Genomic DNA, 71530 nt, shown 5'->3' on the forward strand with positions numbered 1-71530 from the left:
CCTCATTTTTCATTTTTTTTCCATCTATTATTTTTTCATTTGTTCTTGGTCCGGCCCGGCCCCGGTCCAAACATGGCCCGTTGCCACCCTTAAGGGGAGGGAGAGAGTTAGTTACTGATTATGAGAGTAAAAGACAGAACCTTTTTGCGGATAGAAAAAAGCAGAGCACGGGAAACTGTAAAAGATAAAAATGTTAAAAATATGGAATGCACGTGGTGCCACAGTATACAAACTACATTAAAAATGAAAAAGGAAAGGAAGAAAAAGGAAGTCTAAGCCGGCGGCCTTTTCCCCACAATCTATGACTCCACGCGGCTGCCGAGTTCTATCCCTCAATCCAACTAAATTCAATTAATAACTCGCAAAAAATGGCATCCCGACTTTTGACCCGACCAGACCAACCTTGCCTTCTTCTTCACGTATGTCTCTCTCTCTCTCTTTCTCTCTCTACAAACACCCCCACCATCTCTCTCTCTCTCTACAAACACCCCACCATCGACTGTGACCTCAGCTGCAGGCCAACAAGTCCACTCTCTCCCCCCTTCAAATCCCCCCTCCCCCCCCCCCCCCCCCTATTCCCCTTCTCCATCATCTTCCTCAACATTCTCTGCAAAACTCTTTCTCTCTCTAAAACAAATCATATCCCCACATCCATAGTTTAACAACTCTCTCTTTCTCTCTCATCCATCAAATCAAAAGTAGATCCCCCACACGAGGTCCTTTCTCTCTCTCTCATGGCTGGGTTGTCGGTCCAATCTCTGGTGATCTTGATCTTCGTTTCAGTGTTCTTCTCTGGTAGCACTTCTGCTAGGCTTCTTGTCGAGAATACCCAAATGCCGAAAAGCCAAGATCTGGCTTTTGATAACCATTCTTTTGGTGAAAAGAAGGACCTTTCTCTCTCTAGCTCGAGCAATGGCGATGATACCAACTCATGGTTGTCCAGTTTTCTTAGTGCCCTTCCGAAGGGCACTGTCCCGGTATCAGGGCCAAGCGGTCGAGGCCACAGGGACACAGAAAGGGTATTGATATCGTCGGTTCCAAGTCCAGGCGTTGGTCATTAGAGTCTAGAAACCAATTTGCAGAAGCAATTGAGCTAATTCTTCATCCTCTTCTTGTTCTTGTTTTTTTCTTCTTTTTTTTTTTCTTTTTTTTTTTTTAATATTCTTTATTTAAAGTTTTTGATGATTTGGTAGAGAAGAGTATGTACATGCAACAGTAGATTAATTCTTTTTTTGTAGTTTCCTATGAAGGAAATCAATCATATTCTTTTATTACTCTGTCCACGACTGCTGTAATTTACACAGCTTTTCTTGTTTATCATATATTATTATTCTCTTTTTTCTTTTGTGTCTTTATGGGATCGTGTGTGTTTCAATTCAATCCCTTTCTTTCACACCACAATATTGCCTTTTGAATGCCCTTTCTCCTCTTTCTAGTCAGGAAAATTTATGAAAATTGACTCATACCACGCAATTATTATTATGAGGTAAAAGGCAGATACGTAGGTGAGATTTGATGAAGGCGATGGAGAGAGAGCCATGCCCGCCATTAGAGTTAGAATTGGGGAAATATTATTAAAGGCAATGAAGCCCCTTACAATATCATTAAATGGGTCAGATTTTTTGTACTATATATATATATATATATATTAATTTTTATTAGATATCTCCTCAATTAAAAAAAGAAAAGAAGGTATAAGAAGGGTAGGATCTAAAACTTTCTCTTGACCCATCTCTAAGTAGGTTGTGTTAAGTAGGCAGTTAATGTAAAACTTTGTCAAAATATTCTATGAATCTTGAATCTATTCAGTATTAATAATGCGAAACAACTAGGGACAGCTTTGTGATTTGATACATGCAAGTATTTAACTGCGAAAGAACAAAAATACCCGGTGTATTCCTTATTTGAACTGTGCAAAAATGAGGGGTTTGTTTTGCCATTTGATTGAGGTCTATAGAAATGCTCATATTTGTTTTGCCATTTGATTGAGATCCACATAAATGCTCATAATTGTTCCGCAATCCAAATATTGAATAGTGTTTTTAAAATTTTCATGGAGAAGGTATCCAATTAAAATGGAAAAAAAAAAAAGAACTTTCAAATGTTACTAGAGAAAATTTGACCTTCTCCAATTAAAATGAAAAAAAAAACTTTCAAATGTTACTAGAAAAAATTTGACTCATTTAATGATACGATACTGTACGGGGTTTCAGCCCTTTCAATGATATTTTCTCATTAGAATTATGTTCCCTTCTGATAGGTCCCACTCGTAGTTTATCACCGTCCATGAGTCCAAATTCAATGTAGAGTTGATTACCCATCATGGATCATAAATTTCCTGGCATTTTGGGTACCAAAAGACGTAGTCAGATGTGCAAATTTTGAGAGAAAAAGAGGTTGTTTAACAGCGTCAGTGCTGCATACAGGTGTTATGGAAATGATGACTCTTTGAATTTCGTTGGATTAGTTGAAGATTTTTTTAAAAATTATTTATCTTATTTTTCCTTTTATATTTTTAGTTATAATAAAATAAAAAATGCATAAAAATATCTCTTTCCTTTACAAAGATGCATGGCTTGGGATATTTTTTGCAGCAGCAGAGGTTATAAAGCATGCTTATGTCTCTATAAGATAAACCAAGCCCCAATTAAATAAGGAAAAAGTTTATATAAAGATGCAATTTTATAATGTAGAACTACGGATGCATTTCAAAAATCCATCGGAAAAGGTAGTTTTAATGTTGAAAAACCCTTTGATTCATCATCTCAACATCGAGATGTATGACCATGAAAAATAAAAACATTTTAAGTCTAAAAAATTGTGCATTTTACTATATATTATCTACACTGTCCATTTTCAAGATTTTAATATGTTTATAGATCTACTTGATTTTAACCATTTTTTAAATTTAAGATTTGAAGGTGCACCTTACCTCTACAGCTACGGATGCATCCGTATGCCAACTGCACCCATTAAAAGTTTTTTGTGAGTATGCATACTCACTAGCTTGCTTGCTGATTCACAAAAGTCCATCTCTAAGATGAACGTCTATAACTAAAGATTCCTATCCAATGGATAGGAAATTTTTTCAAAACATGTGTTTTGAAATTTTATTTTATTTTTTATTCATATTTATCATTGTGTAGATCATGAATCTCTACATATTTGGATCCAATATCTAAATAAAAAATAGGTGTTAGAGAGAGCCCGCAAGAGAATAGTATGACTCAGGGGACTCATAAAACTCGGGTCCAAAGTGCATCTAATTCAACGTTGAATCATCCTTTCTTTTTTAGACGATTATATTGTTCAATTTATCTTGGAAATTGGTTATGTCAATTTTATATGCTGATCTCATTTTAGAAAGGGGTAGTATTCCTTTCCAAAGGCTAAGCATCATATGAAATCGAGGCTCTATTACTTTACGGTGGATCGTGCATGGTGCATTGATCTTTGGGGTGAGGTTTGTATAAGGTTGCCTCCTCATACTGTAGAAGTCAAGTACACTATAAAATTTACTTGGAGATGTCGTTCCAGCATCAAAAATCATATGATGACTTCAAAATCTCTTTTTATCTTCAGTTAGATAATTTAAAATTTAAAAAATGGTGCAGATCGAGCAGATCAATAAACACTTGAAAATCTTGAAAACAGACGATCTAGATGAGTTTTTACCAGGTGTATTATTTTTTTAACTTCGAATCCTTTTTTTTCTTTATGTCCATTCATCTCAAGGTCGAGATGATCAGTTGGAGGGTTCTCCTATGTGGGAACTCTATCTACTATAGGATTTTTGAGATGCACCTTTCTTCAACAGTATAAGGTTGCAACCTTATGCAAGCTTTTTCCTTTATCTTTTGGTCTAACATTAAATATCCTCCACTTGGCATGTGAGAGGAATATTCAATTATTAATTTGGAATGCTATAACCATACATCAGTGCTGTATGTTATTTGTCACAATTAGGGACATCCACCATGCATTCTGATGATGGGCGACTCAACATTGTTTTCAATGTCTCTATTCTTGGTGTAAATACGGGTCCACTTAGAGTAGCATTGTCATCATCATCATTATCATTGTTGCTGTGGATAATGTTTTTAATTTTTTAATTTTATTATTATTAGTTTTTTATACAGGGAGACAACCGTATAAAACACTTGCATACAATTTCGGAATTTCTATCAAAAAAAAAAAAAAAAAAATACAAAACACTTGCATACACTTCTTTTGGAACTTACAACAAGCTCGTCGACATACGATCCCTCTTTTATAACTCAATTACATCAAATTTAGGGCATTGTAGCGGCCCCAACACCATATCCATTCAACTACATAGAACTTCTCATTGAATTACATCGAACACTTTTACATAGAATTAGTACTCAATTGCAATCTCAATCATTACAAACACTTTTCACAAATGTATGCATGATAGGCATAAATCATACGAGGCCAAAACTTAATCAAATTGCTTGAAGTTACCACCTTAGAGCTTAATACGCCCCACATCAGAACTGCACTCCTCAAGACTCACTGCATCCCATACTAGAGTTCCGTTCTGATAGTGCAACGATCCGAGCCCTATTGCTCTCAAATTACCAAAAAGCGCACAAGATGATCTAAATACATGTCATGGCATCATTTAGAAGACTGATAAGCAATAGTAAGAAGATGAACGAAAGAGCTAGATGCATGGCTCGAAATGATGCCAATTAAGGTCTGGAAAAATAGAGCATGATAAGGCCTTATGGGAGCCTAGTGAGGGCTTGAAAAAATGAAGGGCACTAGGAGAGAGATAATACCTTGTAGTCTTTTGACAAATATAAAAGAAAAAAAAAAAATCATCTCGGTATCCATGTCCATGGTGTCGAACATGAAGTTTTGCTCTGTCATGGCATGCCAACTCTCTCTCTCTCCCTCTTCAATTTGGCACGGTGACCATGCTTTGAATTAGATGCATTCAAGTGAGATATTGAACCCCTAAAAGGGAAAAGTTTATATCGTGCCGAGGCTCTAAACAATCAAATAAGAGCCTACCTCAAAATTTTCACTAGAAGAGGTTGTTTTAATATCCAAATATCCTCAAATTGATCATCTTGATATCAAGATGCATGGACATGAGAGAAAATGGATTTCAAGTTTTGGAAATAGTGTATTTTGTAATGCATTTTTAGACTGTTAATTTTCAAGATTTTCAAGTTCTCATGGATATGTCGATCTACACTACTTTTGAAGCATTAAACTCTATAAATAAAGATGAAAACACATTTTAAGGCTATCACATAGATTTCTAGTATTTAAACCACATTTCTTGAAATTATTTGAAAGTAGGCTCTAATTTGATTGTTCAGAGCCTAGGCTCTATACAAACCGCACCCCTATTTAAATACCTTTGCTAAGAGTGCGTAGAAGCATACCGTAATGGTCATTTAATGCCCTTGATCTAAAAATTCTATGGGGGTGGGAGAGGCTTGATTGTACATATCTATTCCCTTGTTGGCTATCACAATTTAGGGCTCGATATTAACACCATTATCCCTTGGCTAATTTCAAAACAAAATTTCCCTCCAATTTTGAATTCAAATTTTCCACCAATAAATATAGTACTAGTTAAAGTTAAGTACATTTGATCAAATTTAATTTTTAAGTCCAAGACTTAATTGCCATCATAAAATTCAATTTGTGCCTGAAGAGAGGGTATGGCGCTAAATATGAGATTAAATTTCTCTTATTAGCATTTCTATTTGAATTTTACTCTCTCTCTCTCTTTCTCTTACCAAATTTAAATTTTTAGGACAAAGACTTAATTGCGATCATAAAATTCAATTTGTGTGAGAGAGATCTTGTAGAGAGGGTATGGCCCTAAATATGAAATTAAATTTCTCTTATTAGAATTGAAATTTGAATTTTAGTTTCTCTCTCTCTCACTAGCAGACGGGATATCCATGGAATAAAGGAGAGCATGCTGGTATGCAAGTGGATATTTTCATTGCCCTGAAGCCTTAGTGTTTAGATTCTCTTTGTACTTCAACACAAATATAACACTTATTGGTCTGGCCGCCGAAATAGGCTTTATGGCCATGCCCCCCCTAGTAATGACATTATGATGATGTCATTCACATGTGAGATATATAAGTCCACATGTGGTCCCATGTGGCAAATGCTTAGGGGACCATTGGCCATTTAGGCCGCCCACATGTGTACGATCTCACATGCATGACCGGTTCCAAAATTTCTAAACATATTTTTTCTTAAATGGTCTCAAATAAAATTATTTAAATTTCTCAAAAATTTCGACCTTGATGTTGCGGCAACTGTTCTGTCAATCCCAATCTCAATCCAGTCCTCAATGAAGCAGCAGAGCCAGTTGCATCATACGTAAGAGCATCAATCTATTTTTCTAGTCCAGTTTTTTTGTCGATCATGCGTTGATCCAGAGCACCACCACCGAGGGCATAACATGAAGCAGATCTAGTTCCAAGCAAAGGCAATTCCACATAATATTTTTAGATATGCTAGTCATAGATTGAGATTGGATCTAGTTGTTTAATATCTAGTTCCACCACCTTACAAGGGTGGGCTCACTCACGAAGCAGGGGAAGGGGGGCTATCCACATCGAGGATGTAGGAAGAATCGGAGGGCACCGCGTGGACTAATCACTCACTTATAATTATTAAACGAAAAGACCAAATAATTTATATGATTTATTGATGAAACATTATCTTCGTCTTATTATAGGCAGTAATAAGTGGCTGATTGGATGAGAAAGAAGTATCAACTAGGGGCAAGTGCAAACTCACCCCCCCTAGAGGGTCGAGCGCCCAGTCGAGCTCACCCGTCGGCTCTTTCTTCATTCCTGTAGAAAAGACCGGGTTGATGCTCCGATTGATCTATGCCTCAGAAGCGTCGTCAAGGCCCTAAGGCACTAGTTTGAATCCTAGACGTAAAGCTTAACTGGCGGAATACAGACTGAAAGTTAAGGTACTCGACTGGACTGGCATGGGAGAAGAGAAAGAAAGTTGGCAAGAGCAAGCTGGAAAGCACTTTGGCTAGTTGGCAACTACTAGCAAATGCATGTTGGCTCACCCTTAATTTATCAAAAAAAAAAAGTAATTTCGGCAATTAAAAAAAATCACGGAGAGAAATTAGGTACCTTCAGATTTGAAAGAAATGCATAATACCAAGGCACTCCACTCCGACTCATCTCGAAACCCTAAATCACTTAGTAAAATCTACCCAAAAGAGTCCATAACTACGATTTCAAATAGGGGTTCATGCTTAGTCCATCAAAGCCTATTGATAGATGGCATAATTCCAAGATCTAGTGATTTGCAAGTGGACCCCTAATTAAAAAGTATCACAAGAACCATTATGTGAGTGCGAGGGTTCCTCTCTCATGCACGAGCTGTGATCCCTATTTGGTGGATCAACCGAAAGGGAAGCTTCCCGAAACTATCTCATATGCACATGCTGTTGGACTATGTCCTTTCAATGCCTTAAATTATGATATTTTCGTTAGCTCTAAACTTCCGTGGGAGTAAACGAGCGACATGACTCTAGGATCTTGGCGCACTGATACATGAAGAGGATTTCTATACATGAGTCATGAAGATGACTTATATACATGAGATGTACCAAGAGGGTTGAGGGTTACCTCTTAGTCAGGATCAGTTGATATGTTTGTGCCTCATGATTGACTGATGGGCCAAGGCGATACGATTCATGTGTTTATGTGATTATATGATTATATGATATGGGTTCGATGATGAGATAGCCATGTACATGAGGTTAGGGCCTATAAAGGGCCATTGGCCTAAATTCCCGACTCTTAGAACCTTCTTGTAGCATATACATATACAATAACAATGCATAGTAAGTTGTTCTTCCAAAGATCCACTGGTAAGAGGTATGCACATGTGCTAAGGGACGAACCACCGCATCTTGTGTGCATATGTTCCCTTGGGGGTACACCTGAAATCCACTTATACTTTGGGATTCAAGGTCACTCATTAGTTTGACTTTGATATCCTAAGATCATGAGCCCCTGGTTATATACTATAGGTCATGAGTTTGTTTTCAAAATCTAAGATCATGCAGCTCTGATTATACACTACAGGTCATGAGTCTGCTGGGTCATACTGAGAAGGTGGCTTTGGATTCTGGGTTTAGCCTAGTGGAGTGCTTTGTTTCACAATTCAACTCCATGGATCCTAATTTCTATTGTAATTGTTTTTAAATAATATTAAAATGATTTATTTTTTTGTAAAATTATTAAAATGATTTTTGTGGATTTTTTAGATTTTTCTGAACAAAAAAATATTTAACAATTTATGATAGACATGGGACACCGAAATGGCCAATAAGTGTCTATGTGGAGGCCTAGGGGGTCTCACATCACCCCATGTGGAGGATGACGTGAAGGTGACATTAATGCTCCTAGAGGACCCCCATGTCCTTTTGTATATTGTGGTATTTAGTGAGAGGCATTAAATTTTGGTATTTTATGAAATATTACAATGTTAGAAAAAACATTTAGCACATGTTTGATGCAAAATATAAGGAGTTTGTGTACATGTGTGGAGGCTTCTAGAAGGGGCATATGAGTTGTATTTATAATCCTAACCCTAAATATATGTGGTTAAAATGTAATTAACCACTTAGCTTGTGCGGTATGATTTCATTAGCCCCACATGCTCTTATAAAATGGAGGGAACTTTTGATATTGCTTTTTGCTAGAATTTTGTCAAATAACCATTAGGCTATTTTCCTCCACTTTAGTTTTTTGTTTAATTAAATGTAAAGAGCATATGGGTAATAGGGCCAAGTTTCATTAATCTAGAAGTATCTATGCAGTTAAGGGTTAAAAACCTGCAAATATCCTCTAGAGCCTTCATTCTTAATATGAGTTCTCTCTCTCTCTCTCTCTCTCTCTCTCTCTCTAAGTGGCACATCACTCTCTTTTTCTCTCATCCATCCTAGATGACACACCCAAGAGAATTTTCCTCTCCATTTGTCTTTATAAAATTGCTCTTAAGATGATGCAAGAAAAACTCTATTTAAGCTCATTCATGACTCCATTAATGATGATCCAAAGCTCAAATCATGCCATGGATGATATAGTCTTAAGGTCTTCACCAAATATGTAAGATATCTTCTATTTTCTTTGATTCTGGTCTATTCTTCTTGCTATAAATTCTTAATTACAATAAGCTACCTTCATCATTTTGATGTTAGATCATTGATTTTTTGAATTTATCTTGATCCCTCTTGATCCATATTGTTGAAGGCATCATCCATGAATAAATGAATAAATTAATCTAATTTTCATGAAATTTTCCCTATGAATTTTTAACATTTTTTACTGATATTTTTTTTTTTGTTGAGATTTTCTTCACCCAATTGGTCAATTAAATCTTCTTTTTGATGCCTAAATTTGATGTTTTCATAAAAGAAAATTATGTCAAATTTATTTGGCTCGATTTGTGAACTCAATTGAACCACTTTTGTGTTTTAAGAACCTCGTTTTCCCCCATGATTTTTCCACTTGCTTAGATCAAATATCTGTAAATTTTTTTATGTTATAAGTTGATGTTGGCTTCTCAGTCTTGAGATGATGAACTTAGCCAGTACATGTCTCCCAGTGGCATATAGGTAAGACCCAATGCCATAGACGGGACACCCAAGAGCTCTAAGTGGCTTCGCATGGTCATGATGCATTATACACTTGAGTATATGTGTGTTGTTTTATTGGAGATCATGTCATGTTGAGTTTTATGGAGTTTATTGATGAATAATTTTGCATTGTAATTTTGACTGGTGCAGAATTTTCAAAAGTACCTCATACATGTATAGTTTGATGATCTCCTTGACTGGTTTGTTTTTGTTGATGGACAAGGGACCCATTTGGGTTGTATCATCTATTTTTTATTATATTTTGAAGTTATTTATTTACTGTAATCTCAATGACCTTTCTGTAATTCCATTTTGTAAGTTGAATTTCAAGTGTGTTGTGTAAAATTCAAGTTTTACTCCAAGTATATGAGAATTGGCTTCTATACACTCACGCAAGATGTAAGTTTGCAAATATGGAGGATTTAAGCCCTTGTCTTGGCCAAGCCTACCCACATAGAGCCATAAACATATATTATAAATTATATCTATATCAATACCACAAAACCAAATGCCTTGGCTAAATCATGTCTACTAGGTTACTGCCGACTTCAATCAAGGGATAACCCCTAAACCTCATGGTAAAACCTTAATGGCTCAGAGGTTTTACCGACCCTTTTAGACACCAATCCAGGGCCCTAGACCGTAATGCCTAACGAGTGACTTGGGTCCTTTTCAACTCTCACACTCCCACTAGAGCTAACAATCAAATAATCTCAATGGTATCAAGGCCTTGAAAGGCCACACAAATCCAACTTTCATGATTCTCGGTCATGCTTCTCGAGAATGGACAAAAGACGCTCCTAGTGTGTACTACATGGAAAGCACTAATGGTGAACGGTCTACTTATCCTACTAAAGTTCATTACGATTATATGTTGTAAAACTATTATCTTCGGTAAAAAATGGTCACAAACACCATTAGCCGTCATAAGTCACATCCTATTGCTTGGGATGTAGCATAAAATTCGAGAAACTTTATCTTGAACATTGAGCCTAATTAATAGCATGTCCCAATTGAATTTCAAATCTAAAGGCCAAGAGCAATTGCAAGATCCTCGTACCTAAGTTATTTACATGCTATTCCAAGACTGACTAAACGACCGAGAGTAAGATCGTGTCCGAACTTATAACTTTTAAATATTAGAAGAAGTGGGTTTTGTCATATTATGATTTATGAGTAGATCAGTCTCAATAGACCTCTCTTCTCATAGATCGGCAGTCGAGCTAGCTTAGGTTTCTTTGACATCTGAAATAAATATAGAAGTAAAAAGGAAAGTAGGCAAAATAGATTTAAAAGAGATATTTTCTATAGAAATAAATAATAAAAAATAACAAAAAAATGCAATAAAATGAACATATCTACCTGAAGACTGGGCCCTTAGACCTGATACTCGAAGTTAGGTGCATATCTAATTATCAAGATTAAAGTCCTCCCTCCTTGATCTTCAAGATTGCAGATCCATGTTTGGCTTAACTCCAAGGGAATAGAGGAATGCCCAGGAATTTACTTATAGAGCTTTTGACTTGACTGAAAATGTTATTATTTGTCTACAATTGGCTAGAAATGGGATCCTAGATCTAGTTTTTGAATGGCTTAAGTATAAGGTTTGGGCTTCAAATCTAGAGTTAGGATAAGTGTTTTGATGCTAAGGTTTCATATATCTAAATGGTCTACAATGAAATGAAAGTTACCTATTCATCGAAACCTTCACCTAAAAATAGGTCAGTGCCATTGGGATCTTTTTGGGCCCATTTTACATGGTTTTGTCCTTGGCTTCCCTTTCTGCTTGAAAAGTTCCAATTTGACTAATCTTTTAGCCTAGTTAATAACATGCCCCAGCTGAATTTCAAATCTAAAGGCCAAGAGCAATTACAAGCTCCTTGTACCTAAGGTATTTGCATGCTATTCCAAGACTGACTAGATGACCGAGAGTGAAATCATGTCCAAACTTATAATTTTAAAGTATTGGAAGATGTGGGTTTTGTCAAATTATGATTTATGAGTAGATCAGTCTCAAAAGACCATTCTTCTCACAAATCATCAGTCGATTTGGCTTAGGTTTATGTGAAATATAAAATAAGTATAGAAGTAAAAGGGAAAATAGGCAAAATAATTTTAAAAATAAATATTTTTCTAGAGAAATAAATAATAAAAAATAACAAAAAAATGAAATAAAAGGAACAAGCACACCTGAAGTCCGGGCCCTCAGACCTGACACCTAGAGATAGGTGCGGATATAATTACGAAGATTAGAGTCTTTCCTCTTTGATCTTCAAGATTGCAGATCCATGTTTGACTTTACTCCAAGGGAAGTGAACAATGCCCAGGAATTTACTTCAAGGGCTTTTGACTTGACTGTAAAGGTTATTCTTTGCCTACAATTGGCTAGAAATGGGATACTAGATCTATTTTTTAATGGCTTAAAGTCTAAGGTTTGGGCTTCAGATCTAGAGTTAGGATTATGGTTTTGATGCTAAGGTTTCATATATTTGAATGGTCTGCAATGAAATGGAAGTTACCTATTTATCAAAAACCTTCACCTGAAAATAGGTCGGTGCCACTGGGATCTTTCAGGTCCCATTTTACGTGGTTTTGTCCTTGGCTCCCCTTTTTGAAGATATCTCTTTACAAGTCTGCTTGGAAAGTTCCAATTTGACTAATCTTTGAATATTTTTTTCTCTTCTACCCACTTGGATATGCCTATTTGGGATATTTTTCTCTTGAAGTGGGTTTTTGGAAATATTTTAAGAATATTCTAAGCTGGATTGTGATCTAGGTATGGACTATATTCAGTATGTTATATGGTGTACTCGGATAATGTGCTTAGGGGTTTAGAATTTAGGAAAAACTTAAATTTAGTTTGGCTTTCTACAGTTGTGCCTCTTTGGCACTTGACCTTCAAGGGGCAGAGCGACAATAAGCATATTTCTATGATATTATGGACTCTAATATGTGGATCTTTACTTCTATGATATTATGACCTTGAATATGTGGATCTCACAGATTGATAGAAAAAATTCCAGCAAAAAGAAAAGCCAACTAGAGCCACCAAAGAAAAAAAATGAATAAAAGAAAAAGAAAAAGGGTTTATCTATGAAGGGTAGATAGAGTTGAATTTATATCTTTCAAAGTTTTAAGCAAGAAAGCCATCGGGATTTCAATGAAGTGGACTTCACCTTTCACGAGTAAATTGGAGTTTACGTTGGGCCAAAGTTCAAAGAATACTCAAGCCAACTTAGTGTTATAAAAAACCCCTTAAGATTGGGTAAAGAAAATAGAAGTCCAACTATATTAGTACTCTTGGTCATGCCTCTAAGGTTGATATACCTAATATCTATGGGAAATTTTCAATGTGGTATGCAATTCCTAACATTATATATAAGGAATAAGAGGAAAAACTTTGTATATCTTAGTTGGGTCCCCAAGTGAGAAAACTGGATTTCCTCTAAAGAGAGAGGTAAGGGCGTCCTATACAGAGAGAAGTGAGCTTTCTAAAGAGAGAAATGCCAAGATGGTGCCTTGTATAGAGTAAAAGGGTGGTTTCTTTTGGATAAGTCTTTTACCATAGAAATTTTAGATTCTATTCATTTTTATGAGAAAAAGTATTAGTTGTTCTCAAGGTTCTCGTCCACAATATGGGTTTTAGCTTGAGAATAGAGATGAGAGATCAACGGGTAATTTCAATTAGCAGAGTTGGTCCAAAAAGGTTGCTCAACTAGGGTTTTATGGAGGGTTAGAAAGGTAGCTACATGCCGCAAAATCTATGATATTCTCATTAGTACAGTGGATTTTAATTTTTCATGCCCATGAATGTAACCCCTTGAGATAAGCCATGCAAATCTATGTTTTTGCTTACTTTCATATTATGGTTTGCACTCGCCTATTTTGTTTCTCGCCATTTCCATATAAAAGTATACGATCCTTGTCGGATGAGGATTTAGGAGTTACTATTTCCGCATATAAGATGGTTCTTGAAATAGAACAAGTGTATCAAAGTGTGTGGTTTAGTATGAGGCTGGGGTCAATACATTAGTCATAGAATAACACAGGGCCAAATATGTAGGTACTATGTTTGAGGTGAAGAAATATTACGGCGAACATAATCTTTTTTTGTAAGAATGACAAAAGAAATTATTTGCCAAAAATAAAAAATCACAAAGCTATCTGATGGATGTTATCATGGCAAGCATGATTTGTAATCAAAGTAAAGATTGTTAGGTACGGTGATAAGAAAAATCTCATTACTAGAGAAATTCTATCAAAAGTACAGTTAAGATTGGAAAAGAAGATTGAAATCCAACTAGATTAAAACGTTTCTTTTTTTTTTTAGATTTTGAGATATATGTAACATTTATAGGAAGTTTCCCATATGGTTTAAGATCCTTAACCTTGTACGTAAGGAATGAGAGGAAAAGAATTAATATGCCCTAGTTGGTTCACTATATAGGAAAGATGAACTTCTCTTAGAGAGGGGCAATGGCCTCCTTCATAGAGAGTCATGGCTTCCACATAAATAGAAGGGAGCTTCTTAAAGAGAGATATGCTAAGATAGTTCTTCTTGTAACTTGTAAAGAGGCAGATTTCTTGTATACAAGCGTCTCTTGATTAGATTTTAGATATTATGCCCTTTTTAGTGATAAAAAGTCGCGTTTATCCTCAAAAATATGTTCTGATTGTAATTTAGCTGTAGAGTACAAATGACAGATCGGCGAGTAGTGTTGCTTGGGAGAGCTGGTTTAAAATGGTTACTTGACCGGATTTGATTGGGGGGCTAACTCTGTCTCCCAAAATTTATGTTGCAACTCTTTTTGGTAATAGATTTCAATTTGTTATGACTATGGATATAAATCTTTTATAGTGAGCCATGTAAATCATTATATTTTTGTGGTGTATGTGTGCTTTATGATTTATTGGTCATGCTCGTACCATGCTTTTACTAGCCAAATTTTGTTTCTTGCTTTTTAAGTATACAATCCTGGTGGGATCCCAATATTAAGGGCTCTTTTTAAGTATACAATCCTGGTGGGATCCCAATATTAGGGGTTCTTGTTTCTCTATTTAAGAAGACTATTGGAACTCAACATCAATGGCCAAAGTCAGCTCGAGTCCAGGGGAGCCAGGTCGGATTTCTCCTTGACTAGGGCGAGTCGCCCAGATCCCTTTTTCACGTCAAAAAAGTAATTCGTCATTTTTTTATTAATCATTAGTCCCATCTATTTTAAACCCCAAATTTCATAGATTTTAATATTAATCGATATTTGTTAGCCCCAGTTTAGAATCAAAACATGTTTCTTTGGATAGTTTTTTGCATTTGGTGAGATTTTTTAACCAAATTCTCATTTTTTTAATCCTAAAAACCACAATTTTCTATCTGAATTGTCCATAATAATTTGAATTTTATTTCAAATTATTTCTCTTGAGTCCTTTAACATACCACCTAACATTTTGTCCATTGAAAAGCCAAAATAGAAGAAGTTAAGAGTCCGAATTTCTAGATTTTTTTAACCTAGGAATAAAAAAGATTCAATTTCTCTCTTACTTTCTTACATTCAATTTTATCTCAAAATGTTCATCTGAAATCGATCTATAAAAAGCCCTTAACGAAATTTGTTTTTTATCAAGATCAAAGGTTTCTACAATCGGTTTTTGCTTTGAATTTTTTTAGATCAGGATAAGGTTTCTATAATAATTTTTTTTATTTCTTTTATCATTTTGTGCTTTTTTATTTTAGTTTTTTGTATTTGATTTTGTCTTATACCGTCTCCAATTATATAAAATCAAATATGTGATTTTGAATATTTGATTTCTTTTTCTTTTTTTTTTTTTCTTTTTCCAGATTGACCAAGTCTCTTAGCTGACTCAACAATTCAGCCGGTTCAAGCCGAGAACCGTGGAGGACCGATTTGGCCCATCGGGCCAAGTTTTTAAGCACAACTACGCATTCATAGTATTCTAAGAGAGTGGAGCCTTCCTATTTTATTTCCATCGTTGGATGGAGAGTTTGGGGTATCTCCTTTTTAATTTGTGGCCATCGATCTCAAAGTTAATCCGTAAGTATCGCTGTATCCTCAGAAGAAGGACCGTCGAAAGTGTATATATTATGGAATATTGTTTCTTGGTTCAGCGGGTGGAAGAGCCCTGATTCTTCCAGATAGACCTGTAAACGCACGGGTCAAATGACGGTGCCCAAAATATCTAAAAAAAGACACCTTTTAAAGTTCGAACTTTTATTTATTCGGGAGTTTGTTGATGCTAAATCCCGGACATTTCATATGTCAAAAAATGTGATTATTGATAACTTGCATTTCAAATGGAATCAGCAAAGAGATAAAATTACTATTCCAGTGGGATGGCCGTTTCCTAGCCTCAATCACTTCAAGATAAACATCGATGGGTTTCTTTACATAGCGCAGGCTAAGCAAAAGGTGGTGTTATTAAGAATTCTGATGGTGCTTTTGTTGCAACATTTACCAAATCCATTGGAAGCGCGTCTAATAATTATGTGAAATTCTAAGCTTTTGAAGAAGGATTAATCCTAGCATATAAGCCACAGTGCCACCCTATTAAGATTGAAAGTGACTCAACATTGCTCGTTAATATTACTCATGAACTTTTTTAACATCTATGGAAGTTACATACGATGGTAGTAAATTGTCGACAATGTCTTTTTAAGTGTGGGCGGTCCATTTCTCACATTTTTTGTGAAGCCAATATGGTGCCTGATATTCTCGCAAAGAGGGCTACATCTTGTCAATAAGCTACTGTTGACGTTCTCGTTTGCCGGGTTTTATTTGCCTTGCTTTAACTCATGATTTGGCACATGTGTTCTGTTTTAAGGTTGTACAGTAATGATCTGTAAACTTTATAGTTTTTACTTATTAATGAAAAACGGGTAGGGGCCTTCTCCACCACTAACTAACCCAAAAAAAAAAAAATATTAATCTTTTTATATTCTTGTTCAACTTGGCTTAGATGATGAATCCCAGGAATTTTGAATAAAAAATCCATCTTTAAGGTGACTTTTAGAAGGGGGTCTTATGTGTATATGAGTCGGCTAACTCATAAAAACCCCATCCATATATTATAAGGACATTGTTAGCATGCGCCCAACGTGCATATTGTAGAAATATGGGTTTGGCAATAAATATAATTTGATCCTAATTTTTAGATAATATATAATCTTTAACGTGGAAATCATAAATATGAAAAAAAAACAAAAAAAAATTGAAAACTAGAAATAATAATTATATTAAGAAAACATTTGGATTAGTTACAATTGTTTTTAGATGGACCACCTAGTTGCATCCATATTTAAGATGGATGCTTTATACCTCTGGTGGACCGCATATTGGAGAAATGCAGTACAGCCTGCATAAAACAATTAATCATATTATAATGCAAAAGAAAAAGTTTATATAAGGTTGCAACCTTAAAATGTAGAATTATCGATGCACCTCAAAATCCATCGGAAAATGTTGTTTTAATGTAGAAAAACCCTCCAACTGATCATCTTGACAACAAAATGTATGAAGGGTGCAATTGGCACACAGACGCCTTTGTAGGTGTAGAGGTACTGTGCCCTTCAATTTTTATCATGGTATATAATTTTGATGTAAAATATTATTAAGATTATATCAAAATCTATTTTTATATCTAGTTATAAAATTTTAAATTTTAAAAATGGTTAAAATCAAGTAGATCTATAAACATATGAAAATCTTGAAAATGGACAGTGTAGATAATATGTTGTAAAATGCACCATTTATGAGACTTAAAATCTTTTTATTTTTCATAGTCATACATCTCGATGTCGAGATGATCAATCAAAGGGTTTTTCAACATTAAAACTACCTTTTCCGATGGATTTTTGAGAGGCATCCGTAGTTTTACATTATAAGGTAGCATCCTTATATAAACTTTTTCCATATGTGAAAAGAAAAAACAAAGATTTTGAGTCCCATAAATAGTGCATCTTGCAACACATTATCTAAACCGTCAATTTTCAAGAATGTTTATGGATCTACTTCATTTTGACCATTTATAGAGTTTAAAATTTTATAATTAGATACGAAAAATAAATTTTAAAATAATCCTAAGAATTTTTTAAACCAAAATTATATATTATGATAAAATTTAGAGGTGCGCCTTATAGAAACCACAACCTAATTCAAATGACTAATAAAAAATCCCATCATCACCATGAAGTGATGTGATGGTGAGGGAAAGAGGGTCCATCAATTCATAATAGTTCTTTAGTGGTGGGTCCCATCTCTCTCTAACCCCATCCGTTATGATCATAGAGGTAGTAGGATCAAAGGCACAAACCCTATGGTAAATCCCACTATCTCCAACTCAGGGGTTGACATAGAGGTAGTAGGATCTACCAATATTAGGCACAAACCCTATGGTGAATCCCACTATCTCCTACTCAGGAGTTGACATGGAGATAGTAGGATCTACCAATATGAGGCACAAACTCTATGGTGAATCCCACTATCTCTTACTTAGGGGTTGGCTTGTGACTGGTGTTTAAAACTTTCGAATTAGACCTTAGATTGTCAAAAGATCAACCGGACTTCGTCCAATCTGAATTAGGCAATTTGTGATTTCAACTAGTGTATATGATTCCAAAAGGAATTGAGAAACCACCCAAGTTAGTAAACATGGATCGCTCTCCCACCTATCTCGTTCAGAACCAGCAATTCAGCTTGCTTGAAACTCACTAATGATGCATTCAGTTTTGTTTAATACATTCTCCGTTGGATTATTATATGCTTCAACATGATCACGATGCCTTCACTATGTTCTTGATTGACTACCCAAGTACCAATGGGATAATAATGAACGATAATGGACAAATTCCTTTTGGAGCAAGGCTATTTCATGGGCAGCTGCCCCATTAATAACATCTCAGAATTATTGTGCTACAACATGACATCTTCAATTCCATTTTCAATAAAGACATGACCTAAAAAAAGCAAAAAATAACTTTTTATATTTACCAAAAAAAATAAAAATATAGAATCAAATATGTTTCTCTCGTTGTAACAAGACTGCCTTTCCCAATTACAAGAGAATCCAAAACCTTAGGGTGGAGATGGGAAGAGCTCCATAATCCCAATACCAATACCACCATTTTACCAACAAAATCGAAGAAAAAATAAAATAAAATAAACCTCCCCCCACCATTTTGTTGCGCACAATAAAGTTAGACTTCGCAATAGAAGCCATCAATGGCCAATACCAGGACTAGGAACTGATCTTTTCAGCCCTCTCCTATTATGTTGTATATTGATCAAAGGGGTTCTTGAATCAAGAAGGTGGCGATTTCCACTAACCCTTTTGTGGCCCCTGCGACTAGGTGAAGATGGTGGAACTCGTCCTCTAGGCAACACATGAAGATACATCTCACCAAAATTTACGGTTTTCTCCTTCTCTAAGCCCACCTCCTTCTCCTTTGAAGCTATAATTTCTTGAGTTTGCTTTGGGGTTGCTTCAATGTCTAGCCCTTGGATTATTGCACCTAAAGCTGGACAAGTCATGAAGACTAGTAGAAGATATAGGCACAAAGGTATTTTTATGGTGGCCATGGCTTCAATTCAAGTTTACTCACGTGGAGAGGAGAACAAAAAAGTCCTCAAGGAATGAATGATGTGAAGGTATGGTGAGTTCAATATTTATAGAGATGGAAGGATTGGGGGAAGCCTCCTAGTGTCTAAAGGTCAAAATTGCACAGGAAAAAGGTGTACCAACCTTTTGGAATGAATTCCAAATTCCAAAAAGTAAACATCTCAAGTTTTTGGAGTCACCAAGTATTCTCTCTCTCTCTCCCTTGTGGGAATGACTGAATAAATCTCTCTCTTTCTCTCATGGACATGTCTAAAACCTAGAGGACATTTGGCCACCCAAAATGAGATGAGAATAGGGGTGGCAACGGGTCGGGTCCGGCTAGACCCGGATCTAGATCTGAATAGTATTCGGGTCCAAATTTCAAACCCATACCCTGACCTGTAGGATCTTTGGTCTGGTTGGATCCAATTTTTGTTTAGCTAATAATAGTGTAAATCTTGTCAATATTGTGACAATATGAATACCTAGTGTACACTTAAAGATACGTGATTGTCAGCATATACCCTATAACTATAGGTACGGGTTGGGTCCGACTGGACCCAGACCCGAACCCTAATTGTATTCAGGTCCAAAATTTAAAACCATACCTAAACCTGAGGTTGAGTCAATTTATCGAATTGAGTCTTGGGGTCCATTGTTACCCCTAGTTGAGGACTGAGGACCTAATTGTACCATGCCCCATTATGATGATCACATATGAAATTAAATGGTTGGAGAATGTTGACATTTTAGTATAAAATCATGGGACGGAACTTATGGTACAAAAGTTGCTAGGATAAGAAGTAGAAATGGAAATTGGAAAAGGCAGGTTTGGCGTGGGGTGAGCAATGGTGGGGAAGTCCTCCAAAAACATTGAATTTGGGGCATATCCTTGCCTAGTCAATCACATCTTTGGGGTTTTCATTCCACACACAAGTCCTAAGACACGCGGTTGATAGTTTTGGTGGTGGTGGGATTCAGGGACCCTTCTTTAACTACCCACTTCACCTACAACTAGAGTTTTGTAAAGGCAATATATTATGGGTGGGGTTTGTGTTTGTATAAAGCGCCTCTTTATACACTAGAAGTAAGGTGCACCTCTGAATTTTGCCAGTAGTTCTTGTGTGAAAAAATGTTATGATGGTCTAAAAATCTATTTTTATCGCTTGTTATGAAAATTAAACTTTTAATAATGGTACAAATTAAAAAGATCTATAAACATTTGAAAATCATGAAAATATAAAGTGCAGATAATTTGCTAAAAGATGTATTATTTTAAGACTTGAAAACTTTTTTGGTCGAGATGACCAAATTCGAAGGTTTTTCCAATATTAAAACACTGTCTTCTAAATAATTATGAGTTGCACCTTATGTCAACAGTGTAAGGTTGAAACCATCTATAAACTTTTTCCATATATTATTGGAATTTTATTTGGAATAATTAGGGTTTGGTTAAAAAAAGAAAAGAAAAAAGAGGCCACCTTGCCAAGAATTAGGTATCTCTATTTAGAAGGAATTCGAGAGTAAATTTGCATTTGATTGGACCGATGATTTTCCACTACTTTGCTAAAGGAGTTAAGCATATGTTGCTTTCTTTTTTGTGTGACCACGGCTATGGCTTACGATCATACCCCTTAAATGCAATAAAATCCGAGTTGGCCTAACAAAATACAAATTATTGGTGTCGTTTATGCAATTTCTCGTATAAAATGCATCTTATGTGAAAATTTTTCTGATGTATATGTTGGGTTTCAAGTAATCTCTAATTTGGATTTTAAATCTTAAAGATTAGTTTGTAGCAGATATCATTGGGTCAAACCCGAATCCCCGGTTTGATTAAGAATATACCGATTGGTGTCCGATCTAGATCGGACGTATCAAGAATCATTGATCTAGATTAGGTGAATCAGAGTCAAAAAAGACATAATACTCATACTTTAAAGGTCACCATTTTGGGGTTCATGAGAAGGGATTTTTAAGAAGGAGGTAGGTCTCCAAAAGAGAGACATGACTTTATAGAGTGACAGGGTTTCCTTTCGGAGTTTTGGTTTGGTTAAAGTTCCACTTTTAGAGAAAGAAAATTTCTTGATTACCTTCAATATTTTTTCCAATAGCAATGTAGCAATAACAACAATGAGGTTGATTGATGATGTTGTTTGATCGGGTGAGTGGGCCAATTATGTACACAAACTACAGTAGAATCCCAATACTTAAGAGTTCCTAATTTCTCAAACAAGGTGTTCTTAAGAACCCTACAGAAGGAATTACATATAATGAAGGAAACCTTCACTATTGGAAGATAAGCATCTCTTTGATTTGCACACGTGCCTCTAATGGATTAAATTAATAAAAAGTCCAGCATAAAATAAATAAATAAATAAATAAATAAATAAATAAATAAATAAGCCCTAAGATACCTTATCCATTTCATATTTTAGCATATATTTCAACAACGGCATACCCCCTTTTGCGGCAAGAAGATTGGGCGGCGCAGATTCGACCTTTTCATATCAACCGTCCAAGTTCCCTTTAAATCATCTTTAGCAAATTCGACAAACTCATTGCACCGAAGGTGCCTAATATTATATAATATTAATAGATCCTGATAAGAGGAAGTTGTATATGGGGATTGATTGTGGTGGCAAAAAAGCAATCAGGATTATGATAAGGAGACTAGTGCGAATTTGAGATGAGAGAGAATAATAGGAAAAAATCGATTATATGGGAGAGAATTCAAAGGCTTTTTCGTATCTGAACTATTGATTGGGTCCCACGTCCAAAAACTGGGGCGCGTGAGGGAAGGATACCTTCAAGTAATGTTTACAAATACGGATCGGTGATTCGAATCGGTCTCACGGCTTTCAAGACTTAGACGTAGCCTATGTATAATTTTATTTTATGTCATTTTATTTTTTTATTTTTGGTAAGGGGGTAAGAATGCTATGCTCCACATATAGAACTTGCTATCTTAGGTGAAATAGCTATTAGCGAAAATTTTCAATAAAGATTGGAATTCATGTAGGAATTACTACCGAAAGATTATTTTTTAGAAAAAAATTACTTTTGATTTTTTCCAGGCTTTGATCTCACCCCTTTAGAATTAGACGATCTTTATTCAATTTTGAAACGTGAAGTTTGATTTCATAATTATCTGATTTGAATTTAATAGCTCGGTTAAAGAAGTTAAATCCTCAAAATTTTTGGGTTTCTAGAAAAAGTCACAAGATGAGATTTTACTCGATGGAGTAAATGGACAAGCTGGTCATGCCGGAACATAGAATCTTTCGACTCTATTTTACTTTTCCAAACAGTTGTATGCATTCTATGGATTATTCCCATTTCTTATTGATTACAAGAGTTGGGCACATTTGTCCCCTTTCATCTCTCTAAATCCCATTTTGGGTAATTATGAAACCCAAAAGACATTTTTTACTCTGACGAAAGTTGAATGTACATTTCTTCCCTCGGGTAAAACTAAGCCTTCAAATTTTGGGATGTAACTTTTAAACTAATATATTAACGTCAATAAAAGAAATTACCTATTTTTTCCCTCTATGCACTCTTAATATTGATTTAGATGGTGAGATCTAAGTGTTAAAAAACTCAAATTTCAAATTTTTTTTTAAGAATAATCATGTAACAATTTTTAATGGTTCCCAAACTTTCAGATTGAAAAAGTCCCTCTTAATAAATCTTCTTTTTTTGAAATCTATTTTTTTTCTCATGTCCATGCATCTTGATGTCGAGATGATCAATTTGATGATATTTGAGCATCAAAACAACCTCTTCTAGTGAAATAGTGCATCTTGTAACGTATTTTTCGACCGTCAATTTTCAAGTTTTCATAGATCTGCTCGATCTACATTATTTTAAAGTTTTAAATTTTATAATTAAAGATAAAAATATATTTGAAGGCCGTGACAAAGATTTCCATTATTGAAATCACATTTCTTGACACCATTTCAAGGCACGCTTTACTTTGATTGTTTAGACTGGGGAGTTTCCTTTTCACATATTTGCTCTCTCAACACACCACTTTCTACTCTTCCCTCATGTTAAGTTTTTTTTTGTCTTGTCAAAAAGTTTTATTCTTTCTATTTATTGAGAGAAAAGAGTGATTACAATCAGATCAGGTCAGCAAATAATCTGACACAAGTAAACTTTGCAAAGATACTCCTCGCTTCGCCAAATCATCCATACCATTGTTTGCCTCTCAATAAACATGCCTAAAGAACACCTCCATCATATTACAAAAACTCCATTATTTGCATCCAAATAGATTTGTCTTCTTGTTACACCAATTAATCACATTCAAAGTATCCTCTTCTATGATGCAAGGATCTTCAATACGTCGGTCCAATAAAATTTGTAGTCCCTGTAAAAGAGCAAGCAATTCCACTTGGTCTGTTGTGACGCTAGCACAAGGACTAGCGAAACAGAAGAAATACCACCGTCACTATTGTGATTCCCCCAATACCTACCAGTCTTAGGTTTCCAAAAGAACTTTCATCAAATTTCAATTCAACACACCCTAACATCGGTGGCTCCCATCCCCTTTGGCCTAACCTTGACCACTCTTTGATTAATCGAATTAGACAAATTAAGAGCCACAACTACCTTAGAAACACATTTCCCCTCCTTGGTAGCTCAAAACCAACTCTAAAGAGTATCCATTATTTTAGTTTTCAATAATTCACCATTCACAGGTACTCATTTAAAAGTCCTATTCCTTTCCAACCAAATTTCTCATAAAATAGATGCCCTGAAAATTTGCCAAATAACTCTTCCAAATCTCAATAAACCATCAAGATTCAGTTGCTTGAGACCTGCATAATACCTATTTTTTGAAAAGCCTAACACCTTATTCGGTATGTAAAAGAGCAATGAAGAAAAAGATAGTCCCTATTTTCAACATCCGCCTTCCAGAAAAGACAGACTTTAACCATAATCCTTGTTTTTATTATACTCTGTTTGTGATTAGTTTGGAAAGGGTCTCAGTTGAGGTTAAGATATGGAAGGGTTAGTGGTGTGGTATGCACAGAGTACTTTCTAGGCTAAGATTTCATTTTCTTATTCTTTCGTGATACTATTAACTAAAATGTCAGTATGTGTGTGGCTGTGGGGCTTCACAAATGATACATATTATTTTGTTTTCTTACTAAAATTCTACTTTCAGAAATATTGTATTTCATATTTAATTTAGAAAGGCTTTTTAGAAAGAGAAATAACTTCCCGAACTGTTGGTGAATAACTTTCCCAGATTTTGAGGGCCTTTTTCGAGATAACAGAAATATCCGATTGTGGGAGTAACTGAAACCCTCTATAAATGGTAGTCATCTGGATCATGAAAGATTAGAATTAAGCGTCCTTTGAGAGTTCTGTCAAATACTGGGTCTTTATGATATACAATCTAGTGATATCATCCATCAAAAATCTGAAATTTCTGGGGAGTTCACAATCCACCTTATCTTCTTCACAAACCACCTCTTATTGTCTAAGAGATACTTAGACATCCCAAATGGCAAATGAAAAAATCACCCAAAATCAAATCATATACTTCTTGATAACACAAAACAAAGCATCAATGAAAAATCTAAGTTCTCTAAAACACGTCCAACTAAGTTCTCTAAAGACGTCCAACAAGATCAATTGCCAAAATATCCATACTGACCCCAAGAGTTGGGTATATGCGTGGTGACTTTTTAAAGTCAACTAATATTTACTAGTTGTGTATAGAAATAGAGAGTTTATAGTTAGGTTGTTTCTTTTGGACCAAAAAAATCACAGTCATCTTTAGCTGTTAGATATGAATGGAGTAGTTAGTATTTAGCCCCAGTGATCGCACTCGAAGTCGATTTTGTACGGGTAAAAAAACATCCTTGGACTGTGGAGAATGGCACGTATCCATCCATTCGATATCCCATGCGATGGATAGGTACGATTACGACATTTTTATACCAAAGATAAAGGGCATACAATCATATTAAGAAGAAATGAAAAAAAGAGGGAAAGGGGCTGGGGTTGTGGTGGTAGCCCCCCCACACCCAAGTCACCACGGTTTTCATTCCCACTGACACTACCCCACTGACACTTTCAAAATGCTAACTCCTAAACTATTTAAAAAAACGGGAAGGGACCTATCGTCCCCATTGAATTACCAAACAAGAAAAAAGAATAAGAGACGAAGAGAAGGGAGAAGTAAGGAGAAATTATCGAATAGCATGTTTTATTTCAAATGAAAGCCTAAGACGATTATAAAGTGGAAAAGGAAATATTGAATTTGGAAATCAAATAGCCGTCTTCTATGGAGTTCATATTTTTTAAAATTACACTTTGGGTTTGCTACCACCAAAATAAACGGAGCATGTAATAATCACTATCAAATCTGTTTACTTTCTTTCCTCTTCGTTTGAGGTAGTGACACCAAAAATTACCACGCCATAGAAGTTTTTTTTATTAACGAAGATTGGCTTGAATAAAACAAGGATACATGATTTTGCATGTTCTTATTTTGTAGAAACTTGATTGATATTGTTTTATATAATGGTGGGATGCAATCCTCGTTATTTAGTCAATCAATATCTTCTTATAACTAAGTTATTGAGAATCATGATATTATGGGTTTATTGGAGATTGAGTTAGGATTTGAATAAAGTTTATATAAGGCCCTTGTGTAAGGGGCCTTGGTGAGTTGCTTATTGGTGAAGGAAGTAATGGGAGATAAATCCTCTTAAAGAAAGAAGGAAACAAAAGAAATAAAGGAAACCAATGTTAGGTTAAGTGATAGTCAGTTTTACCGTACTTATGTTTTCATTAAAAGATTAAAGGTATTAAGGTAAAAGGCAAAAGGGTTTCTTAGGGGGCAAGAAAGAAGCTCAAATGATATCTATAAAAAGATATCAAGAATAGCATAATACTCATCTTTTTTAGAGTCATATTTTTAGAGGTTATGGGAAGGGATCTCTAAGATGGAGATGGGTCTCTCTCTTATAGGAAGGGATCTCCAAGATAGAGATGGATCTCTAAAAGAGATATATGACATCCAAGAGAAAGGCAGTATTCCCATGAGTTTTGAGTTGATTAGAACGAAAATCTCTTGATTGCTCTTGAGTTATCTTTCCGATAACATATTGTGGTGATAGAAAATGTATTGATTGATGGTGTTGTTCGATCGAGAGAGCGAGTTTAAAATGGAAGATTGGTAATGGTTTTTTTTTACCGATGTTTAAAGAAATATATATATCTTATAACCCAAAAATATAATCTTCATTGCAATAGTTGATTTTTACTTGCTAAGGCCATGGATGTAACCCAACGGGTTTAAACATATAAATAGAGTGTTGTGAGGGTGTACTTTTTTGTGTTTGCTTTTTTTCTTACACTCGATTTATAGTTGTATTCATCTACTTTACATTTAGCAAATTGTGTACACGATTTTGAGTAGGATCTTAATATTTGAGATTCCTGGTTTCTTACAATTGTGTACACGATCTTGGGTGGGATCCCAATATTTGATATTTCCGGTTCCACATACGAGGGGTTCCTGAGAATCCTACATCCAAGAGCAAGTACCTTTTGAAGAAGAAGCTAAGAGAGATCCTCTTGAAGAAAGGAGGCAAGAGAGACAATGCTCGAAACAAATAAGGTATCTACTCGATGTTACTTTTCTAGAGAGAGAGATGAATGTGATCAGTGATCTCGGTGAACCAATAGGTATTGGGTATTGGTATTTTCTTACCACCAAATCATGTAGTTATTATTGTTTAGTAATCCTTGCCCTTGGATGTAGCCCTTTTAGGGTGAGCCACATACATATTTGTGCTTGTGTGGTATGTGCGATCTTGTGTTTTATTTCTCATGCTTGAATTATGGTCTGTACTCTCGCTAATTTTACTTCTATTCGGTTAAACACACAGTCTTGATGGGATCTAATATTTGGGGTTCCTACTTTCGCAATATAAGAGGGCACATAACACCCAACAGTTTTGCAAATATACGTTGAAAAAAAAAAACCGAGACCTGTAAAATTGATCCCCTTTCTTTCATCGCAAATTCAAAGAATATAGAAGTGAAACTCCTTGTGCTACAGGTTCTCCTACCACTTACTTTTCAAGGAACTACATAAGCTGGTGAATATATGGTAAATGCGAAGATTGCAGAAGCAAGCCCACAACAAATGAAGAGAGTGCCAATCCACCCTCCTATGAATCTTAGCAATAGCTTCCAATTCACATTCTGTTAAGACAATTAAGATGAAACAAGTGACCACAAACACACACAAAAATAAATAAATAACTAAAATAAAACAAAACTTATAAAAAAGAAGTACGCAATTAAGGGGATTATAAATTATGAAACTATTTACTATTGTTATAAGGTCACAATCACTCATAACCACTAGATTTCAAATTCGATGGCCTGGGGTGTGTCATGAGGATCGAGAGATTCATTTTTGAACTTTGAGACTAGTCCATAATACACTAACAACCACCCAATTTGAAATCTACCTGACAAGAATTATTGTGACTTCTTTGTACTAAAAGTAAATAATCTCTTTATATACATTTCTTATAATCAAGCTGTGACATACACCATCTGGTGATTAACATAGCACAACATTCATTTACCTTATAGTTGTCTGCTATCCCAACTCCTAAGATGGATCCAACAAGAGCATGGGTACTTGAAAGAGGAAGATTGCACTGTGTCATAACGATTATTATAATAACTGCACATATCTGTGCACTGAAGCCTCTCGTATTGCTAAGATATGTCAACTTTGAGCCCAAGCAACGCGAAAGCTTCAAGCCACACAGGAAGAATCCCAGTGCGGCACCAACTCCGCCCAATAATCGAATCCATAGCGCAATCGTCACATCCCCCTGAAAGACACCTACATGTCAATTTTTAGTGTTTCTAGCATCAGCACAAGCGTTGCAGTTATGAAAAGTAGAAGACTTAGTTTGTGAAGAAAGCCGTTATGCTGCAAATGAAAATAACAAACAGTTGGCCACGGTTGTTCATTCGATAGCTGATGAACCATTTGAAATTTGAGATAATAACCAATGCTCCTTGGGTATAAAAATATGTTCTGTGTTATAAAAGAAAGTGTGTAATTTCAATTGAGGTAATGACTTGAAATCTTTGACCATAGGCTTATGACTCCTCTTATAGCATTGCTGCCAAATTTCACAGGATATAACTGTTAAGTTAGCTTGAATCCCTAGATTTTTATGGATTGGTTTTACTTTTTTTTGTCTCCTATTTTTTAGTGGTTTCCTATTTAGTTGGGATTCCAATTAAGTTACTAATTTTAGGAGTTTATCTTAGGCGGTCTTATTTAGATTAGGATGAGGCATTAGTCCACTGATATAAAGATCAAGTTTGGTTTCTTAAAAAATTAGGAGAAGTGTAGGAGGATATAGGTACCACTTTTTGGGGGTTGTTTTTCTCTATATATTGGTTATTTTGTAGAGAGAAAAAGTGTTAGAAAAAGAATTAGTGGGATGGTGTGTGCATACATGTGATTGTTTGTTAAAGCATAAAAGAGACTGCAAATTACTATAGAAAATACCACTAGAAAGCAACAATTCGAATTAAAATCAACATTTACAAAAGCTGTTTGGAATTTCTCGATCCTGTAAATGTTAAGCCCTCTTAAACCCCTAACATATATGATATCCATGGTCGCCCTTGCTTTTCACCAAAGTGGTTAGAGGAGTAGGGGGACGTAGAAGAAACACAGTACATCTCCCAATCAAGTTTTATAATTATTAGTTTTTGCCCTTTGTTTCATGTGCAAAGGGTGGCAGTGTGCTCCATTTGGAGTGGGTTTGATCCAGTTGAAGGAAACTGGGCCTTAAATCAAGTTCGATTGCCTATTAACTAGGTTTCAAGCTTAGTTTAGCCTAATTTTAGGATGAGTAAGTGGTTGGGTTGTCTATGATAGAAGTTTATTTGTTAGGGCTGAGCAAGTTTTCAACCCACCAATCTCTGACCCCTAAAATGGCCAAGCCTTGGGGTATCAGGTGAAAAATCAAAGTTTGCCTCGATTTTTGAACTAAAGGATAAAGTTTTAGTGTGAACATTTTAGTAGTCTTAAGTCACCTCATACCACAACTTTCCCATCATATTTTGGTTATACTTTCTTTGGGATTCATGGCGTTTCTCTCAATATATTTGTGGAAGATTGTGTTTAGGTTCTTTTGGCTTGAGTTGCATGAAACACTCCTAATGATAATGGAGTTAATCAGCTTTTCAATCTTGCAAATAATCATTTCCTGAGTTATATTGATGTTTAGAGGATGGAGTGAGGAGCTTATATGCAAATGTTCAGCTCCAACTACCATGTAGGTCACGAGAAATTATAAAGAAGGGGCCTGAGGTCAAGCAACCCACAACCAGCAGTGGCCCTATTGATCACCTGATTTGATCTTCAACCTAATGTTGATCCATGAAAATAACACACACCCTACACCCCCCATTCCCACCCAATACACACACGCACACACACACGCATGCACAGATAAGAAAGTGATGGTAAGAAAGCAATAATCCATCTAAATTTCAACTAATCTCACTGTGGTTTTTGGGAGATATGACCAAAATGGTCCAGAAGGTCTTGTGTTGGGGACTGAAAATGTTCACCTACTGTATGCCCAAGAACACACTGATCACATCCCTGAAACTTGTCAACTGTATTTTTTCAATAACTCCTTTGAAAACCAAAAGATGTCAGATCGCATGAAATTTGTACCGTAATATTTATAAGATCGCATGAAATTTGTGACATAACATTTATAGGAGTTTGTCCCTCATCCCACCAAGTTTCAACTTCATCGAAGACTGTTTATTTGGAATTCTCTTTATATATTACTCCTCTAACAAGTAGGGTCATTGAGGGGTAATTTTATTAAGTAACCTATTTTTTGGACTACCGATCATATCCCAACAAATCATCAACCCTATATTTTCAATACATCTCTCAAAACTAGTATCAAATGATGTCAAATCTCCATAAAATTTCAAACATGATGTTTTTTAGGGTCCATCTATGATCCTCATCAGACATCAATTATAACTGGACCCCCGACTGTATGAATAGAGCCCGGTCAGTGACTTCTGACTTTGGAATCCCATACCTCAAGCATCCAATATGAGAATGACATGATTTTTGGAGGGTATAGGGACATACTAGATCAAACTTTAGCAAATTTTGATTGTATTCTAAGTGCATTTGGTTTTGGTTCTAATCATCACTCTCATCCATCATCTATGTGTCATTTCAACATCACGACACCGTCTGAAACTCATTATTTTTTTTTCTAGAGGTACCATATCGCATATTAAAAGGAACATCATGATTTGACTCCTATATAAGACCATTTTGATGTCTTCAGTGGTTTCTGGAAGTTCTAGTGAATTTGATGTCATCTGCTTGATTGATTGGTTAAACCCATGCTTCTGTATTTGGCAAGTTATTGTTCTCTAGATCCCCCATCCCCCCACTTTCCCTGCCTTCTAAGAGTTTATTGGATAATACAGAATCCTGATGTCCATCCTGGGTTTTAATACCATGCTGTCGGGATAGTTTGGCAGCATTATAGCCCACTCTTGTGCTCTGTATTTGATCAAACTTGTTTAATGTCAATTTCAGATGTCTTGATACAAAATATACTCAAACACCATGGGAGAACCTGAAGTTCCATGAACTCTTGCCTAGTGGTCTTAAAGCCCTAAACAATAAACCGCGATTTGGAGTTGTATTTGTGGTACTTTGCTAGAGAGAGTTAAAAATACTTAAGAGGGTTATCCTAGTGAAATGGTGGAATAGTATGGCATTCTAGTCCACAACCAAAAAGACATGTTCTGAAGTTGACTAAGGCCGACCCCCACCAGAACTATCTATTTGATTGAATGTTTAAAGAGATATTGGGTCTTGATCAAATTGTAAAGGCATCGGAGGAAAGTATTCATGCTATGCAACATCACACGAACTAACAGGCAGATTTTCATAGGTCAGGAAGTGTGCAATTTCATCAGCAACTCCAGCATGGGATCGAGTTGCATATGATTTCATTTATAGAATGGGATCGAGTCACATATGATTTCATTTATAGAATTAAATGGACAATTTCATCAGCAACTGCAGCATGCGATCGAGTTGCATATGATTTCATTTATAGAATGGGTGGTATCGACTCGCATATGCCTTCATTTATAGAATTGAATGGAAGCAATTGTAAGTGAATACAAATGCATGAGGCTTGGCAATAGAAGAAAATGAAGATATTGGAAGCAATTGTGAGTTAGAGAAAACAAATTCCTGCAATTAGTCTCAGGGAGAATTCAACATTCATGTGTCATTAATGAACAAAAGAAACAAGTAGTAGCAGATTGAATGAGAGGGAAAGAACAAACACTAAATTGCCCTGACTCACCATTTCTACATTTCCTAAAAACTCAGCTTTGTGCCCATATATAGCAAGAATTGCGCCAAAAGGAGCCATAACTGTTGCAATCTCATTGGCAGATTGAGCGAGCCTGCATATAGTTAACTGTATAATATCAATTTTCAATATTATCAAATTTCAATATATTAAATTAAAGATGTTATTTTTTAAACAATTTTTATTGGGATTAACAAATATGAATTCAAATTATACACAATAAAACACTTAAATCTCTAAAAATTTTACAAGGGACAAAGAAATGATTTTTAATTCCGGAAAAGATGGGATTAGCCCACTAGCTCATTTGAATATATGAACCCAACGTCCCAGATTGATTCTGAGCCGATTTGACGATCACGGATGTCCGGTAGTATTTGAATTTTAATTTTTTTTTCTAAAAATCTAAATAACTTGAAATTTTAGGCCTGTGTTCATCAAAAATAGTGAATTTTCAAAAAATATCAAACAAGTATTTTACATGAAATAAATTGACGAAAATACCCCTGAAAAGCTTTGAGGGGTATTTTGGTTATTTTATTTTCATGGATAATTTTTTTTATATTTTTATTAAGTGATTCTTGATGAGAAGAACACACATCTAAAATTTCAAGTGATTTGGATTTGTAAAAATAAAAATAAAATTCAAGTACTACCGAACATCCGTGATCGTCAGATCGGCCCAGATTCAATCTAGGCCGTTGGGCTCATTTGTTCATATGAGCTAGTGGGCTAATCCCATCTTTTCCCTTTTAATTCATATGTCAAAATTCATTACCCAATTTAGTAGTTTTAACTTTTATATTTGTAATCATTTCCTTATAAACTTCCTCACATGTCCCTTCTTTATTTTTTTGAGATATTTTTAAGTCGATGAAATGTTTCTTTTTAAATTCAAATTTCTAATTTTTCTTTCAAATTAAATACATACTACTATGAGGAAAGGTCGTTGTTTAGTTAATTACATGCTTTAAAATCATCATCACCATCCAAGCCTTATCCCAACTTTTAGAGTTTAATTGTATGAATCCTGCCCTGTCATTCCTCTCTATCAAGGATGATACCCTCAATTAGACCATAAGTCACTATATCTTTTTTGTATTACTTTCATTATGTCCTTTGGGGCATTCCCCTTGTCTTTTAGAGCCTTCCACTTGAACCAAATCACCTCTCAAAACTAGTGTTACTCTAGGTCGACGACCTAAGTCTAATTTCCCTCATTTTATTGCCTATCGGAGTTGCCTTAAGTACTGTCAAATATATTCATTCTGAATTTTGTCCTCTTTTGAATTTTCACTCATCTATCTCAATATCCTCATCTCAGCTATACTCATTTTATGGATACGTTGTTTCTTAACTACCCAACATTCTTTCCCATAACATATTACTAGTCTTACAACCATCCTATAGAACTTCCTCTTTAGTTTCAGTGCTATGTGACAATCACATAAGACTCCCGAAGCACATCTCTACTTGTCCACACAACTCTAATTCTATGAGCAACATCTTCATCAATCTCTCCTTTATCATGGATTATCGACTCAAGATAATCTCTTTTAGGTACTTTTGGCCATCAATCTTAATTAGTCCCTTGTTTTGCTCCTATTATTACTGAAGTTGTATTCAATAAATCGAGTCTTAGTCAGGATAATTAAAATCCTAAATTTTAAAGATTTCCTACAAATTTCTAGCTTTGTGTTTACGCAGTATCTAGTCTCATTAATAAATAAAAAAATGCCATCCACAAATAATATCCACCACAAGATCTCATCCTATAGTTACCTAGTTAACTCATCCATAACCAAAGCAAAGGGATATGGACTCAACACTGAACCCAGATGTAATTCTAACCCCTAGTTGTCCTTATATTAGTAAACGCTCCTTTGTATACACCCTTAACCATGTCAATATATCCTCTTGAGATTCTTTTCTTTTCCTGCACTCACCAAATCATCTCTCTAAGAACTCTATTGTATGCTTTCTCTAAATCAATGAAGATTATATGGAGGTATTTTCTTTTCTCCCTGAACTTTTTAATGAATTTCTTAAGTAGAAAAATAGCATCAATTGTTGACCTCCCTGTAATAAATCCAAACTGATTTTCTAATACACTCATTTTACTTGAATATAATTAGAGTTATTTATTCAATAAAATTTTGTTGATAATTTCAATTTATCATAGATATTTGTCACTAAGCTGGCTTCTATTTTTGAACATAATAGATGCATGACAATTCATCGTATAGAGGACTAAGCATTAAATATCCTTATAACTTTCAGGTGATGCTAGATAATCTCACCTAGTGCTGCCAACTTACCAGGCCCAAGTTGGCTAAAGATGGGCCAAGTGGAGTGTTGGATATGTCCCTTTAAAGACCTTACGAGCAAATAAAAATTACAGCTATAGTCATACTATGCTCTAGTGGGAGTATGGTCTATATAGGACCAGAGAGGGATACTTCCTAATGCCTGTAGACTCATCGGGGTTGGGCGACCTAGGCTTGAGATTTGAGCCTAAAACCTTATAGTCCCAGTTGTAAGGCACTACTATAGATGATTTGCAGGGTTATCTCTTATTGAGGTTAGAGAGATGCCCAGGTAGATTAGTATGGAAGTAGCCGGTCTCCTGCGTGTGGTTAGTAGCTTGTGAGGACAAGGGATAAAACTTCAACATTACCGATGCGCGACATGTTGACATGATAGCCTCATCTATGGAAGCCATCCATTAAGGTAATAGAAGTACATGTGCTAAAGAGCGGGCCCATGTACCATTGCAATAGTGTGCATGTGTATATTACATATGACTTGACGGTGTTCCCTCTATTTATTGGACAAATTTGATGGACCAAGCATAAGCCCTTGCAATTAACTATGGGTCATAGATTCCATTAGTTTATTTTGAGAAGATAGACTAATGGACCAGGGGAATTAGCATAGGTGGGGTGCCTTAGTAATTTCATGTATTCCTAACTCAAAGGATCTAATTCACTTTTAAACGTATCTATTCTGTAAAATGAATTTCTAAAGTGCTTTCTATGTTTTATTTGGCATCATGAAGTTTTCATTCAAAATAAATATATTTTTCAGCAGTAAAACATTCAGGCAATTTAAAAGTACCGAAAGGGATTTAAAAATATGTCTATAGCCACTAAAAATATCTATGACTCATGTGGGGAAAGTGGCCAAGGGCCCAAGTGGTATATGGGGCATGAGGCCCACAAGGGCTCCTAGGCCCACATGCCTCTCTTTTTCCTCTTCTTTTTGTAGTTATTTTTTAATCAAATATATAATATATATAATATCATATATAATATTATATATTCTATATTTAGAATATTATATTATATTATATTTTACATTATATTATATTATAAATTATATAATATTATACATTATATAATATATATTAATAACTGAATCACTCCTATCGCACCTCCTAACTGATACTGTATTGGGTTTACGCTGGACATGGCCAGTCCACCTAAGTCGATTTTTCCCCATCTTGTCGTCTATTGGAGCCACCCCTAAATCCCCTCAAATGTATACATTTTGAAGTCTATCATCTCAACAGTCTCATCTCAGTTACACTTATCCTATGGGTCTGTTGTTTATTGACCTCTCAACATTCCGTCCCATAAAGCGAAGCTGATCTTACAATTATCCAATAGAACTTCCCTTTTAGCTTCATTGATATACAACACTCACATAAAACTTTGATTGCATATTTCTACCCCACTCACTCAACTCTAATTTTATGTGCGACATCTTCCTCAATCTCACTATTTTCCTATATCATTGACTCATGATATTGAAAATGCTCTCTTTTAGGTTTTTCTTTGCTAGCAATCTTAATTATTTCCTTGTTTCTACTCCTATTATTAGTAAACTTGCATTCTAAATATTCTATCGGCTAATTGTAAAACGTTTAGATTCTAGAGCATCCCTTTAAAGTTCTAACTTTACATTGACACCACTTGTAAGTCTCATTGATCAAAACTATATCATCTACAAACAACATACACGACGGTCCCTCATCTTATAGATACCTAGCTAACTCCTCCATAACTAAAACAAAAAGATATGGGCTCAATGTTGATCCTTAGTGTATGCCTGTTGTCACTGAAAACTCGCTTATATCTTTACTAGCTATCTGCACACTAATTAGCGCACCTTTGTACAAATCTCTCTCCATGTCGATATAGAATCTGGAGACTCTTTTCTTTTCCAACACCCACCAATGAACTCTTTTCTAAAATGGTGCTTCCACTAAAAGACAAAATGGATCGTAGAAAAAAAAAATTCGGAACGTCAATTTTAATTTTTGAAAAAATAAAATTTCAGATTCATGATCATCTTCATGGTTGAGATTATAAAATCCTAAAATTTTGGATCCAAAATCCATCTTAGAGATGACACTTTTCGATAGATTGCTTTTGGGTGAATTGTTTTAGGATTGTTCTTAAAAATAATAAATTGTAAGCAAAATAAAAAGACTTGAGCAACCTAAATAACCCAATACTCGATCATCTTTAAGACCCTTATCACTTTTTGATGAGAAAAATCAATCCACAAACTAAATTTGGTTAAGTTTGAAATAGTATATCAAATTTGTTATAGCTTAGTTTTGGGCTTTCTAAACTCAATTACAAGATAAAGTACAGTTTAGTGTGTGGTGCGTGAGAGAGCGAGAGAGAGGGGACGGACGGGCTTAATGTAATGAGCTAGAAGATGTAGATGCAAGTGAGAATAACTTGAAGGTACTATGGATTTTTTTTTGGTTTGTTTTTTAATAACGTTTTAGTTACATATATTGAAAATTATGAGTTCTTCTGCATCCATTTTGTCAATCACACTTAAAAAAAGGGTTTAGTTTCTATAAGGTGCCTATTTTAAATAATCGAAGTAAGATGAGCCTCCAAACCTTGCCAGAGGTACAGCTCTATCGCTATAAACTCTTGCAATAGCTTGAAAATCTATTTCAATTCCTAATTATGAAATATCAGCTCAAAAAATAGTGTGAATTAAGAATATCTATAAGCATTTGAAAATCATAAAAATAGACAGTTCAAATAATGTGTTATAAGATGCAAGTTTTGTTATAAGATGTCTATCTTTGGTCTTCAGATAGGATCACTTGGGATATTCAATTCATTTGTAATAAGGTGCCAGACAGTATGCTCATGCAATTTTGTGAGCTTATGAATGATCTATCCACAGTCTACGCCTCTCGAGATCATGATAATGAGGTGGTGAGGGAACTAACAAATGATGGGGTTCTCGGTGAAATATGTTTATATGTTGTTATACCATGATAGAATTAGATGGGAGCAACCAAATCTTAAAGATATTTGGAAATGGTGCATTCTATACAAGATCAGATTTTTCTATAAACATTGTCAAAAAACAAAGTTCTGACAGTGGAAAATTTGAAGAAGAGGGGAAAACTTATTATTAATTGTTGCATCTTATACAAAGAGGATGAAGAGTCCGGAGACCATTTATTCCTCTATTACCACTTTACTTTATCATTATGGAGGTAGGTTTTTTGTTTAATTAGTTTCTCACTTTCTTTGCCTAAACAACATGTGAGAATTATTGATCATCTGTCTATTCCTTCTATTTCGAAGTTAGGTGTCGTGATTTGGCTGATTTTAGGAGCTTCAATTTTATGGGAGGTGTGGCTTGAAAGCAATAGAAACATTTTTGAAAGATGGTGTTTAGAGATAGCTTGAATCCAAGAGAAGATCATTCAAAATGGGTGGTATGGTTATCCAATACTAAAGAAGGTTTTGGTATATCAAAGATTGATATACTCTACAATATTTGGGATTTGATGCAACAGAAGGTGCATAGACCAATAATTCATAGAACATGGCTTCCTTTTAATAGCCGTAGTACAAAGCTTAATTTTGATGGTAGCTCTTACGTGAACCCAGGGTCAACGGGTTACAGTGGTGTTGTGAGAGACCCATCTGGCATGGTGATTTTCTTCTGCTACGGCTCATGTGAACAGTTACGACCAATCAAGCTAACTTGTTGGCTATAGTACATGGGCTTGAATTGTTGAAAGATCGTTGTCTGACTTTAGGCTGGCTGCTGGAAGGGGACTCTCTAAATGTCATTCATTGGTGCTCTGGGTTTAGCAAGCCATCGTAGAGTTTATGGAAGTATTGGTTGCAAGTTATGAACATATGTCAGAATCAGGTGGTTGCAATCATCCATGTTTATAAGGAGGCTAATGAGAGAGCTGACTTTCTTGCAAAAGAAGGGGTTTGGGCTGATTGTTTGTTCATTTCTTCCTTATCTCTTAACCTTGGTGATGTTTATATATATATATATATATATATATATATATATATATATATATATATAGACACACACACACACCGAGATGATCAGTTGAAAGAAACAAGGTGAAACAAAAATAATGAAAAATGTGATAAGCAGGAACCTACGCAAAGATGCAAGCAGCTAGAACCTGTGGAAAACTGAAAAGATCTTCCATCTTCTCATCAAACTTCTCTGCTAAAGCATGTCGAACAAGTGTATTCTGATCATATTCAGCTCCTTGCTGCATACCAAGAAAAAGGTGATGTCTCCAATACAATGTTACTCTGAAGCTTATGTGAAGTCATTAAAATGATGATTGACGCAAACATGAATATAAAATTAAAAGAAATAAGCTTTGAAGGTACTTTAAAATAAATAAAAGTGAAAATGCTTATGTAACCTTTGTAAGTCGACTGATAGGCTCTTTACTCGAATGAAATGTGAAATAAGTGTTGGGTCAGGGTCGAACCAACATGGTCCAAGGGTAGGAATGGGCCTAGCCATGGCGCTCAGTTCAACCTAGACTGCCCTCTTTTCCTCAGGTTTTTCTTTTATATTTTTTTATTTTATTTGGCCCGGCTCGGCCCTAATAGGGGCTATCAGGACCTCATTGACTTGATCAGGGCTAGCCTTATGGGAACTAGGGTCGGGCTAGGGCTAGCCCTGGCCCGCCCTACTACCAACCCTAGTTCAAAGTATATGAAATTTTCAAAAAAAAGGGAATTACCCTTATTTAGTACTGCACCAAAAACAAACGATTCGCATCTTCTTGCACACAACTCCTTCAACTTTTAAACTTAAAACCAAGTATGATTTTCCTTTCCCCAATATTTTGCTTGTTATTTATTATATATAAATTCTGACCACTTTATTTTGTCAGATTATTATGTAGATTTTCAATCTGATTACTTTTAAAAAAAATTCATAAAGCAAAATGCCACATGCTTCCAAGAGTGTTCATGTCAAAGTATTTCATACGAACGTGGCCGCATCAAGCCACATGCACCTCCACATTTGATTAAAAGAACTTCCGAACTAAAAACATTTTCTAGAAAGGAAGAGAGAAGAGTTTTGGAAGTAGCATATCATGAAGAACGCCAAGTCCCCTACAACTTGTATAGGTTCATGTACAACGCCACAAATAAGAAATGGTTACTTGAAAATAATGATACCAATATAAATCCAATGAACATGGTTAGCATATAGTTAGATTACCAATCCAAGCTTACAGAACTTACTATAGAGAAGATGCGGCTCTTGAAATTCGCCAAGGAATTCGAGCAAGTCTGAGTTTTCGATAAATTATGAATATCTTCAGGATCATCACATCGAAGTAGCTTGTTTGGAGTTGAAGCTAATAATTGTTTAAGCGGTTTGCCGGAATCTGAACTCATTGTCGGAGGGGATAAGCCACCATCATTACTTTTCTCCTCTTCTTCTCCTTCATAAACTGTGTGCAAAACTCTCATTTCCCTGTATTCCTTCAAAGCATTCTCAAATTGATCTTGGTGTTCATCATTTCTTGTTGATGTCATTCCTTTCTTAGGTAAATCTGCTTTCTTAATCATTTTGTTGGAAATTTTGATTTTTCTTCTACTAGGGCTGACAACTGCGAACTGATTGTTTAAAACGAAAGAAATAATAATGAAAATAAAATAAAACATCAATTAAATAATGATTAGAAGCAATTATAAGGTATGTTTTACAATGTATATTACATGTGTATTTTAGTCAAGGGAAGAAAATGTTATTTCCTAAGATTAGAACGAATTGAGTTCATATTAGAAAATGACTTTTAAGAAGAAAAAATAAAAAACCAAAGAGAGAAAGAAGAATACCAAGGATAAAATTGCAGCAATAGAGGCTGCCACTAATACAGCAACTACAGCTTGCCATTGCTTAATCAATATGATGTCTGGTAAAACCTGCCATTAAAAATGTTCATTAAATTTAAACCAGTTTGAAGAAGAAGAATTGAAACATAATCATTTTGATTCTAGAGCAAAATCATACTAGGAGAAATATCATTATGGGGTCAAAACACCTTACAAAGTCATGAAAGGGGTCAAAACATCTCCATTAATAATATACAATTTACTTTTTAATTTCCTTTTACTCATGTGCCTTCTCAAAAGCTAACTTCAAAAATACCCAAATTACCCGTGTTAGCATTGAAAACATTGAACAAAGAAAGATATTTTAGTAATTTTACCCACCAAAGAGGCCCGACCAAATGGCGATAAGTACCCCTGCTTATTCAAGGCGGGCAAATTCATTACCCTTTCTTGTTCAAGTTTAGGTTCCCTAACTGAAACAAGGTGATTTGGATATTTTAGAGATAAATTTTAGAGATATCTGAGTGAAATGAAAATGAGAAGGTAAACCTATTTTCTCCCCCCTTAAAGATTCAAGATTTTATACTATAAGATCATTTATCTTTGTTACAAGGAGGTCGTAATTGTTACTAGCCCATTAGATGTCAAATTGGATTGACTTAAATTGTGCTATAAAGTCTGAGGAAATTTATTTTGAAGTTTCAGTCTAGTTAATGATACACTCCCAACCACATGATTTGAAATCTGATGGACAAGAATGATTGTGACCTCCTTGTATTAAAAGTAAATGATATCTTTATACACTTTTTGTAAAGATTTTGACCCCTTAAATAAATTTTTTATTTTTATTTATTTATTTATTTATTTATTATCACACCATATTGTATGTTGCATGCAAGCATTATGCTACATGTAACCTCAATGAGCCGATGTTTATGGAAAATGCTTGACATAACTACTGCTCCACTCTATCCATCAATATCATTTTCAACAGGAGAAGTCCATCCACTGCTGATAATGAATTATTGACGTTCTTTATGTATCACATTGTTTTTAAATTACATGTGTCATAGTATATGATCCAAAATTTAAAATCATTGTTTCAATTAGTTTACTATCTGAAGTCCAACCTGGTACAAAACAAAGAGGCATAACAATCCAGTTGACAGCCCGTAGACGAATGGTAGTGCCACAATTATCTTTTTTTCCGCGTTTTCTGAACGAAGAATGGTGATCTTCAAGACCCCGAAAAAGCAAAGAGCAGCCACACATGCTAGAAAAGGAGCTAAAGCCCATTCCGCAAAAACCTGACCAATAGCTCGGAAGTGGAACTTTATCGTTTTGTCCTTAAAAAAAGAAGAATAAAAGAACAGAAAGAAAAAGTTAGATAGTTTCTGTCATCTTTATAGGCATGAAAAGGATCAACATATAAGAGAATTGGGAAGCAATGATAGAATGTGAGAAAATAAACCTTTTTGGTGATCAACATTGTTCCGAAGAGGGCACTCCGAATTGAGAGTTGAGATGAAACTGGTAGTTCCATGAAAGTAGCAACTGCCAGCCATATCGCTGTTCAAAGAGCACATGTTAATAGTAAACTACTAATGCTGCTACTACTACTAGTATTACTACGACTACTACTTGGTAGTAGTAGCAGTAGTAGTAAAGTCATACGGACAAAAAAGAACAAGAAAATAGACAACATGCAATTTCCCATTGCAATTTGTATTGCCCCTTTTATGAAAATTTTGACAGTAAATGATTGAAATAAAATTTATGACTTCCAACATATAATTTTTAGGCTTCCATGGTCGATGGTCAAAGAAACAAAAAAAAGAAGAAAATTGTGTAAAAAATATGGAAGCAAAAAAAATGTGGTAAGTTAAAGAATCGTGAATATTTTGGGTCCGGCTCAAAAAAATAGTTGTGAAAAAAGCGTATATTTAAATATAACAAAATACAAAATCATGAGTTGTCGCTAACGTATGGGTACATTAAAACCATTGAAAAATAATTTTATGTCTTTATCTAGTATCATTAGAACCTTGCTCGACAAATTTTTGCTTAAACTTTTAGTATGTACTATAACAATGCTTACTTTGTTGTCATGACACCTAACATATGATAGATTTATTGAGAGCATACAATAAAACGACGACAACAAGAACAATCAACTTAGGTATGGGATTATTGTTCAAAGGAAAAAAATAAAAAAAGAACCTCAATATATGATTTTATTTAGCTAAAACACAAAAACCCAAAAATGTAAAATAGTGGTCCAACCAAATTACTATGTTGTATACAGCAATGAAATCTAAAAAATAAAATGAAAAGATATAATCACTCAAACTTCTGTATGTAGAAAGATAGTAACAAAATACTTAAGCCAATCCAAATATTCGAAGCCAATCACGAATTCCTAGCTGCCTAAATCTTTGGTTGTTAGTAAATCTCACTCTTGTTCTTTATGATGGCACTTTCTTTTTAAAAGAAAATAAAGACATTTTATTGGGTTACTCTTGTTCTAATGAAATATATAATTGGTTTGATGGATTACTTTTGGGGAATATATTGTGTTTCTTTGAAGGGAACATATTGGTGAAATTTTTGTCAAATTCGGAATCTTAATTTATTCCAACTTTTAATGTACTTATCTCAAAACCAAAATCTAAAAATATTAAATCAATGAAGATATAAAGTTACAGTGAAAAAGCTTTTTTTTGAAAATTTTTTTTGGAAAAAGATAAAATATAGATTTGGCTCGTTTTCATTAAAAAAACACGATTTTTTTGAAGATCTTTTGAAAAACTTGGAGTTCTTAACGAATTTCAAAAAATCGCTAACTATGGTTTGAAGTCATGGACCAAAAGTTCACATGTCATTTCCCCACTAAAAGTCCGTCAAGGAATGATACTCAGCCTTCAGTTTCTTATATCCGAAAGCTTATGAAATCTGTTAGAATAGTGTTGCAGACCCAAACTCTATCATAATATATACAAATCATGTATTTATTAAGTTTTAAAATCACCTAGTCATGCCTTTCATGGCTCGAGTCCAGCTGTCCAAAAAATGGACCATGATGATCATTAATGAACATCATCTGATGCAAGGGACATAAGAGCTTTTATTTGTTTTACTTTCTCAAAGCCAGGGTCATAACAAAGTAAGTGAAAAACTTTCCACGAGACTAGGGCCATTAATGTGCTTGGGCTAGCCCACAAGCTTTTGGGCAGGGTGCTAGAGCCAGGATGGGTTTGAGTCGCTTGTCAAAGCCCACAGTTAGGGCCCGAGGCATGTTATTTGGAATATAGATTCATTGAGAATAGATTGATACTCAATAATATGTGTGAGATACAACTCATCATAAACAAACTTAAAGAACAAGAATTTAATAGATGAGTCCTTCAAAGTGGGAACTACCATTCACAAGTTAACCCCATCATAAAAAGAGTATCAAAAGAAAATGAAGAACATGAGAGTTGATATTAATATGGTTCAACTGCAATACAATCTTTTCATATTAAGGAAAAGATCATACTTAAAATAAATCATTAGGCAAACCTTATGGGCTATTAATCTAAGGGCACGACTCAAATCGACCCTTTTTGTCCTCCAATCCAAAAGGAGACATCCAAGGATCTAAAATATAATTCCAACAAAAACTAATGAAAGGAAATTGTTTTTATTTGTGCTAAACCCAAACTCCATTCGAGGAAATGCTAACATCAAAAGATGTATCCAAATCTCAAAAACCAAGCAAATATGAACACCAAAGAAAAATGGCTAAATGTAGTTACCAAAGTGAATATGATCAACAGAGAATAAAGTTGGGGGTAAACATCAGGACTACCATTCATGTATCAAATCAGACCTCTTTAAGCCATATGAACCAATGTGTCAAATGTATGAACCAGTATATAATGGGAAAGTCTTACCTGGAATTCAAATCATTGGATATATGCTTAGTAACATAATATCAATTGAAATTCAATTCTGGCAAGTTGTTAATTAAGAAAATGTACTTCCTGTACATGATGTTAAAAGGAATTTCGTATTTGATTATTTATTAAATGATAGGGGTCTCATGGTTGTCATAAGGTCTATAAGATCATGTAACAAAAAATGTTATATTTTGTTGAAAAGGAATACTTCTGTAATGAGAGGTTCAAGCATGACTTGATTAATGAAATAAAGAATTATTATGGAATGTAATTTGTGGCATGTTGATTAAGATATTCAGGCCTAATTTTTTAAATATGACAATTTTTCAAATGAAAAATTGTGAGGTGTGTCTACAAGCCAAAATGACAAGAACATCTTTCATTTCGGTTATTAGCACTTTTACCTATATTTGAAAGAGGACTTATGTGATTTAGCCAGTGTATGTATTCTTTCTTCTTCTTTTTTCTTCTCTTTTTCTTTTCTTTCTCCTGCTAGGTCAATTACAAGTAGTCATTGAAAATAAATCTAGGATCTAAACTTGATGCCCTTAAAACCAATCTTTCTTTAATCAAAGAAAATCACAATATTATGTTTGGAAGGGTAATCCCAGTCCGTAGATTTTAGGTTATTCTAGTCTGGACTATAGCTCTATAGTGCATAGGGGTAATCTATCGCATATGTATATGCTTCACCCTCAATGGTGGTTCGCTGTCTCAATATGGTGATTTAGGAATGAGGATTTGGGCCCCGTCTCTGGGGGCTTTCATCATACACAAGGGCCATAGAGTCTCTCGGCTCACTTATCCGAACATACTCCAACATCATCAAGGGATGACCTATTATAACCTTTATCGGTTTAATCTCTATGCCCAGGTAACATGGATTTGTCCCAACTGACTGGTCTAACTCGTCAAGCTCAATCCAGTATCGGCAAATATCATTTGCCTAATATGGTCCACATAGGACCATACTCCCACTGAGTTCAAGTACCATTATATTAAATGCTTATTTACAAGCACTCATAAGACCTTTAATGGCCTCATATACCCAACAATATATTTGTGAATTGGAAAATGTTAAAGAAGATATTCATACTCTTCATAGATAATTTCTCTCATTACATTTCTAGGCACTTATTAAGACATAATGAAGCATTCAAGAATTTTAAGATTTTCAAAGTGAATGTTAATAATTAGCTTAATAGGAAAATTAGAAATCTAAGAAGTTATAGGATCAAGAATATTCATCAAATAAGGCTACTTGTTTTTAAATAATAAAATACAAATGACTACTCCTTATACCCCTCAATAAAATAAAGAATGGAACATTGATAGAAATGGTTAATCCAATAATAAATTCTAGTTTACCTTCGAATCCATAGCGTGAAATTTTCATTTCAATATGTTTAGAACAAGGGAAATGACCTTGTGAGACCGTCCCACACCCATATGTGTAGGACCCCAAAGCATCACTATTAAATTTGGCATAGATCTCTAGAAAAGTCAAGTCCCACACCCTTGTTATAACGTTTCTATAGATTTGTGCTAAATTTAATAGTGATCTTTTGAGGTCCTACAGACCTAGGTGTGGGAGGGTCTCATAGGATCATTACTCTTATAACAATTGAGTGTCATATGAGAAATTAAATAAGACACAATATGAATTATAGGTTAATAAAATCCATCATTAGATTTTCTTAAAGAATTCTTAAAGAATGGGAATGTAGCCTATGGAAGACTTCTAGCTTTGAAAAAAAAAACAATCTAAGACCTAGAACTTACAAATTTGTATTTGTGCCATATGCACTAAATAGTAAAACATACAGATTCTTCGAACTAAGTTCAAGCACAATAATTGACTCTAATAATGCTAAATATTTTGACAACTTAATCTATAAAGGCGGACCTCAAAATGTTAATACTCTACCAATAAGTGATGAACAAGATAAATAACAAAATACTTATAACAAACCCATAAAAACAACAATGAAAAAGTTGTAGAACCAAGGAGAAGTAAAAGAGAAAATTGATCCAATATATGTTTTGGCTCCGATTTTTATATTCACCTAGTATAAACAAACAAATGCAAAGTATTAAATCTAATACCAATAGTTTTAAACAATGATTTAAAAAACGGATCGGTGACCCGGATCGGGCACCTCAAAAACCGATCCGGATCGGCGAATCGGCGATCCAGATCGCGAATCGGCTGAATCGGTCGGATTAAAGCTTCAAAAAAATCCGAAAAAATTATTAAAATTCATTATAAATATTTTTTTTTAGGAATCCAATAAAAAATGAGGGTACTGCATTATTAACTTTCATTTTTTTTTATCAATTTGTGAATATTGAGATGTTCTTGCCCTGTATAAATTTATTTTAACTATTAAATTTGTATCACATAAAAGAAAAATCATAGAATTATCATGGATAAAATATATAATTATATATGGACTATTATAAAGAGTAGACTAATCAATGAAAGAATGGCCATTAAAATCTCGTTTTGGCAAAAAACCTTAACCCGCTAAAAAAACCCAAACTATTACAGCCTAACTAACTATAATCCAAAATTATTACAACCTCACTAATTATAATATTATATACTGAAATTATAATTATTAGTTTACATTTTATAATTATTTTATTAGACAAATAATAACAAATTAAAAATATTTTATAATATTATCTAATTTAAAATGTATTATTGACAACTGTAAGAAAAATAGTACATTACATGATTTATAATGTAAAAATTCATAAATAAAATAAAAGATTTGGTTATCAATGTAAAACTTAATAAAATGCGTACAAATTTTAGAAATAACACTTCAATTTTTCAAAAATTTATTTTTTTAGGTTTCTATAATAAATTTAGTAAAAGAGATTGTTAGTAGAAAGATGGAGATTTCAAATAGAATAAACTTTTTATTTTTATTTTTTTTATACCTTTCATATTATTTACAAAAATAATTATACCACTATATACAACAAAAATTAAAGGTTATATAAAAAATTAATTTTTTTATTTTTCATTTTTTTATGTCTTTTTTATTATTTACAAAAATATTTATATTTATACCAACCACTATATACACAACAAAAATATATATACTTATACCAACCACTATATATACAACAAAAATGCAACACATACCCAAGGGATTCGAAAACAACAAAAATATTTATACCAACCACTGTATACACAACAAAAATGTAACACATGCCCAAGGGGATTCAAATGCAACACATGCCCAAGAGGGTGCCCAAGGGGATTCGACATTGGGACCTAAAGTAAAAAATTCAAAGTTATGACCATCAAGCCATCTAACTACATATGATTATAATTTGCTGATTAATAGACTATATTTACATTTCGTTTTCATTTAATGATGTTTGGGAATTATCCCACATCGAAATATAGGTATTCAAATTTGGTATATAAATACCTATGCAATATGAATTATAAAATGTGTATAAAAATATTAGGGCAACCTCGCATTTGCGTGTGGAATCACGTGTGCGCGTGTGAGTGTGCATGGGGCACGCTCGCACATGCGCTCGGATACACGTGTGTGCGTGTGAGTGTGCCGTGGGGCACGCTCGCACGTGCGCTCGGACACACGTGTGTACGTGTGCGTGGGGCACGCTCGCACGTGGGCTCGAACACCCGTGTGCGCGTGTGAGTGTGCGTGGGGCATGCTCGCACGTGCGTTCGGACACACGTGTGTGCGTGTGAGTGTGCGTGGGGCACGCTTGCACGTGCGCTTGGACACCCGTGTGCGCGTGTGAGTGTGTGTGGGGCATGCTCGTACGTGTGTGTCATGTGTGAACCGGGCTGAACCGGATGGGAACCGGCGGTTCCACTCTAGAACCGGGCTTAACCGAATGGGAACCGGCGGTTCCACTCTAGAACCGGGCTGAACCGGATGGGAACCGACAGTTCCACTCTAGAACCGGGCTGAACCGGATGGGAACCGACAGTTCCACTCTAGAACCGGGCTGAAACGGATGGGAACCGGCGGTTCCACTCTAGAATCTGGCGATTCCCGATTTTCGATTGGAACCGGCACGGGCACGCGTGTTTTCGAGTCGAACTAGGTGAGTCCGGTTCGACTCGCCGTTTTTTAAAACACTGGTTTTAAATATGGAGGGAGACCTCTCATCATTAGATGAGGCCTTAGCATTACATGGTGTGGCATTTTGAAGCTAGACATTAATAATGAGATGGAATTTATCCTTGCTAATAAAATGTATAAATTATTGGATCTACCACTATTTTAAACCTATAGGTTGTAAATAAATTTTAAAAGAAAACATAGAACATATATGTCTATTGACAAGGAAAAGATTAGATTAATAGCCAAATGATTTAAATAAAAGGGGCATAGAATAATTTTACACAGATGGCAGGGGCATAGAATAATTTTACACAGATGGCAGGGGCATCTGTTATGCGATTGCTTTAAACCTAGTGTATCAATAGCCACATTACAAATTCAACATAACTTTATTGTCAGAACTTCTAAATGGTCCCAACCATAAATTTGTGCTTTGTTTTTTTTTTTTCTAAGTGTGTTGCATGCTCAGAGATTTTTGAAGTCGAATCTTAGATCTTTCTACAAAATATACCTTCAAATTGATCATCTCGACTTTAATAATTATTATTATGAAAAAGAAAATAGGATCCAATTCCTAAAAGTAGTATGTCTTGTCAGAAAACTAAATTAGAGCTCAAAATCATAGGCCAAATGGGAAGTTGTTGTTTATGAATTTAGGGTCTTGTAAAAATTTTCTTTGTAAAAGTTCATGCAGTGTTCCAAGGCTCAAGACCAAAGTGAGTTGTACTTGGGCTCGGCCCAATTACTCGCCTCGACCAATGGCTGAATACCTTGGCCGAGGTGTTATAGAATGCCGAGCCTATGTAAATTTGAAGAATTTGTACATATTCAATTTCCATACTTGTTGTTATAAGAATTGCAACTAAACTCCACATCACAAGGCCTACACTTGGTTGCCCGTCCTGCATATACTGCAACAAAAAGAACAGTGATGAACTTAATTATTCATTATCAGAAAGAGTCTCCTTTCTAAGAAGAACTATAGAGGAATAAAGATTATAGTTGAAACGATTAAAATTCTACAAATGATAAAAAAAAGAAATAAAAAAGGAAAAAAAAAAGGCAATAAAATTAAGACACGCGTATTATTCTTGTAAAATTTGATGTATTTTATTAGGAAGCAAAAATAAAATTTTCTACATGGATAAAGAAAAGAAAAATTTCCGCAAGTTGGTGGTCATTGACCAATATCAAAAGTCATCTAGCCTTCGAAATACATTTTAGAAAAATGAAGTGAAATTCTTAAGAAAACTAACAAAATGTATGTGATGATTTCAAAATGCAAATTAATTCAGATTGCCAAAAGAACTAAATCTTTGGCATATACTATTATTTTTAATTGGATATATCATACGTACGTCATGGTAAAATGAATTGAGAGTGTCGTTACTTGCGAAGGTGACCCCTGGAATAGTTATGAGGCATGCTGCAACTGAAGCTTGAAAAAATGATAGCGCACCAGATCCCACAGATGTCGAGAACTGTATGTATTAACAATGCAAAATTATTATTAAAATTAAATTAGGAACTTAATAAGAAAAGGGGATACAAATCATAAAAAAAGGGGTAGAAAAAATTTACATAAGGGTAAAGAAACGAGAAAAGATGCTCATCAAGAAAGCTGAAATAGAAATAGAATAACTAATTGCTCCATTACAATAGTACTTACTTATTACTATTTAATTACGAATTACTTTTTTGATATGGTAATTTGTACTTTGCTAACGAGAGGTAGAAGTAATGTAGTTCTTGTGCAAATTCCTCTTGATTTGCAGCAAGACCACGCATTCTCAATGGCATTTCACACGAACTCCTTCTCTAATACTAATCAATGCAGATCCTAATATTAAATTATTAGAAATTGCATAAATTACATAGCATACAACTCATGCATAGAGACGAACTAGAGAAGGCGTTCAACTCGCGATAAGGTTCAAAATTTCTTCCATAGAAGTAATAGTCAATAATCCACTTCTCATCTCAAATTCAAGACACCTCTATTTTATTTTATTTTTTTACCAATTTTACATAATTTTATAAAGAGAAGAAACTAGTCTCAGGGTTGGCTATTCTCTCCGCTCCCTCTCTCTCTAACTCTTTCTCTCGCTAAAAAAAACAGCGCAAAGACCCAAAACCAGGCATTAGCCATTAAAGCAAAATAGGAAGCTTCTTAGAGGGTTCCTCGCCATGGTTTCTTAGAAACAGGACCAGATATGAAAGCCCCAACTAAGTGGAGATTTGTAAAGATAGAAGCAAAGCAAAGCAAAAGAAGAGTTAGAGAGAGAAACATATATTTTGAGAAAAAGAGTTATAGAAAGAATCCCACTTCAAAGTCTCCCTGCAACCCCAAAGGCCCAAACCCCAATCTTCCCCAAACGGTCGTCTCCCCTCTCTCAATCTCTGCAGGTCTGGGGTTGGGTCCGATTCCGGGTCCAAAATTACCCGTCGAGTACATTTACGGGTCCCTCCAAAATAAACCTGTCACGTATGGGCCCGGGTCCGCGTCCGGGTCCTGGTCCGGGTCTGGTTTTGGGTACATACATGTTACTTTGGGTCCAGGTCCGGTTTCGGGTCCAACTGGACTCGACCCCTTATCACCCCTAGTAAAAATGTGATGGTAGAAAATAGTGAAAGACTTTACGAATTAAAAAATTTGTAGCCACACTAATCTAAGTTCCCAAGTCACGTTCGATTCTTTATTACACCACTTAATGACATTCATCAAATCATCCTCAACCACACCTTTATTACACCACTTAATGACATTCATCAAATCATCCTCAACCACACCACATGTCCCACAGGTCTACTTTTGAAGAGCCTTAGATTATGAAAGAACACCCCATTCTAATCCCTTACCATCCCTTCAATAGCTTGAACTCCCATCAAACTTCAATTTAAATGCACGTTGGACATGCATGACCCACGTTGGACATGCAAGACCCAAATACTTCTCGACCACATTTGACAATACCCATCTGGAAAAAAATTTAAAGATTAAGTAATATTCACTTCTATTTAAATAGCTTTTAAACCGAAAACCCCAAAAGTTCTTGCAAAATACTAGCAACCCTTTCTTTCTTAATCTCTAGCACCTAATCCTATCGTAATAAGTGTATTGAGACTCGGCTGACTTACTCGCTACGCCCGAGTTCCGTGTACAACTTAGGATATTTAAAACTTTCAAAAAAAAAATGAAAAACTATAAAATATAAAGATATGTTATACAAATTTTTTTTACATGATTTAAATGTATTTGGCACAGATAAGTGAGTATTTTCTATCGAAATCAAATTTTTATGTTTCACTTTTTTGGTTTTTTTTAAATAGAGTGATTTACATAGAGACTCTAAAAATTTATGTAAAATACAAAATGCTCTTATATATAGAAATTACAAAGGCCGGTCAACCTATCTTTTTTTTGTCCAAAATTGCCTTTTGGTCAATTGGAATTTTTATTTATTTTTAGTCTTTTTCATTAATGGGGTAGTGCCCCAAGCTTTAAGACACTACCCTACTAACAAAAAATTTAAAATTTAAAATTTAGGTTGACCAAGGGGCAGTTTTTGAAAAAATAAAAAAAGTTAGTTGATTGACCTTCTTCTTTCCACATATAAGTGGAACATTTCGTAGTTTACCTATAATGTTAGGGTCCGTACGTAAATCACTCTTAAAAATATCTCAAATTGTAAATTGGGTTTTTAAAAGGCAAAAGTTTATACAGATCCGAGGCTCTAAACAATCAAATTAGAGCCCACCTCAAAAATTTCACTAAAAAAAGTTGTTTTGATGACCAAATATCATCAAATTGATCATCTCGACATCAAGATGCCAAAAAAAAAAAAATGGAATTCAAGTTGGAAATAGTGCATCTTGTTACTCATTTATGGACTGTCAATTTTCAAGATTTTCAAGTTTTCATAGATTTGCTCGATATACACTATTTTTGAAGCTTTAAATTTTATAATTAAAGATGAAAATATATTTTAAGGCTATGACAAAGATTCCTAGTATCGAAACCACATTTCTCAACACTACTTGAAAGTGTGCTTTACTTTGATTATTTAGAGCCTCAGCTCTATACAAATAGCACCCTTTTTTAAATCCATATTTTCTCCGCCTTTTGTGTTCTTGACTTTTTAAAGGTGTTTAAGGTTTGAATTTTTTAATATATTTTATTTTAAAAATTTTATTAATTTTCTCAAAAAACTTATAGGGCCTCCTGGCCTTGTAATAGACTCAGATGAGTAACTCGCCTCAACCGAAGGGCAAGTCCCAGCACATTGATCATAATCTTATTAAATACAAACAAATTTGGAACTGGCAATAGGCGGGACCTAGTCTAAGCCAGCCCTAGCCCTAGCCCAGCTTAGTCCCAACAAGGCTAGAGCAAACCAAAGAGGTCCTGGATCCTGCTAGGCCAGACCAACCAACCTACCCTAAAGCCATGCTTGCCCAACCCTTGGGCCACAAAATGTGGCCCAGGCCCCAATGTTTTAGGGATGGGCGGACCGAGCGGGGCAGGGCTACCAGACCCATTGCCACCCTAAACAAATCAAAAGATATTCAGTATTCACAAAACATAAACTGAAATAATACTTAATTTATGACTTTTCCAAAAAAAACCCAAAAAGTATCCCAAAAGTAAACCCTCAAAACGTTTTCATGCTCTCGATTCCCATAAATCAAGGACCCATCTTTAGTCCTTGTCTATGGCAACCTAATCTTGAGTGCTGTGAATTTTTTTTACCGGAAACTTCACTATAATAAGAATATACTTTGAATACTCTTGCTCAAGTTCATGCCCATTAAAATTCATGCAATTCTAAGTAACTCTTATCTGATCCTAATCTTGATCGACACTTGTTTTGAAGTTTAAACTCGTAAATAGCTACACAACCTCAACTTCAAGGCTATTTTCACAACAAGTAGACATGAATAAGCGAGATTAACGAGTATCCAATCAATCAATCATTCATGATCGTCAAAAAAGCAAACCGGTAGTGGAAGTTCATTGGCTCCGGTTAGAAAAGAAGCAGCGAAAGCCACAAAACCTCCAAAAATGGGTATCCAATGATATGTAGGCCCCCATTTTCCGACTATCCTTGCATTTATGTACACCGGAATTTTTTCGATTCCAGCTACCATTTTGGAGTTTGAATTTGAAGAGAGTAAAAAAATCAGTTTCAAGAGAAACGAGAGGCCGGCATCTCAAATTGAACAAAAAATTGTCCCTTTATGAAGTTTTTTTTCCTAGGAGTTGTTTTTTTGGACATTGGGATTAACTCCCCAAGAAGGGAGCCGGGGGCGTCTTTTTGGTTTTTGCTCCGTGGCACTGGATTCAGTTGTCTCTTTTGTCATATCTCATCATATACGATTTGCTTTTGTGGTTTGTCTTATGTTTTTTTGGGATATTTATGGGAAATACCCATTTTATTTGGGAATTTAAAAGTAGTCCTCCTATCTATTTCTCATATAGAATAGTGTTTGATGCGATCCCCCCACCTTCAAAATCAACTTCAAACACGGATTTTAGATCCAAAAACTTAAGATTTGTTAATCTTAACCAAGGTTTAAAAACACGGTTCAGTGACCAGGTTTGTCCGTTTGGAAAACCTGTTTGGATAGGAAGATCAATTGTCTACATCGATAAAAAGGCTTAGTGAACCGGTGAATAAAAAATTAGGGAGCAAAAAAAGTGAAAACTGAGCGGTTCGCGATATTTAGGTAGAACCGGATTGGCCCCGATAATTCCTGATCCGAACCGGCCGATTCTGGTCTAGTTTGCTAATTTTTAAAATTTGATCTCAACGATGGTGATGATAATGAATCTGGAATCCTTTTTTTAGAAAAATACAAATGATATGTTTTGACATTCTCATTTTCCACCATCTATTTTAACTTTTAGTGACGGTAAGCATAAGAGGATGCTTACATTTCCGTGAGTCAGTTGACTCAACAAAACTGGTTCCTTTGTATTTTAATGTTGGTGTGCGTAGCCATGGGCCTCACATGTACCGCACATTCTTTGATTTATCTAATTAACAATTTTCTAAAAAAATATGTATTAATAATTATTTTATCTTTAAAAGGTTCTTAAAGAGAGAAATCTCTTTTTCCTAATGATTACTGGATAAGGCACTGATTTTGTTGGACACTTCTTAGAGATTTCAAGAAGTAAAGCCCAACATTGGAGAATGCCTCCAACATGTCTCTATAAAACAAGGTTTCATGGTCATGGGAAAATAGCAATTTCGTACATTTTGAACTTACGTAAAATGGGATTTCTAAAAGTTCCCATCGCATCTGAACCCATCAAACTGTGCTATGCGTGGCGACTTGCGCGGCACGTGGGAGGGACCATTCTGTCATTTAGACAGAATAATCTTCCCCAAGCCCGAACTCTCCAACGGGTAAGTTAGATTCAATCAATTTTTGAACCGATGGAAAGCTCTTGAGGTGTACTATGGCTTGGGACACGTTTTAGGTGATTTCAAACGGTTCTACTAAGTATAAGTTCACTACAATTTATTAGACTGATTTTGGTTTTTAGGACTCAAATCTAAGGTTTCCCCTTAGCTAGAATTTTTAAAGGGTGTCTATAATGTCTTTTTAAAATGTTACTTAAGTTACTTGTGACGCACATGCACAACACGTGTATGTCCTAAATATATGCAAGCAAAGATATGTGTGTATGTGCGTGTGTTTCCCCAAAAATGTGCAGGCAAAAATTATGTAATTATGACTCCAATATGATGAGGAATTACTAGATAACTACACAAGGAACTAATTCGTCCTTATTTTTCATGTAACGGATAAACAAGGAGCCTTTATATATAATTGGATTCGTGAGGAGTCCAAGGACTTTCAATCCTTATTACAATTTACTCCCAAGCAGTATACAAGTTCAGACACATTTGATCTGGGTCTTACAAACTCAAAAAAGGAAAAAATATGCAGAAAAGAACAAAAAATATCAACTTTGTGGGCTTATAATGGCATTGTCTTTACTTCTCTACTCCTCCCAAGAGTCTATTTTCCTCCTAGTGAGCCTGGTTATCAAGCGCCCCTCTCTCTCTCTCTTATGATCTGTAAGTCGCAAATACCTTCACACTATTGGGGGTTTCTCTCTCTAGACGTGTAAGGAAATGTTATTTTTGTGGAATGTAACTCTCTCTCTCTCCTTGGGTATGTTCGTGTAAGGATGGCCAGGGATGAGTTCTCCCTCCACTTCATAAGGAAGTCTTTTATAGAGAGTACAAAATGTTAAAGTATCAATACTCCAAAACTTATTCACAAAATCAAGTAGTTGACTCCCTCCTCTCACGTGATTGTTACATAGGATAGTTTTTTTTTTTTTTTTTTAACTAGGTGAGTATTCATTAATATAGAGAGATAAACTTCAATATTACAATTACACGAGGAAAAATAAGGAAGGAACCTTGCTTCAAAGGAAGACCAACCAAAACTCTTGAAACAAAAACAATTTCTAAAACTCAAAGACCCTACTCTATCTAGAAGCAAGAAAGCATGTTCCTTTCTAGCCCCTGAGCCCAAACCTCATCATCTTGACACCGCACCAAAGCACCATCCCTTATGCAAGAGTCACACATGTCGGGAGGGGAGAGGGAGGGAAGAAGAACCAGAGAGGGGGCAGACAAGAACCAAGACAAGGAGATAGAGAAATAGGTCGTTGAGAACTCATCTACGTAGTTGTCTAGGTCAAAAATGGAGATCTTACTTCAAAGAAGGAAAAAAATCCTCTACGACAGCGGCAACATGGCCTTCAACAAGCCAATCCTATCTTAGGCGTTGACCATGAGAAGCAAAATCCTCCATGACTGGGATAAAAAAATAACTTTCAACAAGGGTGTTATCCTCCATGACTGGGATAAAAAAATAACTTTCAACAAGGGTGTTAACCACAAATGACCTAAAACAGGGGATGATAGGATCTCAGACTCCCAAAAAAAAGGAAAACCATATCGTAGGCGTTAGCTTATCTAGAGGAGGTGAAAATTGAGGGAAAAGATAGAATGCAGGAGAGCTAGAAGATCTAGGACGAAGGTTGGAGATGGGAAGAGAAAGAGATGGGAAAGGTGGGGGGGGGGGGGGGAAACACCAAGAAACTTTGTACTACCTCAAAAGTGGAAAACAAATAAAAAAGGCTTAGAAGATGGGCTCAAAAACCTATCCTCTAGGAAAATGAGAAAGAGAGAGAGAGAGAAAGAGAAAGATAGAGAGGAGTAAAGCTCAATAAGAAAGAGAACCGGAAGTTAGATCTGCCTTGCCGGAGTCGAGATCTGGCCCACATGAGGCTATATCTAGCTCAAAGGAGATGAGAAATGTGTAAAGATTCTTTCTCTCTCAAGGCAGAGGTAGAGGCAGCTGTTGCTGAGAGATGATGGTAACCTGCTGCTGCTAGGCAATGGAGGATGTGGTGGCTACTCCTACTACAAAAAGGAGGTGATGGTGCCTGCTCTTCTGGATTGCTTGGGCAGAGGTAGTGCTCTTGGTCATGGCTAGCAAACCCTGATATAGGATGGGGTTAATCCCATTTAAATTTAAATCTCCCCAAAGTACTCAAATCGATAGAGTTTGGCCATATTTAAATCAATTTTGAATTTAAAAGTCAAAACAAACACGTTTTGACTAGATCATCGCACAAGAAAATCTAAGAAATTGGTTATTCCTGCTACTCCTTTTGTCAAGCCACTTTGGTTGTTCGTATATGTTCCATTCTAATAGTGTCACGTTTTGGTGAAAAATATTTTGGCCATGAAATTAGCAGATAGAAGACTCAAAGAGTAATCCAATGGGCTAAATTTCATTTTAAATGGATCAGTATTGAGAGATATATGCCTTGACAAATTGAGGCTTTTTTGGTGCAAATCTCGTTAGCAAACTAATCCATTGTAAGTTAAACTACTTCCACCTCAGAGAAGCATTGGTCATGGGGATTTGATATGTTGTAGGTGTTGGGGATCGATGGTGGTAGAATTACAACAGGGCTTATCAAACTAACTATTGTGCATCATAAATCACATAAACCAGCAATGAAACAACATAATATCAAAGCAACATCATAGAATGAAAATACAACAATATGCAACTCACAGAGTATAAAGATTTAATATGGTTCAGCCACAAAATCGTGACCTACATCCACAAGAGAATAATGTGAGGATTTACTTATTAATTTTGAAATATTACAAGAGAAATTGAGCTCCAAAACTCCAATTTACAGCAGCTTTAACTCTCATAATACAGGGCCCAAAACAAGGTCCAAGCACACTAAAAATGTGCACTTTCTCTCTCCAAAACACAAGATGGCCTTGTTCACTCACTTTCTCTCACTAGAAAGTAGGGGAGAACACAGTAAACCCTACATAAGCTCTCCGTCTCTCTCTTCCTTTTTCTCTCTTTTTTCTCACTCTAAAACATTGAAGAGAAACCCCTTTAAACATGGTGCAAACAAAACACCACTAAAAGCCAATCCATTGGCGTAGAATAAAGGAAGAAATGTCAAAAAAATAAAATAAAATAAAGCCCATATGTGTGATTTGGCTTCACACATGCAACAATCTCACACTTAAAGACAAATCAGCGAGCCTCTAAAATAACCATCAATACATCATACTCCATCCATTCGAGGTTACATCTCCTCCAACCCCGAAAGTCTTTTACACATCCTATTCTTCTCAGTTGAGACAACTATTGTCAACATGGTAGCAATGTTTTACTCACTGTGGATCTTGTTCACCTGCAAATCTCTATGCTCTAAAGCCAACCGAATAAAATAATATCTGACTTCTATGTATTTTGTTTTGGATTGATAGGCAGCATTCTTAGCCAGATGAATAGTACTCTGGTTATCACAATGCACAACGTACTTATCTTGTTTCACCCCAAACTGGTCAAGTAACCACCTCAACCAAATCATGTCCTTTGCTGCCTCTGTCAATGCACATACTTGGCTCCAGTTGATGACAAGGCAACAATATCTTGTAACCTTGACATCCAGCTGACTACACCACCACCCACATTAAAAATGTACCCAATGGTAGACTTTTTAGTGTCACGGGATCATGCAATAATCTGCATCTACATAAGCAACAACTTCCAATAATGAGTTTTCAAAACACAAACATACATTTCGTGTCCCCTTCAAATACCGAAAGATCCACTTAACTGTTTGCCAATGTTTCCAACCTAGATTAGACATAAATCTGAAAACCACTCCCATTGCATGGGCAATATCAGGTGTAGTACAAACCATCACATATATTAAACTACCCACTGCAGAATTATATGAAACATTCTTCATCTTACTTTTATCTACCTCATTTATGGGAGAGTCCCTTTTAGACAACTTAAAATATGTAGCTAATGGCTTTGAAATAGATTTATGGTCAATCATATTGAAGTACTCGAGAACTTTAAAAATATATTCAGATTGAATTAACCAAAGCTTACCTTACATTCTATCTCTATAGATGTGCATGCTCAATATCCTCTTGGCTAATCCAAGATCTTTGGTGGCAAAATGCTTGGACATATCAAGCTTCAAACGCTTGATTTTATTTAGATTATTGCTAACAACAAGCATATCATCGACATAAAGCAACAAAACGGTAAAAGAATCATATGCTAAACCCTTGAAGTACACACAATGATCAAATTCGCATCTAGAATAGCTTTCACCCAGTATAAAACTGTCAAATTTCTTATATTATTGCTTAAATGCTTGTTTCAAGCCATACAATCAATTTTTCAACTTGCAAACCAAGTTAGAATTAGTTTTATTTTCAAAAGCTTTAGGTTGACACATATAAATTTCATCATCAAAATCAACATGCAAGAAGGCAGTTTTAATATCAAATTGTTCTAGCTCCAAATTCAAATTAGCAACTAATAGAGTTATGCTTAACAACATGAGCAAAAATTTATGCTTGTCCATTGGAAAATGATGTGATTGTCTCATAAGATGCACACACATTGGCTATTTATGTTCCACACACCATATGTGCGGGTATCCTTACTCGAAATTCACACACAACAAATTTGTCAAAGTATTTTTCCTATGAACTAAAATATTAAAAAATCATTATAAATCATTTTTCATTATTTCTTCTCAAAAGATTATGATTTGGCACTTCTAATAAGCCTAGGGTAGAAAAACCTGGCTCTACATGAGGTTGGGCTATATGGTACGTCAATGGGCTAGACCCAGAAACTCAATCTATTTTTCAAACCAACCCAATAGGCCCTTATGCGTCACATGCTTCAGTCCAGACTCTAGACATGAGTGGACCAATCAAAGCTAACCGATAGTTACAGATTCCAGAGTGTTCAATGGATTACAGGCACCCCCAAGGACATGCACTTTTGCGGAGGCGAGGGTCCTCTCTTAACACGTGTGCACAGTTTTGATAGGTGGACCTTACATTATTAAAATGGCTTACCAAAATGTGAATGTTTGTGCAAACGTTATGAGCAAGCTACATATGTAATGGATTTGGACTTATGACCTTTTAGCCTAGCTATGTTCACAAAGGGCTTTTGCATATCATATCTCAAATAGCTCTGGCTCACATGAAATGAACTCAGTCATACCGACCTTGACTAAAGGAATACCCTAAAACCTCTCGGTTCAAGAGCCTGGCCTCAATCATACATGGTTATTTTGGCTTATCCAAATCCTAGTATGAAAGGATACCGGCAACCACCATGTTATTGGTCATTGCATATAAGGCCTTGAAAGGTCATATATCCTACAAATCACTCGTTGACATTACATGTTAAATTGGATGGCTTAGGTAGTATCACGAAGTTCGATATTATTTTTTTTTTTAAACTTTGAGTCTGTTAATGATACACTTACAAAGTCCTGATTTAAAATCTAAAAGATAAGAATGATTGTGATCTTCTTGTACGAAAAATAAATGATATCCTTGTATATTTTTCTATATATTAATTCCAAATAAGAAGTCTACTCGTGAAAAAATCGATAGACATCCAAATGGGCCTACAGGCAGATATAAAAAACTTGTTTGAGAATTGTTAATAAGTCTCAAAAAGAAAAAAAAAACTTTATTATTATCATTGTTGACACAGGTTCTTATATTTCACATAGTTGGCATTGGGCCAAAGATTGACTACATATATAGTCCTTGTTCTCTAAGTGACGGATCAAAACCTTCCTCTTCCTCTTCTTCGAATTGACCAATTCACCACTAAAAACAAGCCAAATCCAAATTGAACTATTATTATTGGAGCTCACCTAGTAAACCACCACTTATAAACAAAGTCCTTTTTCCCTGCCTAGTGCAATAGAGAAGTGGCTTGTCCTTGTGGGATCCACCACTTGTTCCAAAACTCATAAGCCATTCATTTATAAGAATCCCACAGTTAAAATAATCAAAAGTAGAAAGGTTCTCTATTCCTATAGTATGAGCTCCCCTAGTTAAAAATGTTAAATAGTTCAACGTTGGATGCTTCTTGGTAATCTTTTCTTGAGTTTCTTGCAACTTGTTGCGATTTCCCTGATTATTTAGTCAATAATGATGTTGATTGTCAAAGAAAAGTAGGCTTTCAAGTTCTTATATATGATACTTCACCATAAACCAAAGGGAAAGTTAGAAAGGCAATTTGTACTATGATACTCACTATAACAAATGTAATTATGAGTATCCTCCTCATTTCACTCTCTCTCTCTCTCTCTCTCTCTCTCTCAGTGTCAAATCCTTGATTGGGAAGTGATGGCACTTGAGCATCCTCTTCTGAATCTCTCATCCCCTTCCTGTCCATTGATGGAATGGCGATATGCTATATGTTCACGCATTTGAAAGTGTACTTCCAAGAAGATAAGAAAAAAAAAAGAAGGAAAATACCAACAAAAAGGTCAAATCATGTTTAAGGAAGCAATGGGATTGTTAATCCATGAATTTACCAATTAGTGGGATTGTTAATCTATGAATTTACCAATTACTGGGATTGTTAATCTATGAATTTACCAACAAGTACGGTTTGTATAGAGCCTACACTCTAAACGGTCAAATTGGAGCCTACCTTCAAATAGTGTTAAGAAATGTGGTTTTAATACTGAAAATCTTTGTGATAGCCTTAAAATATCTTTTTATTTTTAGTTATAAAGTTTAAAGCTCCAAAACTAGTGTTGATCGACAGATCTATGATAATCTTGAAAATTGACAGTCCAAAAGTGAGTTACCAAATACATTTTTTCCCAAACTTGAAATTCATTTTTTTCTTATGTCCATGCATCTCGATGTCGAGATGATCAATTTGATGATATTTGAGTATCAAAACAACCTATTCTAGTAAAATTTTTGAGGTAGGCTCTAATTTGATCCTGTTTTTTTTGAGGTAGGCTCTATATAAACTTTTCCCTTTACCAACAAAGTAGTTATATTAAAAATAAGGGTGCAGTTTGTATAAGGCTGCGGCCCTAATCAATCAAAGTAAGACACAGTTTCGAATAGTGCTGAATTTTTTTTTTTTCAGTATAAAACATTTTTGTGATGGCTTAAAATTTTATTTTTATCTCTAATTATAAATTTTAAATATCAAAAAATAGTGTTATCTAAGTAGATATATGAACACTTGAAAATTTTGGAAATTTACAGTCTAGATAATATATTAGAAGATACACTATTTCCAAGGCTTGAAATCTATTTTTTCTCATGTCCATACATCTTAAGGTCAATGATTCAGCATTGAGACAACCTCTTTTGATGCATGTTTGGCGTGTGTCTTAATTTGCTTGTTTAGGGCCTCATTCTTATATAAACTTTTTCTTAAAAATATTTTCACTTGGGTACTTCCTCAATTATTCTCAGTTATTTGTTAGAAAATACTTAAATCATCATTGTTTTGTATTTGGAACTCTGAACAAGTGAACATATTTTGGTAAGTTGGCAACTTAAGTTAATTGAGCCAAATGACATAAACACCTCTGATTGTTCTGAATACCATATTCATATTTCTGATTAAAGGATTTTGTTGGTGTTTGTAATCTAGAACAAATAAAAGTATTCATATTTTTTTGTGCTAGGGTGACTTATATATGAAAGTGCTGTCATTTCTTTTGGATTTCGAATTTGGGAAGAAGATTTTCTAAAACATGCTCAAGGATTAGAAGTCGGAACAAGCATGCATTTAGATCCTTGGGCTCAAGTGGTTTAGGGGTACAAAGCATTTTTGATATATTCTTAAAGAGATACCTAAATAAAATAATTTTTAAAAATAGCCACTTCGTTGGTAGATATTGAACTAACAATCCCATTGATTTTTGGAAAATTTAAAAAAGGGTGTGGTTTCTATAAGCTCGAGGCCCTAAACAATCAACGTAGGGCGCACCTTCAAATAGTCCCCAAATATGTTTTTTTAGTATCATAATTTTATATGATGGCATGAAAATTTATTTTTATCTCTAATTATAAAATTTAAAATTTAAAATAGTGTAGATCGATCATATGTATGAACACTTGAAAATCGTGAAAATTAACAGTTTAGATAATACATTACGAAATGCACTATTTCCAATACTTGAAATGTATTTTTTTATCATGTCCATACATGTTGAGGTCAAGATGATTGAAGTGAGGGTTTTTCAGCATTAAAATATCCTTTCTAATAATTTTTTGGGGTGCACCTTAATTTGATTGTTTAAGGCCTCACCCTTACATAATTTTTTTCCTTCAAAAAAACTTCTATACTATTATAAAAATTAAAAATAGTCCATTGTATTGTATCTTACGCTCAAGTCCCACTTTTTGAAGACGTTTGTATTATATTTTAATTTTATATCTTTTTTTATATATCGGACCAAGCCCAAATTTGTAGAGTTGACACTTCTCACTATCTCACATTTGTCAAAAATCAAAATATTTAGAATAAAATAAAACAACCTAAATACCCCTGACATATTGAAGCTTATAGGGCCATTTTGGGTATTTTTATTTAACAATTATATTTCGGTACTTTTTACCAGTGTGCTATGGTGAGAAGTATGAATGTCCAAAATATATAAAGAATGAAAAATAGGATTATTTATAAAAAATTAGAATTCAAGTGTAAAATATAAATAGGAATGATCTAATGTATTTTACATACAATCTAATACCATGTATTGGAGTTTTATTCTCCTTTCTTATAGAAAAATGCATGTTATCCTTTCATTCAATCTCTCTCCACCGTTACTTTCTTTCTCTACTGCAGCTTTTCAAGATGAACATCCAAGACACTAAATGTTTTTCATCCTAAACGCTAAAATCAAAGAGGCTCTTCTATCCATCAAAATGGGCCCTTTTATCCACCAAAATTGCCCTCCCCATATCCAATCTCTAACTATTTTTATTTCAAGACATTTTAGAAATAACACCCTCTCACCTTCTTGACTCAGAGCTGAAAAAGAATCACATCAAATTTTACACCGTCCAAATATAAACACATGATGACAACCCACATTGGGGCCATGGATTTCCTTCAGGTCTTAAAGCAGTAGCAAGACCCCCTAAAGCTCCTCTCTCTCTAGCCTGGCACTTTTTCCATCTCTCTCTCACTTTTGAATGTTAACTATTGGTAGTGGACGAGTAATTTTTTAAATCATTAGTAGTTTTTGAATGGAGTTAGCATTGGTAAAAATGAAAATCAATACGGGTAGTTTAGTTACTGGTGGTGCTACCACCTTGACCTCAATCTCATTCATTCTCTCTCTTATGATGGGTGATCTCTTTTATCTTTCTTTGAAACCAATACATGCTCTACTCACACACACTCTCTCTCACTCTATCTCTCTCTCTCTAGTTTGGGGCCGTTCCTTCTTGCCTTTGATGAAAACCACCATCATAGAAATGGGGTTCTAATTCTTTATGTATGGATGATGAGGTTGTTATTGCATAGATTCTCGTGGATTTCATTCATCATTTGTAGAGTAAGAGGAAGAAGAGCCATTGTACTGGCATTGTCAGGGTGCTAAAATAATGTATTCTTCACTTTTTCTCTCTACAAGTTCTTCGATCCCTATGCGTGTTTATACTAAATTTTTTAGCAGGGAACGTGGTTCCCGGCTGGTTTTCGGGCATAAACTCATCAGAGGGGGTTTGGTAGGGAAATGAGCCATGTAAAATTACAATTCAGGCAAGAGACATGCCACAAGACCGATCTCGTTCGAATCTTTGGTAGTGCTGGCTCCTAACAATGTTAGAACTTTCGTAAAAGGTTTTAGAAATCGAGGTAAAAAATGGGGGAGAAATTTAGAAAAGTTTTAGAAATATAAAAAATAAGTAAATGAGAAAGAAAATGGGGCGTACCTGAGTCTGGGCCCCCATGTCCAACACTTGGAGTCGGTGTCGCTATCAGAACTAGTATAAGCACGATTTTCCCCAGCCTTATGGGGATTCGTCAAATGTGGCAGAACTATATTAGTAGGGCTAGAGGGTCCGCATATGCAAGATCTTGAGGTCAGGTCGAGTTAAGTCAGCGTCTTGGCCTAAGGGTCTAGGGTTAATGCGAATTTAGGTAGGGTCTGGATCCAGTTTGGCAGAATCTGGGCATAAAGTTCTATGTTTGATCCTCAAAATGAGGGGATTCGACCCCTATTTATAAACATGTTGTCACAGCCCCACCCCCTACCCCTTACTGCACACGTGGGAGGACGATAGGGTGCGGGATCGCTACCACATGTAACAAATGCCACTCATATGGGAGTGCGCTCAACGTTTTGAAAAGATGAAAATCAAAGCCAACCACAAAATAAAAACCAAACTAACAAAACACAAAGCACACAATCCACAAATATACTGGGCAATCCAAGTCCCAAAATTTCATAAGGTAGATCCAAAATATTACAAGAGAGTCCAAGGCACCAAAGACCCAACATAAATACATAGTTTTAATACAAGTGGACTATATAGCCAAAATATCATCTATTACATACAATTGAAAAGAGGCTTCCACAAGAAGTATGGGGCTCTAACATCCAGTCGCGATTACCAAACCGCCCGTCCACAACCCGCGGCTATCACTCTACATAGAGGAAAGTTAAAAGGGTGAGCTATAAAGCCCAATAAGTAGACCATGGTGCCATGCTTTCCTGCCTATGAATATCATCTCACAACAATGCTCAAGGTGCTATGTCATTCTTATAAAACATGAGTCGTGCATCATAATCATATCTATCAGTGTGCTATGCATGATTCATAGTAAAGCAATAACAAATCAGATCAATCATATATGATAGGAAGTAGAGGTCAATCAAATCATTCAACCATACAAATCTTAGCAAATCAATATTTGAAGGTAAACATTAACAATTACCAACTAACTCACTCCCTAATTCGCTTATTCCCGAAATAGAATCCCTATCCGTCAGGCCAATCCCATTGCTTAGAACTTCTACCATCACTCAGGAGAGAAAACAATGACAAATGGGGGAATCCATTTCGTAATATTTTTATACACACACACAGTCCCCAGCATGCTTTGTGGCTTTTGATAGGCGATGGCCTTGTAAGACACTAACCTTTATGCCACCTTAGCTAGAAGTATTATACCTTCTAAGTGCCAATCACTATGAATGGGAGAGCGACCACCCAAAGATCATCTACCCCGACTCCCGTCCTATCATTGGGTGAGTCAGAGAGATCGCAAGTCAGGCAATGCAATACACTCAAAGAATGCTGATCAATAACATATCATAATATGGTCATACAATACGCTCAAAGCATGCCAATCAATCACATATCACAGTATAGTAATGCAATACGCTCAAAGCATGCAAATCAATTACATATCACAGTATAGTCATGCAATACACTCAAAGAATGTCAATTAATCATATATCACAGTATGGTCATGCAATACGCTCAAAGCATGCCAATCAATCACAAAGCGCTTATCACATAGCTGACCACACAGGTCTTATCACATAGCATTAAGCATATCTCAAAATCATGCACACATATCACTGACCACATGGGCCTTTATCACATAGCATGTCTCAAAATCATACACACATATCACAAAAAAACATGTATCATAACATGTACACATATCATAACAGAGTTTGTCTCACTACATGCATTCATAGCATAACAGAGCATGTCTTACTACATACATTCATATCATAATAGAGTATATCTCATTATCATGCATTCATATCACAACAAAGCATGTCTTACTACATGCATTCACAACATAGCTGAGCATGTCTTACTGCATGCATTCATATAATAACAGAGCACACTTTCATTTCATAATAGAGCATACTCTATTATGAAATGAAAATATAACATTTCATAATAGAGCATGCTTTCATGCACACATATCATAACAAAGACAGGTTCATATGAAACAACAATATGTCCAAATCATACTACATATCATCAGGCTCATTAGCTCAAAAGACATCTTCTGATTATTTTTTTTATTTTTCACAGTGAACGTGGTCCACTTATTAAGGTATATCATGAGATAAAAATATCATTTAGACCTGAGAGTACTTCTATAACAATATAGACTCATGAAAACACAACTTTCATGAAGGGGGTAACCCCAAATTTTGGGAAGTTTGCCAAACTATTTGATGTTCTTGAACAAAATTCCTGTTTTCACAACAACAAGAAATCCAAGATAGTATACTTAGAGGAAAACATGCATAACTTTCAAACCACAGGGAATTTTATTATGATTCCAGAACTATTTTCAAAATAGACTCATTTACCTATCATTTAAAAATAGTTTGACCTCATTCTGATATGTTTTGGTTATTAAAAAGCTCTACACAAAAATACATTAAATCCCTAAAATTTCATTTCACAAATCTCACATGCTTCAGAAAATGGTAAATAACTTTTAAACCAAAAAGGATATTAACAACAGGTCTGTTCCATGATAAAATAGACTCAATGAGCTACATTTTTAAAAAATTTCATGATCTAAGGAGATATATAGGATACTCAAACAATTTCTCAAACCGGAGCCACAGTTCTAGAAAACAGAGTACACTCGAGCAAAATTTCAGTAACATGCATCCACGCCCATACTTAAATCTCATACTTTGATAAGTTAAGCAAATACGCATCAATCTAAAACATGAAAATATAGAAACCAAATCCACTTACAACACTAAATGAAGCTCCAAAGTGCTCCACACAGATTTCACTCCAAATGACAAGCTCCGAAGGATGGGTTCAAGCTCAAAAGCTTAAGGCTGGGAAAGGTTTCAAAGCTCAAAGTCTTAAGGCAAAAGGGAGAGAATGTGGGTGAGAAGGAGCAGGGAGTAAAGAGAGAGAGAGAGAGCAAATCCAATAGATGGGTGTGAATGGGGTATAAGTAAGCTTAAGTGGTGGCAACATGCAATTGTCACATGGCATCCAAGAGGGCATGCATGAGGAGAGAGAGAAGGACAAGCATGAGAGACATCATCATGTGATAGAAGTATGCAATTGACAAGTAGCATACAAGAGGAGAGAGAGGGAGCAAGTATGAGAGACATCATCATTATGAGCTGGGGCATGCTTGTGCCACATGGCACACATGCATGGAGAGGGAGAGAACAAGAGAGAGAAGGAGCTCCCTAGACTAATGTACACCAACCACGCCTAACAGCACACACAAACGCCCACGCTCCCAACCAATGAACTCATCTACCCTCGCTCACAACGCGCATCCATATCCATCCGCGCTCGCCAGCGTGCCATAACCATTTGCGCATCATCAAGCGCCCATTGCGTTCAACAGCGCATTTATTCACCCGCACCTTACTACTCACTCACACCCGCGCTCTCACACTCACACATACTTGCCCCCGCGTATGCTTTAACGCACACCCATCTGCACGCAATCTCCTGCTCGCACTTAATCGTGCATTGAGCCACCAGCGCTCTCACAAGTGCCCTCGCGCCAGCTGTCTTGTGCTGATGACTTGCCGGTGCACTGCAATACGCCAGAAAAGTCCGGGTCCTTAAACATGTCATTCTTAATCACCATCTAGAGTCTATGAATAAATCTAGGTCGTTCATTGCAAACGTCATTGTTGGTCTCCTCAAAGCCGATGTTAGTACTGTTGATTCATTATGATTACGGCTTGAGTAAGGCACGATCTCTACTTTTATGGTTGACGTGATTTTTGGGCAGTTGTGTGTCAACCGAGCGACGATATGGACAATAGCGTTGGTGCTATTACCAGTATCTTCTAGCTAAGATTTAGCTAAACTCTAGTATCACTAAAGTCGATACGGATAACACCATCATTAAAGCAATGATGGTTACTTTTTGCTGCCATCTGGCCATCCTAAAGTCTAACATTGGGAGGTGATTTTGGGCAATCGAGAACTATGGTGGCTGATGCCCACATTGATTACAGTGTAGCCATCGTTATTGTAATGATAGTTTCTTTTCATTTCCATATGCACATTCCAATTTCGGGCGATTAGTGGCAATTTCAGCCAATTGGATATCAACATTGTTGAGATTAGCATTAATGCTAGTGCTACTGTCATTGAGGGCAAATGATGGTTTTCCACGTTTGCATTCCAAGGTGTTAGTTGATATGCCAGTTTGGTGATTCAAGCCACCGCCCATTAAACGTTATTGTGACGATTATCATCAACACTAATTCCACAGTAGTCATGAAACTTTGACGAGACCAATCCTAGTGCTGGTGCTACCGTTGGCGTAGTTGGTTCTAGATTGAGTCCCTTCTATTAGGGATTGTCTATTTTGGATTCCTTTATGTCACGGAGCCATTTCCGGCTCATAAGGGGTCTTCTTGAGTTCCAAATTCAGGGTTGGGTCTCAATGAAAAACTTTGCCAAGAGAACTAGGTGCTAGAGCACCATTTTTTTTGGGTTCTGGGCAGTTCAGGTCTAACAGTAGTTATTCCAGGGCATTTTGATTTTCCTACAGTTTTTTCGGTCGGAATCAAGGTGTCTCCAATGTGCTATTGTAATATGTAGGAATATCTCATAAGAAGAAGATTAGGAATCCTACCACCCATTTCTCTCCCCCACACACTCTCTGTCAAAGTAAGTTGAAGAAACTATAATAGGTTTCCTTAATTGCTGGTTGGTTAGGATGGGAAAGGGGAAGAGAGAAAGGGAGGCTTTACGGGAAAAGAAGGTAAATGGCAAAACAATAAAAGTAGTTCCACTTAATAATCTATGCACCCGACTTAATAGGCATAGAGATCTTGACTACTCGACAAAATGGAATGTTAAACATTACCATGCACCATAACTAATATTTGCAAAATCGAATCGGAACGGTTAACTGGACATGGTCGAAAGCGGTTCAAGTGTCCTAACCGGTAAATTGGCTGATTCAACCGTTCTAATCGGGTAAGTCCCGGGCAATTAAAAAATTGTTGACAAAATAAAAAAGATACAAAAAAAATCTACTAAACTATTAAAAGCATATAAAGAATGATTAAAACAAAACACATTCAAATGAAATTGAAAATTAATGAAAAAATGGATTTTAAAAAATTGATTTGTGCCTAGGGGTATTTTTTAATTTTTTTAAAAAAGATGAGAAAATATAAAATAAGTATTAATGATCAAAACAATTTTTAATATTTACCATAATATAAAAAATATTTTAAAAGTTCATTACAAACTAAATTCATTATTTTTGAGATTATATATATATTTTTTGAATTATGCTTTTTTAAAATACCGGTTGATCACCAAAACTGCCCAAAACCGGAACCAGCAAGTGGCCGGTTCCAATCTAACTGGGCGGTTACCGATTAGATCGCCCTGTTTTTCTAACATGGACCATAACATAATATATTTATAGGGTGTAGTTTTTATAGGGCCGAGGCCCTAAACAATCAAAGTAAGGCGTTCTTTCAAATAGTGTTGAAAAATGTTTCAGTATAAAAAATATTTATAATGGTATGGAAATTCATTTTCATCCCTAATTACAAAATTTAAAGCTTAAAAAAAGTACAGATCAAGCAGATCTATGAAAATTTGAAAATCTTGAAAATTAACGGTTTAGATAATACATTCTAAGATGCACTATTTCCAAGATTTGAAAATCTTCTAGTGAATTTTTGAGGTGCGGCTTAGTTTGATTGTTCGCCATCAGCCTTATATAAACTTTTTCCATATTTATAAGGCATAGTATTATTACCCATACAAAATGTAAGGCTGAAAAAAAAATAGATATTTTGTCCAAGAAACAAGACTTTTAGTGTTTCAATTTTTCACTTCAACATCCCAGGTCATAAGGGTGGAAATGGGTCGGGTCGGGTCGGGTCCGGCTGAACCCGTAAGAAAATTATGGGACTCGGACTCAAACCCGTTTGGACCCAGACATGACCGGACTTGACCCAAAAAGTAAATAAATATTATGTTAAATATATACATGTATTATTTAAGTATTATAACAAAAAATATATAATTATATGTGTCTAAATAATAATTAAATATTATTAAAATATTATATATTAAATACTATTTATATAGTAATACTATTTGGGTTGGGTCCACATAGACCCGGACCCAGACCTGAATAGTGATTGGGTCCAATATTTGAACCTGGACCGACCAGTTGGGTCCAATTATCAGACCCTATACTCACACTCATGTCAAGTCTGGACGTCGAGACCTGGGTCGTGTCCGGGTCCAATGCCACCCCTACCTGGTAGTGCATTTTGTTTCCATGAAAAATGACAAATTTACCCTCAAAGACTCGAAAGAAGAAAAAAATGAAAACAAGAGAAGAGAGAGAAAGAGAGAGAGAGAGAGGGGGATGTGTTTCCTGTCTCTACCACCAAGGATTACAACTCACAGTTGCATAGAAATGCCAACACAAAAAAAAGAACGGTTAGAGAACAAGAATCCATCCTATAAAATTTCGTGGGTTCATTCTTGGCTTGAAGAAATGCCTAATATAGGGTTTTTAATCACAATTTTAGATCTTTTCTTTTGCATCAAATCCCCCCATAAAACCCAATATCCTCTCTACAGGCTCTCTCAGTGATTATATTAAGCAAAAGCAAAAGCCTCATCTACAAAGCAAGGAAGTGAAAGAGAAAAGATTGACCATATTGGTAGAAGCTGTCTGGGCCAAAAGAAAATCACTTCTACTTCTCTCTATAGGTTTTACTACTCCAAACTTAAATTTTTGTGTTTGGACCACCCCACTCTCACTAAATCATAATTTTTTTTTTTTTTTTTCTATTGTTTATTTCCTAGCTTTTATTATTACCCATTATTTTCTATCTTTTTTTTTTTTTTTTTTTTTATTCACCTGGCCCTACATCTCCTTGTAAGGGACCCCAGGAGCATCAGCCAAACTATCTGGTGAGGTCGTGACTGTAATCCCATGCCTCTCTTTTATAGCTCTTGGCCTACCAGAAGCTACAACAAATGCCCCATGTGGGACTCAACTTAATTGCTGTCTTTCGCACCTCTAGAGTCTAGGTTCTAAATAAAGTAAACAATGTCAACTAAACATGTAATTTCTCTCTCTCTCAAAAAACAAATCAGTTTATTTATTTTTACTAAAATAATAAAAAATTATAGTACAATACAAC

The 71530-nt window shown here is 35.3% G+C and overlaps 1 protein-coding gene across 1 annotated transcript; it reads right to left on the bottom strand.

Annotated features, from left to right (window-relative positions):
• Positions 1–27246: 27246 nt before the first annotated feature.
• On the bottom strand, positions 27247–53146 carry LOC18426346 (uncharacterized). Its single transcript, XM_088852051.1, has 11 exons — positions 52960–53146; positions 49320–49442; positions 48803–48872; positions 41371–41468; positions 41030–41245; positions 39903–39989; positions 39303–39680; positions 38190–38305; positions 31726–31828; positions 27913–28167; positions 27247–27520 (listed from the first exon to the last, which is right to left on the bottom strand). The coding sequence occupies exons 1-11, from the start codon at positions 53107–53109 to the stop codon at positions 27395–27397; spliced, it is 1722 nt and encodes a 573-aa protein (XP_088708177.1). The 5' UTR covers positions 53110–53146; the 3' UTR covers positions 27247–27394.
• Between the last annotated feature and the right edge of the window lie 18384 nt (positions 53147–71530).

Source organism: Amborella trichopoda, chromosome 1 (genome assembly GCF_054954075.1).
Source record: "Amborella trichopoda isolate Santa Cruz 75 chromosome 1, AtrichopodaSantaCruz75HAP2 v2.0, whole genome shotgun sequence".
In the NCBI taxonomy this organism is placed as follows: domain Eukaryota; kingdom Viridiplantae; phylum Streptophyta; class Magnoliopsida; order Amborellales; family Amborellaceae; genus Amborella; species Amborella trichopoda.

Coding starts and splice junctions, on each gene's coding strand:
- LOC18426346 (XM_088852051.1), bottom strand. CDS start 53,109: ATGGTAGCTGGAATCGAAAAAATTCCGGTGTACATAAATGCAAGGATA. Junction 48,873..49,319: donor TCAATTCATTTTACCATGAC/GTACGTATGATA, acceptor TTTTTGTTGCAG/TATATGCAGGACGGGCAACC. Junction 41,246..41,370: donor CAATGTTGATCACCAAAAAG/GTTTATTTTCTC, acceptor TCTTTTTTTAAG/GACAAAACGATAAAGTTCCA.